This window comes from Pleurodeles waltl, chromosome 11, assembly GCF_031143425.1.
Source record: "Pleurodeles waltl isolate 20211129_DDA chromosome 11, aPleWal1.hap1.20221129, whole genome shotgun sequence".
Lineage (NCBI taxonomy): Eukaryota > Metazoa > Chordata > Amphibia > Caudata > Salamandridae > Pleurodeles > Pleurodeles waltl.
Window position 1 is genome coordinate 409,914,397 of NC_090450.1, and position 72,089 is coordinate 409,986,485.

A 72,089-nucleotide genomic window follows, 5' to 3' on the forward strand; every position below is an offset into this window, starting at 1 on the left:
GCTTTGCTCTAACTGCCTTTTACACATTAGGGAAGACTATGTTGCTGCTGCACATGTTTGTGTGAAACTTGAACTGCGGATGTCCATACTGTACCTGTTCTTTGTGTGTGAGGGAAACTGCAGTTGTCTGTGCAATTCCTGTTGTATGTTAAGGAATCTTGCACTCGTTCCAGTGTTGTATTAGTCGCTGTGTACATTAGTGAAGGTTGGCATAACATTTTCACTATGTAAATAACTAATCTATTGGTTTTGTACTACATGTTTTGAATCTGGATGCATGGCTAGTAAGCAAAGTCCTTTGTCCAGCTTTACATGCATCACCAGGATGCTTGTATGTCGGGATGGATGACTCACCAGCGATTATATAAGGGATAAAGTAAAGTTGGACATACATTATAAGCATATTGCAAATCACTGATTAGTTCCATAGCCATGTAGAGGAATAGGGGCGAAGGCCAAGCTCCTTTATAAGGTTTTGGAATGTCGAGGTGACAAGCAATATCCTTATCATGTACGCCAGGAGGTACTTTATCCCATATAATACATAGTCACACCATCACCGTTCTCACAAACCACTTAGAACCTTAGTGCGTAGCCCCTTTGTATGAAAGCGCGAGCATGATTGCAAACGTGAAGAGTAAAAATAAAACCTCTACTGCAAAATTAAACACATCAAAAACCAGTTAGACATTTGTTGCAGACAGATATTAGAAACAGTTCAATACAAGTGTGTTTATTTAAAAACATCTGAAGCAGCTGGGTGTGTGTAGAAACATGCAGAAAGATTCTAGCTTTTCTCTCTCTGCGGAGTGGAAAAAATAAATATGAAACACCTGTTTCATCTATGCTCCATGACCTGACCTGCCTTTCACCTCGGCTGCGGGCCCTGACAGCAGGCATTGTGGTCAGAACTGGATTATAATAACTTTTAATAGTCGAGTTCTGACCTCTTTTCTTTACAATCGGTTGCTGGGCATCAGAAGTCGCAGTTTACAAAGACATTAGAGACTGTCATTTATGCAGGGTAATTACAGAATCCCATGTATTATAAAGAGCATCTTTTGTTGTATCACTGAGCACAATGTCTTGATTTTATATTACACCCATACACAGGCACACACACATCCAAATGCACAGTACCACACACATTCTATCAAACATTACCATAACCACACAAAGACAGACTTGCATACAAATACAGGAACATATGCACAATAACAAACACACACATACACACACAAACTGACTGACTGACTCATTCACTAACTGATTGACCCACTCACTCACTGAATCACTCACTCCAACACATTACCATGGAGTCCTACATAGACATATACCCATATTAACATTCACACAAACATATAAAAACACAGAAACAATACGTTGAGGCACATATGCACAGTAACACACACACTCTAACACACAAAAGTATGCACAAAACACATGTGCATAGGTAATCAGGTAGAGAGGTGTATATCAACACACTCAAACATTCTAACGCAAGCATGCGCACTGACACATTACCATACAAACATAGAGAGCCACACACCCATGCTAACACTCTCTCTCACACACGCACACTCTAACATAGAGCTATCTACGCACAGCAACACTCACATAAAAGCATACAGACAAAAGCACCCATTCACTAACATACAGACATGCACACACGTGCACGTTTGCATATTTATAAAGGTAGCTTTGATGCAGGCACTAAACCATAAAGCCACCTCCAATGAACGTTAACCACACAGCTTTTTAGTGTGTATCATTGGCATTTGTGTTTCCTAGCACTAATTGTTTTCAAATATCACCATGGGGCCTGCCCATTCAAGCTTCACAGGCTCACCAACCTAGTAACGTTGCCTCAGTTATAGACAACAAACACCTTCGTGGAAAGGCGCAGCCTAGCGCCTTAGCTGACAGCACTTTAATTTCCTCGTATCCAGCATTTGCAGAATAAAAGGGCACAGGTAACATTAAATTTGTTATTTTTCAAGCATCCCATGAAGTGTGTTAATGTACCAACATCAGGACACAATTTGTTTTGCACCGCGTGTTATTGTTAATCATATATTGAATCACGCGTCCAGTTCAGCATAGCTCATGTTATTTTATAGTCAGGGGCTCTGTGAGTCCACAGTTATATTGTGGTTGTTGTCGTCAGAGAGACAAACATATGTCGCCCAGTAAATGAAGAAACGTTCGGGCACATCTTTATTAGTTCACTGTCTCTTTCGGCATTGAACACATCATGTAGCTGAAATAGCATATAGTTTCTTCGTTTTTAGATTTTACGATGTTTCTGAAAGCCGTGTGGTGGTATTTACTTTGTCACTAGTACGAACAAAAATGTGTTTAATTCTTAAAACATATTTTAGATGAACTTTTTTATAATATTGCCCAATGTAGCGTATTCCTATATACGTACGACATTTACACAACTCTCTTCAAGGTTGTGTTATTTTTTTATGGTATTTAATTTTATAAAGCGCCACTTACCCGAAAAAGTGACCTGACGCTGGTAAACTAATTGAACCAGAACCAAGAGAAGACGAGAATAAGGTACTGCTTACTCAAATAAAAGAGTCTTCAAAGAGTTTCTAAACTGTTCAGCGTAGGGATGTGTGAATTTTTACCGGAGCAGTAGCAGCTGGGCGAAGTCGGATAATTTTGGTTTGTTAAATTGTCCGACTTCCTCCGAGGTGAATTTTTGCATCATCCTTTGGGGCATATTTACAACAATTGCTACAACGCAGCACAGCAAGCAAAGCTGCCGCTCTAGAGAGAGCAGAACTGCACCACATCTTATAAACAAATGGTGGCGCTGTGCTCTCTCCATGCGCATGATGCATTTTGGGCCGCCAAGCGTCTACACACGAACTCTTGCGCGATGTGGTCAGGATAGTTTGCCTGCTGGAAGGCGTACCTTCCTGCGCAGAAACTATCCCATGAGGCTACTCCTCTTTGTATGTGTCCTACAGAATGAGGCACACCTGCAAAGAGAAATTCAGGGGAGAAATAATGGTACTTCTCCTCAGTAAGCCAGCCCCAGGCAGACACAGCATTTTGGCACAAACCCATTTTTACATCTCTTTGTAAAAATGGGTTTGTATCAAACTTCATGGATGGATGAGTGGAAACGACCATGCACCACCCGTTGGAAATACCTCCCTGACGCAAAGGAATGCAAGGCAGCACAATGAGCTACATTACGTTACTTTTTAGTACTAAGCCACGCAAAACTACATTTGCATGCCTTTGTGAATACTAAAAAGGAATTTGCATTGGGTCTTTGAAAAAAAAAGTGACACAAACCAGACATAAAATCTTCTGGTGTGACATCTGGCTGGAGCAAATAGTTTGTTCCAGGGTCACTCCAAGCTCCTGCTCTGAGTGACAGCTGAAACAGAATGATTGCTGCCCGAGTCACGCTCTTTAACATCTTCTGCTGCAGGAAGACCCAGCAAGTGAGCAACTGCGGAGAAGAGCGCGCGCAACAGTGTGGAGCGATGGGAATCTGCCTGCTGCAGCACAAAGACCTCTATTATTTTTGCAACCTGGGGCTGACGTTACTTGCAAGTGTGGAAATTCCACCAGTATGGCGACATTTCTGCTCTACATTTGCCTATTTAATGTCTGGAAAGAGTCACGTGTGATTACTTATTTCAGTTTTGATTGGAGAGGTGCTGAAAGTTAGAACATGCTGATGCTGCTTGAGGTGGCGTGATGTTTCTGTGTAGTCTTCTCAATGTGTGAGGAGCACGTATTTGCTGTTAGCTAGCATAGACTGGCACCTTAGAAGAGTATGCCAGATTAAGAGTGTGATGTACTTGTGCAATGTTGTGAGAGGGTTTCTAGAATAAAGCTGAACATAGCTGCTCGTGAGTCATAGTGAGCATTTTTTTGTGTTGGCATTTAGAATTAATGGAACATTCTTGTCCTTTGTGGGAGAGAGAGAAGAAATATGTTGTATTGTCTAGGAGGTAATGCATAGAGGTCAAAATCAGTATTTTTTAGGAGTGGTGTTTTGTTTGAGGTCTGATGTGCAGCTTTTAATATATGATGTTTTTAGTTATTTTCCAAAATGTGTATTTCTGTAGTTAGTGGAAGATGTGTGAGTTTGACAAAAAATAGTACCTTGTCTATTTGTTCTGAGTTTAGAAAAGACAATTTTGTAGTGTCAGTCACCCTGTTGGTTAGGTGTGTTAGAAATTGGGTCTCTAGTTGGCAGAGGTACGCACCCTGTCCAACTAGGTACCACAGTCCTAGTCAGGGTAAGTCAGATACACAACCTAAATTAACCCATACTCACCCTCTGGTAACTTGGCAGAGAGCAGTCAGGCTTAACTTAAGAGGCAACATGTAAAATATTTGTGCAACACTTAAATTACAGTAACACAGTGAAAGACACGAGTAACAGACTCCACACCAGTTTAGAAAAATAGAGAATATTTGTCTGAGTACAACAAGAGCAAAATGACAAAAATCCAATAAGTAAAAGATGAGATTTTAATTTTTAAAGATTAAATGTAAAAACAGTGCTTACAAGTCACTAGCGGTCAAAAGGTTACTTGAGGTCGTGAGGGATCAGTGCAAGTCCTAAGTTCAGACTGGCCGTGATGAAGGGTATGCCAGCTACAGAACCCATGCAGGGTCTGCTGAAACTGTACTGTTGACATTGAGGGCACAATGCGTCAGGTTTTGCAGAAATTAGCTGTAGAACCCACGTCCGAGGCCCTGGATTGGAGGAGGCACCTCAAGCAAGGGTAGGATTTACACATGGCAGAGTCCAGCAGTACCAGGAGGGATGCAGGCAGTCTTTGGTGTCCCTGAGACTGCGGAGGACAGGGGGCAAGCCAACAAGCCCTTGAAGAATCTTGGGTTCAAGGATGTAGAGAACAGGCCTAGTCCTTCTCATTCCAGGCAAGAAGCATCAGGCAAACACAGCAAAGCAAGCAGCTAAGTGGCAGTCCCTCCTACAGCACAGCACACAGCAAGCAGTAGGCCAACACAGCAATGCAGTTGCATAGTGGCAGTCCTTCCTAACAGCACAGCAGTTCTTCCCCCTGGCAGCGTGTCCTTGGTTCCAGTAGAGGTCTGATTTTGTGGAGTTTGGGTCCCAGAACATATACCCAAATGTGCCTTTGAAGTGGGGGAGACTTCAAAAAGACCTTTGAGGATCACAAGGTCCCTGCTCTTCCTTCACTGGATCCAGACACTCTACAGGGGGTTATGCAGCCCTTTGTGTGGGGAGAGACAGCCCTATTCAGGTGTAAGTGAGGCAGTGCTAAGCCCAGCCTCATCAAGCCAGTTAATGGCCAATTAAGGCCCATGAAGTCATACCTAAGCTCCCATTGTGCATGACTGTCTAGAGGGAATGCATAAAAACTCAGCAGTCACCAACCCCAGACGTGTATTCTGAGACAGGCAGAGGCAAAGAATGGTTAAAGATAGACAATGCCAACTTTTTAAAAGTATCTTATTCAGAATTACAATTTTAAATCCGACTTCACCATAAATTGGGAATTTAAATTGTGAATATAGAGACACCAAACTCCAAATTTCTATCTTTTCCCAACTGGAAGTTACTCTTAAAAGCAACTTCAAGGTAACTCCAGTTTTAACCTAGAGGAGAGATAGGCCTTGCAGTAGTGAAAAACAAAATTAATGGTTTTTCACTATTAGGACATGTTAAACTTAAAAGTACATGTCCAACTTTTTAAATACACTGCATCCTGTACTGAGGGCTAAAAACGGCCTACTTTAGGGGTGACTTACATTTAATAGAAAGGAAGGTGTGGGTCTGGCAAGTGGGTGAACTTGCCAGGTCGAAATGGTAGTTTAAAACTGCACACAAAGCCTCTGCAATGGCAGGCTGAGACATGTTCGAAAGGCTACTGTAGTGGGGGGCACAATCAGTGATGCTGGGCCACTCGTACCTTTTCATATAAAGGCCCTGAGCACACATAGTGCATTTTAATAGGGACTTACAAGTAAATTATATGTGCCAATTGTGGATAAGCCAATATTACTACATTTTAAGGAGAGAGCATAAGCACCTTAGCACTGGTTAGCAGTGGTAAAGTGCACAGAGTCCTAAATCCCACAATAACAAGGTCAGAAAAAGAGAGGAGAAAGACAAAAAGTCTTGGGATGACCATGGAGAAAGGGCCATTTTCAACATAATGTTTGAGATGCTTTGGAATGGTGACATACAGAATGTGAAGTTGCATGGAATGTTGAGAAGAATGTGAATTTATGGCTGCTGATGAAGGACAAATCCCTTTTTAGAAATATGTGTTGGATACTATGCTATTCTGACATGTGTTAAAGAATACACTGTTCTTACTTTCTTTGGACTCCCCCCTAACTTCAAAGCTGAGTTACCAGAGTAAGATCCATGCAACCTTTATTTCCTTTTTTGTGTGCAATGTTTATGGATTTATGTTTTATAATCATTCTATTGTAGCATCAATCTCAACAGTAACAGGTGATAAATGAGGTGCCATCTTCCTTGCAGAGAAACACTTTTATGTTACTTCTTGCTTAGAGAAATCTTAATACACAGATTATTGAACAAGAAATATGGAGCTAGATTTCAAACTATGTGCGGCATCAGACTCAGATGATTTGGTGGTGTATGAACTTAATGCAAACAATACCTGGTGTCTTACCACGAAGCAGTTTTAACCAAGGAGCTGGCCGCACTGAAATCTGCATTTGTAAGGTTAAATCGGTCACTTGCACCAAAAGATAAGGAAGGAGATGTTTCACTGCAATATCCCTTGTTCTAACCTAGGCAATATAAATTGAACTGTTATCCTTGCCAAACTTAAGGATTGGCTTCAGGATGAACAAGTACCTCCAATGTCAAATCTTCTCTACTTATGTGCTAGGATGTATGGATTCTACAAAATATATGTAGGTGAATATTATGACAGAATGTCTTTACTGAACATCTCTAAGTGCAACGAAAAACAATATTTAGGCCAGGCAAACAGACCTGACAATATGACCATCATAACGTTACAGCCAACCCTTTAAGTAGCACCAACATGAGCCACATTTTGTCTTCTGTGCCTGCTGGAAGCAGAACCATTGTCCAAAGACAACCCATTCTAGGTGAGAACCAAGGAAACTTGCAATTGACCTGGGATGCAAAAAGACTCACCCAAGCTGGACTCCAGAGAGAGTTTGGGTGATGAAATACCACTGGTGCAGTGGCCAATCACTTCTGTCCTATAGAAACCTGGAACCCGAGACCGATGAACAGGAAACAACATGAAATAATCTTTTAAGTCTACCTTCAACATCCAATGCCCCAGCTGAATGGAGTCTCTCATACAACATAAACATTCCATCTCAAAATGACTGTCCAGGACAAAGCCATTCCACAATTTGATATTTTTCAGAGGTCTTGGTCCATTTCCCTACCAAAACATAAATTGCTGACAAACACTCTTCACATGATCAGACATGATATGCATCGCTCTTCTAACAACAGCTTCTGAAACTCCTCCTACACAAAACTCTTATCTGGGTTGGAAAAACACGTTGGTCAAGTAGGAGCTAGCTGAAGTTGGTTAGAGCAAAATTCTATTCGTACCCTGAATTGTTTGCAAAACCCAATAATCTAACATAACAAATAGCCACTGTCTGAGAAAGAGGATGAGTCGACTACCTAACTTTCTCAAGGAAAAATACTTAATTGTAGATGACCAAGTATTACTGGGGCAAGAATGGCCCTTGCCAGTGTGGCTTAGTCCTGACCACTAACCCTTAGCAGGGGTTGAAAGGGAGTATAGCAGCCTCTGTCACTGTAGGGTGATGAATGTTCTGCTCGGGGGACATAGAAGGTGGATGAATAAGAACTGCTGGTGAGGGCTCAGAAAGAGTGCTGTGCAGATATGGACAGAGACTGATATTTCCTTCACAAATCTCTCTCAAAAGAGATGCTCTGCACCCACTACAAGCTTCGTATCTGACATCAGTGCCGGATTCAGATCAGTGCTCATCAGTAGGGTTTTCGTATATTCTGCTGAAAGGGAAGCATTACCATTACGTTTCAGAAGTACAGCAAGCTGACTCCAGCGTGTAACACTGGCTGGTTCATTTTATTTCTATAATTGGCTGCCTCATGAGTATTGTTCACTATTTGGGTCAGAGGGTCTAAAATATCTAACAATGTGTTCTGACATTTTCAGGGAGTTATTAACCATCTTTTATTTCGTCATTGTCCTTTTTAGACAAAAAAAAGCAACCATTGAAGGATCAATGTGCGGTGAAGCAGATAATTTAAGGGTGAAGTATATGCCGCCCGCAAACTTAGTGAAGGTTATTTCTAAAGGGCTTGCTTATAGGATAACAAATCCAGTGGCCCATGAACTCTGCAACTGAATTCAATGGAGTCAAATCCCAAACCTAGATTGAGTGAGAAAGTGATAAAACTGAGGTCAAAGTACAGCTGCTGCAACACATGTACCCTATCAAAACAGTTGGGGTATCCACGAGTAGAGAGGCCCCTTAATTTCCAACTTCTTGATAGTCATCCCTCTGTGTCTGTTAGTGGTAAAGATATATAATTTCGAAGGGGATCTACAGCTAAAGTTGCATTTTTAAAAAGGTGTCACCCAAAAAAATAACAATTCTGACTCTCTTTTTAGAACCTCATAATAATACAACTCACAGGTGAGATCTGAATGCACCAAGTGGCCCTGTTGTAATTGAGAAACCTCTTGTAATTGTGACACCCCTTTCTTTTTTAGCTACACTTCCTGCCTTCCTGAGAAACCGAGGAGGGCGACTCATCCTGATCACATGGTGGCACATGAGAAATCAATTAGTCAAAAGAGGCTACAATAGAAATCCCACTAGCCCAATGCATGAATCTCTTAGTGGCACTCACCGTCATTTGGATTGCCTGCCTCGTACTGAGTCTGGGAATCCCCTCACCAGACTCCTGATGTTTCCTCTGTATCTGTTCTTCCTCATCCACAACCGAGTCAGCCCCAGCTAGTTCCAAAGCCAGTTCCAGCTTTGGAAGAGTTTACTTCCTTCATCCGCTTTCTCAATGCCTTCCACCACTTAAAATCAAAAAGTTGAGAAAAAGTAAAAAAAGTAATAGGGTTTACACATTTCTTTAAAAAATAAGAAAACCCCTAAATAACCTTATACAGGTGAGCAGCCTGTAAGTTGATAAGGATGCTGTTATACTGAATTAGCATGGGGGAATCTTTAGCCATTCTCTCTAGGGTATTAGATCACTAACTACACTGCCAAGGTATCAAGGCCCATCTTTATACTTTTTATTGCCTCATTTGCGCCATTTTGTGACGCAAATGCGGCGCAAACTTACAAAATACAATTATATTTTGTAAGTTTGCGCCGCTTTTATGTAAAAAAATTACGCAAATGCAGCGCTAAAAAAGTATAAATACGGGCCCAAGAGTTCTAAGTGAGGTCTTAAGGTTCTAGAGGACTTGAGTGTTAGTCAAAAGAGAGCAGGTGAGGGGTCTCCCATGTCGGTGCTCGTTTGTTAACAAAGACAGCTTTGTAAAAAACTCCTGATTCAACAATTACTTCAATTTGGCGATGAGCGTCCTATACGTGAGGGGTCGAGTAGAAGTGCCATAAAGTAGAGATGAGATTGCAGCAGGAGAAGGGGTGAGTAGATTGCAATGACCAGACAGGGTGGTTCTTGATTCATGTGGGGATACCTGCAGAGAACATTGTGTACTTGTCAGGTTTTGTGTTAATTCATCTGATATTCCATTTATGATTGTGTGTTAAGCTATGATGTAGTTTATGTATAAATTTGGTAGATTGGGTGTGGGTGATTGTTCCATATTCAACATGAATCACCTGATCTTTACTCAGTATCACTGAAGTTTTATTTCATATAGTCACTCTTATGGTAATTTGTATGTTCATTTGTTGTTGTTATAAAGAAAGGAGATATGCTATATTGAATTAAAATGGGGATTCCTTAACCATGCCCTCTAGGGTATTACATCAGTAACTACACTGCCAGGTCATGATGTCCCCAGTGGCAGGTGAAAGAGTGCGGCGAGGGAACTCCCATTTTGTTGAAGATTTGATAATGAAGATACTTCTTTGAGAAACTCCAAATTCAGCATTTACTTCACCTGCAAAAGAACCTTTTAAACTAAACTAACCTTACTAAAAGGACTGTGTACAGAGACATTTTATATCCCGTCTTTTGTCAAAACTAAAACAAAATGACTTTTAAAGGATCAAACACCAAGGAGTGAAAAACCACGGTTTGTTGAAAGATCAGCAAAACAATGTAGCCATCTTTTATCAGTAGAAGGGCAAAGCATCCAGAGAGCCCTTCAAAAATTAAACGACAGAACATGCAGGCTCTGTCCAAGCGCCGCACCACTCTACAGTGTAAGCGGCTGACAGGCAAGCTGCAGCCACCAGTGACCCGATGGTCCACAGCGAAACAAGGGGCAGATGACACCTGACAGCAGTGGAGATGGAGGGCAGGGGTTGGTCACAGGGAAGGAGTAAAAAAAGACCACAAAGTTGCCTTAACTATTGGTGACTACAGTGCCGAAAAGTGCCTTGTCTCAAGCGTGTTCACTGCACAACCAAATCCACAGAGAAGGGTAATAAATCTGAACACATAAGCAATATTTAACAAAATCAACTAGATACAAGATAAATGGTGTACATTTTATGTCAAAAGTACACACGTATCTTCTGTTAAAACAGCAAAGAGGAGAACATGGGGACATCTTTGGTAGTATTTAAAGATTTCGCTGTGAAGTCAAGGTGGCTTCTTAGTTAGGTCAAACGACCTGGGTACCTGGTCTCCAGTTATTTTGTGTATGATTGAGGTATGTTCATGTTTAATTATCTTTGATATTGTTTTCAGGGCTACTAGAGATGTTCAGTAAAGTGGTTCTGTCATAACTTACCCTTCAGTGTTGTAGTAGAATCAGGCTGAGCTAAGTGCTAGCAGTAGCACAATTAATTGCAGCATGGTCATTAGCATTATCGATAAAATGCAGTATCTAGGAAAACATACCTTTATGTAGCTTCCTTAGATTTGGAGCCTAGGGTGATGGAGGAGGGTTAGGGTGGCTCCTTCTACTCTGTATAAATCGACTGAAGTAGCATGGTTTCTGCTACTACTTTGTCCTGAGTAGTGAGAGTAATATGGCTTCCACTATTCTCTCACTGGTGTGTAAGTGAAGGATCAGTTCTACATCTTTCTTTGGAGGATGAGTGCAAATAATACATCTTTGGTTGCTCTCTTCAGTGTGAATGAGTGTAGAATGGCTTCCACTTCTCTGCAATTGTGCTTATGGGGGTCAGATTGTTTCCACTACACTGTCCATTATGTGTCAGAGTGGGATGTCTTTTTCATTCTTCTTTTACAGAAAGCAAGGGATAGAGAGTGTTTTTTATCGCTTTCCCCTGAGTTTGTTTGTAGTAGAATGGCTGCGCCTCCGCTCTCCTTGTCAGGAAGAGTAGTGTGATAGCACTGCTTTCGCCACCCTCTTACGGGCGGGTGGAATGATTTCGACTGCTCTCTGAAGGGTGGGGGAGAGGAGATTGCGGTTTTCCCTGTACCTTCTCTGGATGAGGGGAATAGTCAGGATTCCACACTCTCCCATGGAAGGGTTGGATGGATTACACTACTTTCTCCTGGGTGCATGAGAGAAGGACTTCCACTTATCTTGCTCTAACGTGTGGAGGATGAAAGCTTAAACTACTCTCTCATGGGGCTGGGGTGCCTTCAATCACATTTCCTCAGTTGGTGGGGGCACAATGGCTTAACTAATCTGTGATGAGTGGGGAGATGTGAATGATTTCCACTTCTCACTCCTGAGTGAGAGAGAATAGGAAGGCATCTAGTAGCGTTATTGGTGGATAGAATGATTACGGTTTTTACTGACTTGAATTGAATAATAGGAATGCTCCCTAGTTTGGGTCAACCAGAAATACTACTATGCGGAGAAGGAAAAGAGCAGGGAGGCTACTATCCTGTAAATTGAAGGCAAAAAAGTATGGGGACAGGGTGCGAGAGGTGGAGGGGGCGGCATGGCCGCACATAGGTCGGAGACGCGGAAACATCCCAAGAGTTTGGTGCTATTTATGAACACATATAGAGCAGATGACCCCTATAAATAACCACATAGAACAGTACACAGTGAAGAACAAACAATACAAATTGTCACAAGATCACATTGACAGACCAACAGAGTTTGAGGCATTCATTCTAAGGATAAAGAGACTGAAGGAGAGAGGGCCCCAGGCACCAACAGGTTCACCTCTAAGTAAGGTAAGACCTACTGAAAGGTGTGGGCACCTATCATAAATAAAGTTATAAGCTTCATATTCTAACATGATTCAGATCAACCCTTTCAAACAACACAGGTTTGCTTTATCTGCAGCTCACACAGCCCAATCTCATTTCTAAATGTGGATGCAAAGATATACAAGAGCATCCTGTCTACCAGATAGAAACTCATAACATCTGAGATGATAGACTATGACCTGCTGGGATCTATAGAGAAGAGGAATGGTGAAGATAACACCTGGGAAATGTGGCATGGCATAGACAATGTCCATTGCACTTGTAAATAATCTGCTCTAATAGCTTAAGACTAGGGGTGGGCAGTGAACTCCTCTCTGCTGGCAGAGTTAACAGAGCCTTTGGCACTCCGCTTGGAGTGTGGAGTTTGGCCAAAAACTCAGCTAGCCCAGCAGCGGAGCAGAGCTCACCAGGGTGCGCACTGCAGCCCAGTTATGGGCTACACAGCGCAAGCACAGACAGTCTGCGCTTGTGCTGTATGGTCCATAACTGGGCTCTACTTAATACACAGCCCAAAATGAAGACAACATTTGTCATACAACAGGCAAGGGAGGCAGAGAGCAAGCCGCTGTCAACAGGGACCCTGGTCAGATCCTCATTTTGCTTTCTCTTCTATGAGCACACGAGGGCTGGCGCTGGGAATGGACAGTATTTGCATATGAGGGTGGTCTGTGCTTGGACACATTGGAAAAAATGAAACATGCAGTCAGAGCTCCACTTGAAAAGAACCTGTCTCCCCAGAGCACCTGGGAAATGAAGTGGTGTTTTGTGGTACAGTGCTGAGGCCAGCAGGGAGAGTTGGAGACTGGGGGAGCATCAGCTTCTGAGTGGTAGTATGGCAGCCCCGCCACATAGAGATGTGTGTGGACTGAGAGAGTGCCTTAGCGCCCAGTGTCAAGCCAGCTAGGCACTTTGTGAAAATACCAGGCTGCTGGTGGTGAGCTGATTTGCTGCTGCTAGTGCTGATCCCTAAAGAACGGGAAGTCTGAGGATGTGTGTAAGTGCAGAGGAAGCGATTGCAATGGTGGTGAAGTAGGGCAGTTGGTGAAGGGAAGTGTGCAGGTGTGGTGGAAAGCAGCAGGCTGCAGGCTGCAGGCCGGTGGGCTGTGTCGGCATAAGTGGCCTGAAACTGCAACTCTTGCTGCCTACAGCATGCAGGGTCGGGCCTGCTTAGCACTTCTGAGATCGGGCGCATTCAAGCCAGAGTGCTAGTGCAGGCGGCACTCCGACAGAGCCAACTCCACAGAATTCCACCGAGTAGAATTCTGTGAGCTCCACCCACCCTTACTTAAGACAGTGAGAAATTGTTTGGTTGGGAAAGCTGGCGATTCTTAATTTGGACACTGGAGGTATTTGGGTTTTGGCACAGATTTTGGGAGTGGATAATGGCTAGGTACACATATTTGTTCTCATTTGTCATAGACAATGGTGCCTTTTTCACCTACTATCCGATATTAGAGGCACCAAACAAGGGTGCCCACTGTCTTGTTGATTTTCGCTCTATCGATGGAGCCTTTTGCAGACAGGGTATGTAGAAATAAAGATATTGTGGACATTCAGATAAGAAAAGAAAAGATGAGGGTAAAATAATGATGTTTACAGAAGACATACAGTTGACCATTGCAAGCCCAAGTTAGATTGCTGATTTCTGTGCTGGAAAAATAAAAGGCATAAAAAGGGCGTTAGGTTCGAAAGTCAGCTTTCAGAAATCACAGCTAAGTAATCTTGCACTTTTTAGACACCTCATCTCTAAGATAAATGTCATAATCCCCTTTCCAATGGATGAATGGTACTATATGAAGGAGAATCTAAAACAAGACTTGCAGCTCAATCTAACTAAACACCATTTTGTTTGAAATCCAGAGAAAATTACAGACATGGTATAAAGGGTGTTGGACCTGCCCCTTTTTGCAGGGTCATCCCCAATCTTTTTGCCTCCTTCCTCCTATTTGTTTCTGACCCGTTTTTGTTGGCTTTAGGACTCTGGGCACCTTACCACTGATAATCAGTGCTAAAATGCATTTGCTCTTGGTATAAATTGTATTAGCTCTTGGTTTATCCATGATTGGCATATTTGATTTACTGGTAAGCACCTAGTAAAGTGCACTAGAGGTGCCTAGGGCCTGTACATCAAATGCTACTAGTGAACCTGCAGAACTGGTTATGCCACCCACATGAGTAGCCCTGTAAACATGGCTCAGACCTGCACTGCAGTGTCTGTGTGTGCACTTTTAAGCTGTCAATTCGACCTAGCAATTATCCCACTTGCGAGTCCTAAACCTTCCCTTTTTCCTACATGTAAGGCACCCCTAAGATAGGACCTGGGTAGCCCCATGGGCGAGTGCAGTGTATGTTAAACGTGGGACATGTACTGATGTGTGTTACATGTTCCAACAGTGAAATAATGCTAAATTCAGTCTTCACTGTTGCATGGCCTTTCTCTCATATAGATTAACATGGGGGTTGACGTTAAATGTTATTAAAGTGCAGATTCCCTTTGAAAGCAGATAGAAATGTGGAGTTTAGAGTCTCTAAACTCACAATTTATAATACATCTTTTAGTGAAGTTGGTTTTTAGATTGTTACTTTGAAAATGCCACTTTTAGAAAGTAGGCATTTTCTTGTTTAAACAATTCTGTGACTCTGTCTGTTTGTGGATTGCCTGTCTGGGTCAGTTTGACAGTTGGGCTATTTGTGAATACCCTCTAGACAGTGACACAAAGGGAGCTGGAGTGTAGCCTGCATATCTTGATGAGTCCTCTGGGCTGGAGGGGAGGGGAGAGTGGTCAATTACACATGAATGGGCTGTGCCTGCCCTCACAAAATGCATTATCCAATCCCCTGGTGTGAGTCTGGAGCCTGGCCTGGGCAAGGCAGGATCTTGCAAACAAGAGAGACTTTCTTTTGAAGTTTTTCAACTTCAAAGGCAGAAAGGGGTATAAGTATTGGACCCCAAACCCCTGAAAATAAGATTACTTCTGGAACCAAGAGGAACCTCTGCCAAGGAGAAAAGCTGAAGAGCTGGAGGAAGAGTACTGCCCCTTTGCCCATGGTTGTGCTTTCCTGGGTTGGCCTGCAGTAGCTGCTTCTGCCTGAGAGAGGACAAAGACTGACTTCTGTGTGACTTCACACTGGTGAAGAATCTCCAAGGGCTTGACCTGAGCTTGTCTCCTGTTGCTGAAGTCTCAGGGACATCAAAGACTTCTCTCTGCCAGCCCCTGGACTCTCTGCTGTGATTCCTGCCCTGCCAAGTGGTTCCCTAACCTGTCTCTGGGCCCTTGAAAGGTGAAGCTGGTGGAAAAGGACAGAAATCCATGCACAGATGGCCGTGCGGGGAAACTTTTGATGCACCATGCGCAATGCGGCTGATAAACGGCGCGCCGCTGGACTCGTGGCTAAAATCCACGTTCCACCTGCACCGCAGCTGGGAGATCAATGCATCGTGGCTGGAGAAACGGCACGCAACACCAGCTAATGGCTGCTGATAATGACGCGAGCCCCACTGTGAGAAAGTAGCCTCTTTCTAGCATGGTTACCCCCATTTTCGGCCTGTTTGTGAGTAGTTGTCAGTGTGTTTTGCCTGTCTCAATGGGGTCCTGCTAGCCAGGACCCCAGTGCTCATAGTTTGTGGCATATATGTGTTGTCAGTATGCTTGACTGTGTCACTGAAGTTCTGCTAATCAGAACTCCAGTGGTTATGCTCTCTCTACTTACCAAATACTTCACTACAGGTTAGTGACTCCATATTCCAATTCTGATTGGCACACTGGACCCCCCCTTATAAGTCCCTTGTGTATGGTATGTTAGGTACTCAGGGCATTGGGTTCCAGGAGACCCTTATGGGCTGCAGCATTTCTTTTGCCACCCATTAGGAGCTCATACAAACCTTTCATCAGGTCTGCCACTGCAGCCTGAGTGAAATAGAGCACACACTATTTCACAGCTATTTTTCACTGGACTAGGCAACTTATAAGTCACCTATATGTCTAACCTTCATTTACTGAAGGCTAGGTGCAAAGTTACTGTGTGTGAGGGCACCCTTGCACTAGCAAAGGTGCCCCCACGTTGTCCAGGGCCAATTCCTCAGACTTTGTGACTGAGGGGATACCATTATAAGCGTGCTCTACATATATGTCAATACATATATGCAGCTTCACAATGGTAACTCCGAATATGGCCATGTGAGGTGTCTAAGATCATGGAATTGTCCCCCCAATCCAAATCTGGTAGTGGGGGGGCAATCACATGCATCCTGGGGGCTCCACCATGGACCCCCAGTACTGCCAAACCAGCTCTCTGAGGTTTCCACTGCAGCCCCAGCTACTGCCACCTCACAGACAGGTTTCTACCCTCCTGGGGATTAAGCAGCTCAATCCCAGGAAGGCAGAACAATGCATTTCCTTTAGGAGAGGGGTGTTACACCCTCTCCTATTGGAAATAGGTGTTACAGGCATGGAAAGGGTAGCCTCCCAGAGCCTCTGGAAATGCTTTGAAGGGCACAAACGGTGCCCTCCTTGCATAATCCAGTCTACACTGGTTCAGGGACGCCCAGTCCCTGCTCTGGCATGAAACTGGACAAAGTAGAGGGGAGTGACCACTCCCCTGTCCATCACCACCCCATGGGTGTTGCCCAGAGCTCCTCCAGTGTGTCCCTGGCGTTAGCCATCTTGGATTCCAAGGTCTGGGGGCCCTCTGGAGACCTGCGAGTGGCCAGTGCCAGCAGGTGACATCAGAGACCCCTCCTGATAGGTGCATACCTGGGTAGATAGCCACCCCCCTCTCAGGGCTATTTCGGGTCTCTCGTCTGGGTGTTTCCTCAGATTCGGTTTGAAAGATTCCTCCAGGACTTCTCTGCATACTCTGCTTCAGCTTCTAACCATCGGATCAACTGCATACTGCTTCAGGAACCACTGTAACTCCATCAAAGTATCCAGGATGACTCCTGTGACCTGCAACTTCAGCTCCTGCCAGCATTTGCAACCGTTTCCAAGGTGTGCATGCTCTGAGGACTGCCTGTCTTCATCCTGCACCAGAAGAACCGAAGGAATACCCCATGGAGTGGCAGAGTCACTTCCCTGCTTCTGCAGGCACCTTTCTGTGACAATAACCGGTACTCTGGGACTCCTCTCCTGATGATGAGCGTGCTCCCTGGAACACAGGTGGAGGACCGAAGTGACCCAGACTGCCCAAAGGTCCAGATGTTCAAATTTGGTGGCGGTAAGAACTTGCCTCCCCATGCTTTGTCAGTACCCCTATGCACCATGTCTTCTGCAGCTCCGTGGGCGTCTGTGCACGCCTTCCAAAAGTTCTTCAGGCACAGTGTAGCCCAGGTCCCCGGCACTCCATCCTGCGATGCGCAGCTCCCTGTGTTGTTCTCTATCGGCATGGGACCTTCCAGTGTAGTGCTGCGACGACCGCACTTTGCAACTTCTTTGTCCCCATGTTCTGGGACTCCTGTGGGTGCTGCCTGGTCTTCTGAGGGCTCTCTGAAGTGCTGAGAGCCCCCTCTCTCTTCTCAGTCCAAGTTCAGACCCCCAGGTCTCTCCTGGGTCCAGGCAGCTCCTTTTTGATGCAAACAGCGTACATGCTTGAACCAAGGTTTGTTGGTGGACTCCAGCGACACAAATGGCCTGCGTCCAACAACTCGACATGGGACATCTCATGCACTAAGCAGGAACCTGCAGCCATCTTCTTTGGTGCACTTCTGTACTTTTCTTCTGACCGGAGAATCCACTGTTGCACCTTCTTCTAGGGTGGCAGGGGTTCCTGTTCTTCCTGGACTCTTCTTTGACTTCTGGGCTTTGTCTCCTCTCCCCACAGGTCTTCAGGTCCAGGAATCCATTGTTTGTTGCTTACAGTCTTGCTTGGTTCTTGCATAATCCTTTATCACGATTTGTAGTGTGACCTGAGGAAACTTGCTGTACTTTACTCCTGCTTTCCTGGGTTCTGTGGTGGGGTACTTTACTTACCTTTGGTGTACTCTTACACTCCCAGCACCCCTCTACACACTACACTACACTAGGGGGGAATTCGACATTCGCATTCCAGTATTTCAGTATATAGTTTGTGTTGCCCCTAGGCCCATTACAAACTATTGTATTTTCTACTGTTTGCACTATTCTATTACTGTTTACTTACCTGATTTTGGTTACTAGTCTATATATTGTGTATAATACTTACCTCCAGAAGGAGTATTGCCTCTAAATATTTTTGGCTTTGTGTCACTAAGATAAAGTACCTTTATTTTTGGGAACACTGAGTATTGTTTTTTATTGTGTATAAGTACTGTGTAACTATAGTGGTATTGCAGGAGCTTTGCATGTCTCCTGGTTCAGCCTAAGCTGCTCTTCTACAGCTACCTCTAGACAGCCTAAGTTGCTAGAGCACTGCCTAAATTTCACTAATAAGGGATAACTGGACCTGCTATAAGGTGTAAGTACCTTAGGTATCCACTACAAACCAGGCCTGCCTCCTACACCCATGCAGCTATGGTTTCCTGACACCGTGTGACCGGATCTCAACGCAACATTGCTGGGCATGAAAACTCAATGCAAAGCCTGCCCGGACCCAAGGTGCCCGTCTAGGAATCGACACCTCGCTCTCTTGCGGGAGAGAAGAAACGACACATGCCGCCCCAACCATAGAAGGAATGATGCACGGTCTCGCTTGCGAGTGAAAAATCGACGCATTGCTGCCATTGTTCGACGCACACTAGCCCGTGGGGCTTTATTTTTTACGCTAACCAGGTACTTTGTGTAACAACAGCATCCACACTGTTTTCCAAGGATCAAGACTCTTATTCTTTTTTTTAATTCATATCTAGGCATGTGTATGTTGGATTTCTGTTGTTCTGGTCTTGTTTGATTTAGATAAATATTACCTATTTTTCTAAACTGGTATGATGTCCATTTTGTAGTGTTTTCATTGTATTACTGTGTGTGGTACAAATACTTTACACATTGCTTCAGGAGTTAAGCCTGTCTGTTCATGCCAAGCTACCAAGGGGTTAAGTGGGGGTTAACTGAGAGTGATTCTCCTTTACCCTGATTAGAGTGAGGGTCCTTGCTTGGACAGGGAGTAACCTGACTGCCAACCAAATACCCCATTTTGAACAAAGGGGCTTTTGAGACTGGTGAGCTATGACAAAGATAATTATTTTCTTTCAGATCCTATCCCTGGTAGCTCCAAAATGCCTGTGACTACTCCTACACCTCAATGAAATATTAATTACTCTATTTTGGCTGGTAGAAACATGGTATAGCAAAAGGCACCATACACCTACTGCCAAGGGAGTGAGGCTGAGGCGTACTAAACATCTTGAATATCTATCCAACCTCACTGCTGCGTTTTCTGGTGGAATGAGTCAAACCAGACACCAAATGTTGACCACATTGTTGTAAGCACACAGATATGGACAATGACATGGCTACATAACAGATATCGTAGTTGGTGCTCTACTCATCCCTTTTCTCCAGATCCACTCTGATGGTGTGAGATGGCTAGAATTGTCAGGAGGCGCTCACCTCATTCCCTTCCCTGCTCAGTAGAGGTAACCCAGATTTCACCTCAGCCAGGAAGGAAGATCGATTCATAGATTGGAAACAAACAGGGTGTATCAGGATATGGGAATTCTTTCATTAGGACCTAATCAAGCCACTGTAGAAGCTAAAGAGGAAAGTAGGTCTTAAGGATGCTGTAAGATATAGGCATATCAGACACTGGGCTGGGTCGTGCAGTCATCAGACATTGCTCGAGAAATGACCCCTTGCAAGACATTTGGCTGTTAGTAGACTGGGCTGTGATCCATGGTCAAGCAATAACCACAATCTCTTGCAGGGTGAACCACAAAAAGTCACTAATTTAGCCTATGCCTAACGTTGGGTAGCTTTGCATAAAAATCAGTCATGCTAAACTTAGAGGCAATGTGCTAAATATTTATTAATCAATCAATTAAGGATTTGTATAGCCTGCTAATTAACCATGAGGGTATTCAGGTGCTGGGTCCGGCTGCTTGGTGTGTCATTTGAAGAGACAGGTTATGAGCTCCATTCTGAATTCCTAGAGGGAGGGTGATGTTCTGAGTTGGATGGGAAGGCTGTACCAGGCTTTTGTGTCAAGGTAGGAGAAGGAGCGGGCACCACACTTGCTGCAACGGATGCTGGGGTGTGGGCGAGGGATAAGGAGGCCGAGCACAGGGGCCAGGAGGCAAGGTGGAAACTGAGGAGGTGTTTGAGGCATGCTGGTTCTTGGTAATGAAGAGCTCAATAGGTGTGGGTCAGCATCTTGTATTGACATCTTTTGTGCACAGGTAACCACTGTAGTTTTCTTAGGTGAGGGGTGATGTGGGTCCAACTGGTGAGGTTCAGGACGAGTATCGTCGCTGAGTTCTGTATGACTTGTAGTCTTTTTGTGAAGTGTGATGTAATTCTGGAATACAGGGTGTTGCCATAGTCCAGGTGGCTGGTAACAAGGGCTTGTGTGATGGTGCATTTGGTGGAGACCAGGATCTACTTGAAGATCTTTCATAGCATGTGGAGGATGAGGAAGCAGGTCAGGAGACTGTATTGGTCTGGTTCTTCATGGCGAAGGACTCAAACCGCAATTCAGTGAAAAATACTACAAAATAAAGATCCCAACCCAGTTTAGACAAATAGAAACCATTGTAATCAATTATTTGACACCAAAACCGTTAAAATCCAATTAGTAGAACCAGAGTTATGAAATTTTAAGTTTAAGATTTAAATTAGCAAGTCCTCAGTTTTGTAACACATGGCCACCTGGGCACCTTTATCACCACAACCATAGGTCCAAGAGTGGATGGAGACCATCTTAGGGAGTTCAAGACTCACTCAGGCTGGGTCAAAGTGTGGGTTTAAGATGGCAGGAGCCTTTTATGTCCCTGAACAGGAGGCCAGCAAAACTAGCCTTTGGAGTCACTTCTGGAAGTTCTGAGTGCAGGTGAAGATGCAGGGCTCCACAGCAGGGCTGGTCTTTGAAGCTTCAATGCAGGCTCTAGGCAGCAAAGCAGTCCTTCCAGGTACACAGCAGTCTGGCAGAGTACACAGAAGGTCTAAGCAGCAGGCAGTCCTCGGAGAGTCCTTCTGCAGGTTCAGTAGTAAACTGAAGAGTGGGTCTGAGAGCCCTATTTTTGTACCATTGTGCCCTGCTTCGAGACGTTTGGAGACATTTCCAGACGGGTTCTTTGAAGTTCCACAAGTTTCTTGCCTTCCCTGCCCTGGCTGGCTGCACTGACAGTACAGGGTTGTTAGCCTATTGTGTGGTGGCAGAGCCCAGCCCATTCAGGTGCAAGTGGAGCTGTGCTTAGCTCCGTCCCCAACAAGTTAGTTAATGGCCCATTCAGGCTCTGCTAACCCCGCTAGTGTGTGACTGTCTGCGGTGAATTCATAAAGTCATAACTGTCAGTTACGGCCAGTCATGTAACCTAAGGCAGGCTGCAGGCACAGAGCGCTAAGGGCAGAACAATGCCAGCTTTCTTTGTGCTGTTTTCAAACTTGTAATGATAAATATGACTTTATCATTAAAGAGGGATTAGCATGCCAAGTTTATAGATACCAAACATGACTTATCTGCCACCTGTGGTTTATGAATTACAACTTATTAAATCTAATAAGGAATCCCCAAAGTTATTCTATGGGAGGGGCAGGCCTTGCTGTAGTGAAAAAACAAATTTGGGAGTTTTCACTACTAGGACATGTAAAACTAAATAGTACATTTCCTACTTTTTAATTACACAGCACCCTGCCCTATGGGCTACCTAGGGCCTACCTCAGGGGTTGTCAGCAAGACCAAATCCTCAGGGTGCACGGGTTGTTGTCAATAGGCCCTCCTCCTGGCAGCTCCAACTCTACAAGCCTTAATAGCGCAGAGTCTTAGAGTGGTCAAGTGGGGGGTAGGGAGTTAAGGAAGGGTACAGTGGGGAAGGAGACCTGCGGAAACAAGAATCACAGATACTACAAAGAAATATCAATCACAGAACTCTTCAGAATCTGTCAACTATAAATCCAGCAGTTGCTTGAAACAATAGTAAATCATCTCGCCTTTCATAAGTTTCAAGAAATGAAAGGTTAACACGGTATTCACTCAAAGAAATGTTATTTCACATTTCAAAAACTTTCCAGGATACACAATTTCAGTTTGTGTCTGTATTTTACATTAACCATAATCAAATATTCCCTTGAGTTCAAATTATTGCCTTAACATTTATTCATAACCATTTAAACCTCTTCTGAATAACTGCGCTTATACAATGCATCTCTGTTGCTACAGAGCGACTCCACAAGTAAGCAGCTGAAGTTGAAAAGTGACCGCGAGAAAGTGGTAACGCTGTAACAGCAAAACTTTTGCTTAGTTTGTTATCAATTTAAATATTTACAGCTGATTGCCAAAGATGACTACTTTCTCCAAAAAAAAGAATATCAACCTTTAAACAGTTTTATCAAATAAGAAAACAGATGATGGAAGCTATATACCACCATCCGTCTTACCGCCCTGAGTGTCTGCAACTCGCTGCTTCAAATGCCTCAACATGGGGAAATCCCAGGTGAACAAGCAGGAACATGGAAACACCCGACTTCAAACAGAAAAGCTCCGGTCTGCACGAGATCCTCAGAATAGTGAGCAGTGAGAACTGGGCGGGGTCACTTAAATAGACTTGTGCCCCGCCCCATGTGCGACACCCAAAATGCCCCACCCCAAGTGCCACACCCAGAGTGCCCTGCCCAATGTGTCACGCCCAAAGTGCCCCGCCCAAGATGGCTGTTATACTTGGGACCAATGCCATGAAATAAAGATAATGCGCATATAGCGCGCTGCAGCAGCTACTAGATTCTGCAAATGGCAGTTTCTGGACTAAGACTGGGTGGTGGAAACAGTAATGCACGGATTCTGGTATCAGGCGTGCCCTAGAGCGCCCGCGCGGCCATGGTGTTGACAGGGGTGACTTATATGTCATAAAATGGGAGTTTAAGGCTTGGCAAGGGGTTTTAAATACCAAGTCAACATAGCAGTGAGCACTGCCTTCAGACTGCGATGGCAGGCCTGGGACATGTTTTAAAGTAAGGTTCTTATGGCTCACTGGTTGCATTTAATTTACAGGCCATGGGTATCCTGTATACCACTCTACAAGGGACTTACATGTAAATTAAATATGCCAATCAGGTATATGCCAATCAAACCATGTTTACCGGAGTGAGCACAAGCACTTTATTACTGGTTGGCATTGGTTAGGTGCACAGAGTCCTAAGACCAACAGAGCAAAACTCCAGGCAAAATGTTTGGACAGGTGTAATGCCCCTCAAAAAGGACTTCAACAAAAAAAAATCAACTTTGACCTGTCTCAAATACTATTACACACAAAGACAGTCATAAAAACCCAAGTAAGGATAAGGTCTAAAAGGAGAGTTAGGTTGCTCTCTCATGGATAAAGTCGAGGGGACATCTATTGTGGCAAAAAAAACGATGGATTTAGGCCCAGATCTCTGTACTGGGGTGAATGTTTGACATTGTTCAGCATTCCGTCCATCACTTTTTCTTTTTGCATTTGCTGCTCCAAGTGGGAAGGGTATGCCCAGACGTGGGTCCCTTGCTCCCCATGCCACTGGAGTCAAGCTAGCCTGGCTGATGAAGGGTGATACCCTGAAACTGGTCCTAGGATGCTTGTTTCCAGTCCAGGGAGGACCTGGCTTGGCAGTTCAGGCTGGACTGTTCCCATGGGGAACAGGGTCAAGGCTGATTTGCATATGGTTGGATCCAAACTGGAATGGCACGGGTGGCAAAAAAACGATGGATTTCGGCCCAGATCTCTGTACTGGGGGTGAATGTTTGACATTGTTCAGCATTCTGTCCATCACTTGTTCTTTTTGCATTTTCTTTTGACATCTTAATCTTCACCAAAATGTATAAAACCACTGAAAGCACTAAGGCAAGAAATGTCAGTGTAAAATCAATGTGTTATTGGTGTCACAGATCTGCCAAAGTACACAGGAGGGACACAGATCCACCTGACAAATATTCGAGGGAATGTGGGAGTACTCTGTTGTACATAATGGCTGACTGCTTCAAACATCAGAACTACTGGTCAAAAGTCCTAGGTAACATAGATTGCATTGTACAGCCTACCATTTCCAGATTCCCTGCACATATTGTTAGGGCTTCCTAACGTACATACATACCAGTTGCACTCCACCAGATCTAAGCAGATGGTGATAGCACTATGTGACACTAAACAGGTGATCAGTGCCCGCTGGGGAAAAATGCAAGTACTGGGAAAAGGAAACTGGCACCTTAGTTGCTGAGCATGAACAAGTTATCCACGGCCATGCAGTGCAGGGACAAAGAATTTGTCTCAAACTGGGCAGCATTTGTTTCATATGCAGTGTCTTACTTCAGAGAACTCCCAATTCCCACATTTCTCATATTATAACAAAGGTCACTCCATGCTCAATTTACAAACTGCATTTTGTGGTATGTAAAGGTGTACTACGGTTGTACTACTTTCTACAAAATGCATTTTACAAACCTGCACATCCACCCCTCCTAGCTTCTCTATGGGTATAGCTCGTCACATCTAAATTTACTACTTATTCCCACCTCACGAGCGGTCTCTTAATCCCCATGGGACTGACAAAGAAAGTTACTGCCGTCATCAGAACCCTGATATCTCCAGAAATACAGCAGGGGCCAGATGTAGCAAAGGGTTTTACCCATTCTATGTCTATGGGAAAATGTGTTAGTACAGATAGCCCCAGATCTCTTAACTGTCACCTGAATATTTTTGCTACTAGAAGCAGACGAAATCTCAAGGTGAAAGTCCACCAAAAATGAAGTATGTCCATGGGATTCGGACCCTGAATTACAGACTCCCCGTGAATTCCTCAGTTTTCAGTGGACCCTCAGAGTGCAACTTGTAATGATAGGTAATCATAGGGGTGGGCGGAACGGGTGGAGTTTTACTCCGCTGAATTCCGCAGAGTTGCATAAAAAATCTGCAAGCTTCCACAAAGTTCCACCCACCCCCAATTACAAGTGACTCGATACGTTTTGATGGGTAATGTAGCGAGAGTTACCCACACCAATGGAGCTATTCATTTTGTGCGAATACCGGAAATACCCGGGCCCATATTTATACTTTTTGACGCAAAACTGCGGCAACGCAGTTTTGCGTCAAAAAAATTAGCGCCGGCTAACGCCATTCTGAAGCGCCATGCGGGCGCCGTATTTATTGAATGACGTTAGCCGGCGTTAGCCGCCGGCGCCGTCTGGTGTGCGTTAAAAAAAACGACGTACACCAGGCAGCGCCGGCGTAGGGGGATATGGGGCTTGGGCGTCAAGAAATGGGGCAAGTCAGGTTGAGGCAATTTTTTCGCCTCAACCCGATTTGCGCCATTTTTTACGACTCCCAACCCCCATAGAAATGACTCCTGTCTTAGCAAAGACAGGAGTCATGCCCCCTTGCCCAATGGCCATGCCCAGGGGACTTCTGTCCCCTGGGCATGGTCATTGGGCATAGTGGCATGTAGGGGGGCACAAATCAGGCCCCCCTATGCCACAAAAAAATAAAAAAAAAACACTTACCTGAACTTACCTAAATGTCCCTGGGATGGGTCCCTCCAGCCTTGGGTGTCCTCCTGGGGTGGGCAAGGGTGACAGGGGGTGCCCCTGGGGGCATGGGAGGGCACCTCTGGGCTCCTTCAGAGCCCACAGGTCCCTTAACGCCTGCCTTTTGCAGGCGCTAAAAAACGGCGCAAAAGCGGCCGTACGTCATTTTTTTTGACCCGCCCACTCCCGGGCGTGATTTTTGCCCGGGAGTATAAATCCGACGCACATGCCTCGGAGTCGATTTTTTAGACGGGAACGCCTACCTTGCATACAATTAACGCAAAGTAGGTGTCCACGCTAAAAAAAGACGCTAACTCCATGGACTTTGGCGCTAGACGCGTCTAACGCCAAAGTATAAATATGGAGTTAGTTTTGCGTCGAAATAGCGTCAAAAAAAACGACGCAATTCCGGCGCAAACGGAGTATAAATATGCCCCGCTGTATCTTACCCAGAGCTTCCCTGGCTGCACATAAGCAGTCCTCTAATGAAATACTTAACGTAACACACGGTAATCGGCACAGACCAGGTTCCTGCATGTTTCCCACAAAACCTTAAAATCCCCATTATTCTCTCACTTGTTAATTTATAGGGCCCCTCGGTAACGTAATCCTGAGGAAGGGACATAACTGCAGTATTCCGTACCATTGCTAATGAGGCCCCTAGTGTCCCATTCTGCAGGGCTACAAGGCTCCGTGGCACACTGTCGCAGGAGGTGCAGCCGATGATAATACAATGTTCATTTGAAAACTGTTTGCTGATGCTGCGGTTTGCAGTGGCCTTCACTTTAATTGAGACTCTCCCCTTCCTGTATTTTCTGTGGCCTTCACTGTAGACATGTTCCCTTTCTGTGCTGCATCTGATTATACCGCTTCACTTGCCTGTAGACAATTGCCTGCTCACAAGACGGCTGCGAGCGATCTCTGCTGACTATTTTACTTGAAGCCTGTTGTATTGTTACTGTAAACTATTTTCCACAAGTGCGGCTCCCACTCTCTGCTAAAATCCACTGCACAGGGTCTGAATCTGTGGCAAACAACCGCAACAGCTCCAGTAGTACTAATGCTCCGAAGTCCCATGTACAGCGCTGAGCGGAAGTACGGATTTGTCTTTATAAACACTCACACATGAACCAGATTGGACGCCAGAGTTCCTCCTGTCAAATCTTCCCTGCTTTCTGCTTAATCCTAATATAAATAAATGCAACTGCCTCAAAAGGATGCCCGATTTAAAACAGCGCTGCAACACACTCTCGACGCTTCGAAGCGCTGTCAATAGCAGGTGACATCCTTATCCAGTGCGATAGATAGCATTTAATTGCCTGCGCATCTAACGACATCCGAAGGTTGAAAGATTGAGTGAATTAGCAAAGATGCGTAACTAGCAATTTGCACGCATATTATCAGTTTATTAACTCTGCGCTAACACATTTGCTTTGAACAAAGGCCCATATTTATACTTTTTGACGCTAAACTGCGCTAACGCAGTTTAGCGTCAAAAGATTTTGCGCCGTCTAACGCCATTCTGAAGCGCCATGCGGGCGCCGTATTTATGGAATGGCGTTAGCCGGCGCAAGCGGACCGGCGCTGCCTGGTGTGCGTGGAAAAAAACCACGTAGACCAGGCAGCGCCGGCGTAGGGGGAAAATGGCGTATGGGCGTCTTAAAATGGGGCAAGTCAGGTTACGTCGAAAAAATCGTCGTAACCCGACTTGCGCCATTTTTTTTCGACGCCCATCCCCCATCAACATGACTCCTATCATTGTAAAGATAGGAGTCATGCCCCCTTGCCCTATGGCCATGCCCAGGGGACTTCTGTCCCCTGGGCATGGTCATTGGGCATAGTGGCATGTAGGGGGGCACAAATCAGGCCCCCCTATGCCACAAAAAAATAAAAAAAAAATACTTACCTGAACTTACCTTAATGTCCATGGGATGGGTCCCTCCGTCCTTGGGTGTCCTCCTGGGGTGGGCAAGGGTGGCAGGGGGGGTCCCTGGGGGCAGGGGAGGGCACTCTGGGCTCATTTTGAGCCCACTTGTCCCTTAACGCCATGCCTGACCCAGGCGTTAAAAAGCGGCGCAAAAGCGCCATTTTTGGCCACGCCCACTCCCGGGCGTCATTTTTGCCCGGCAGTATAAATACCACGTAAAGGCCTGGGAGTCATTTTTTAAGACGGGAACGCCTCCCTTGCATATCATTAACGCAAGGAAGGGGTTCACGCTAAAAAATGACGCACTCTCCGGGCACTTTGGCGCCCGAAGCGTCTAACGCCATAGTATAAATATGGCGTTAGTTGGCGTTAGTTTAGCGTCGAATTTGCGTCGAAAAAAACGACGCTAATTCGGCGCAAACGGAGTATAAATATGCCCCAAAGTTTTATTTTAGGACATAAGACAGTAGTGCGCCTGTTGCCACCCTACTGTACAGTGACAACGCTATAAAAAATAATGCATTGTAATAATCTGTTTTTAAAAGGCGGATCTATGTGATTAAGGCTCGTGATGGGAGGTCATCTGGTGGGGGAGGGGGGGCGGAGGTGCTGGTGGGGGTATGGGGCTTGTTGTGGGGGGAGCGGGGACATTGGTGAACCAACTTCGAGCATGCAGAGCCGATTTTAGCGGATGGAATATGTCACAAACATGACAAATTACGATCTCCATTGGATAAAGTGGGATCATAAAACGGTGGACGGGATATCCGTCACTTTTGTGATGGAGTTCCCCTGTCTACCAAGATGGTAATCGTGCCTGTAGACTCACTCCTCAAAATCACTGTATGGCAGGTTATTGTTCAGCAGTATCAAACGTGTTAGGCCTGATATCAGCTCTTTGCTGCTCTAAGTAGACTGATTGCTGGGTGAGGGCAAGGGATAACACTTTAAATTCAGAGGGTGATCTCCCTTCATCATGGTAGCCATTTTGCCACTGCTAAGTGGCGATACAGATAGGTGGAGCCAAAGAAAACAAGCATTTGCAATGGAATAAGTCTCACATTTTCTTGAGTTAGAGCTATTGACATTGTAAATTGAGAACTGCACTTATAAAATTGTTCAACCCTGCCTCATAATTGAGTCTTTTCCTGCCATGTTTTGGTGGTCACTGGCAGCTATTGACATCAGAAATCACAAGGCCTTGAGGAGAGACAAGAAGATGACTGCACTACCTCGAGTTGTGTCAACATCTGAACAGAAATTGGAAAATAAGGCTATAAAAGTATCTTTCTTTTCATGTTAACAGAAGGAAAAGTCTTGCAAGCATTTTTGCCTCACATTTCAACAAAGCTTTAATGAAGTTAACAATAGGCTAGAAGCCTGAGAAGATTTATGGCCCCCATAAAGGAGATAAGCAATGCCCTGTGTGCAGATGTCTCTGAGGGCTGGCAGGGAGTGGGGCCTGGAGAGAGACTCCAGTTGAGGCTCTGCAAGTTTCACACCGTGCTTCTGGGTTTAGCTACATTCTGCCAGAAAGGGCATATTGTGGCTTTTGTGAGCAGTCAGCTAAATGTTTAGGCACCGGGTCTTTCTTGTGTAAAATACGCTTATTTTAGGAGCCAGAGGTAAATGTGGACAGCACTGGAAGAAAACCAAAACAAATGTCAGCAATATGGGAGGAAGTGGGAGGAACAGAATGCTGTAATAAAACTCAGGCAGCTACCTGCCTAACATACCCACAGTGAAAAGTGAACACAAAGAAATGACAAAAGTAGTCCGTCACAGCAACAAATAAAGAAACCAGAGTGGAATAATACAGTAGTTGGTCACTGCTTTGAAACAGAAAAAGGAGGGAGAAAAATGCAGAACTGACCACTAGCTGGCAAGAATTTTTAAAGGACTCTGCAACCAACAAATGAAATCACTTTAAGCCATAAAAAGTACACTAAAAGTATACACGAAGTCGAACGCTTGTGCTCGACCTAAAAGGCAGGCGGATTGATGGAAAAATGTGTATAGTTAGTATTGCTGGACTGTGCTGCCACCTAATGTTCACTTCTCGAGTTGCATGACAGAACATGATAACAGCACTGGGGTCACAGGAATGAAACGTAAAGTCTATGCAGAACTAGGCAAGGAGGAGCGTTGGTAAACTCTGCCGTGCGGTGAAGTTTTTACTGAACTCCGTGCTCCATGCACAGAGCGGAGTGGCAAAACTCCATGAACTCTGCCTGTGGAGTGGAGTTTACCACACACCCCTAGTAATAAGCTAAATTTTCCACATCCCCAGAACTACCAGTAAACCAGTATCAGTAAATCCGACTGTAGGGAAAATACTAGGAGTGGGCACAACTAGCATAATTCCTTGTAGCATAATCAAGAGAACGATCTACAATTCCACAAGACTATGTGGAGTTACTCAATAAGAGTAATTCTACATTTAGCATGATTTTCTTAGGGCAAAAATGTTCCCTTCATGTCCACAGTGGGTGCAAAGATGCATTTTGTGCTTAGAAATAGCACTAAACATAACACAACACAAACAGCAGTGCAAGCAGCCTCTCAGGCTCACTAAATTTGCTATTGTGATAGGATTTTTCTCCCCAAATTAACCTGAATTACTGAGCGGGCATAATTGCATTATTATCGGTAATTCTGCATCAAAGAGTGATGCTGAATTAATTAAATTACTCAGATAAGTCTGTTGTAAATAGAATGCTTTCCAAGCTCTGGAAAAACAGCCCTGTTATAGGGTCTCTCTTAATGATGGCCTTAGTAGTAAATGTGGGTGTGGCCGGGGGAAAGGTAGAAAATGGGAAATGTCTACTATTAAATGAGAGGGGCCTAACGAAAGATAAGGAGTTGTTTAGAATAGGGTAAAAAGGGATTTGGGATGAGGCATACTAATACAACCACCCACCCACAAAAGAGCAAGACAATTGTTACTCAAAAACTGCAGTTCTAAAGTTACTACAACCCCGAAGACCACTAAACAATTCACTGAAAAAGCAAAGGTTAATATGATGCTAGGTTTACTTTACATAAAAAAAAACTCAGAAATTCACTGAAAATAACCAAAGCTTATAGTGGTGTTATAGTTAGGTAATGTAAGTCAAGATGTAACTAAACTGAAAAGACCACTGAAATCCATCAGTATAATAAACTGAAGTAACATCAAGTTGCGCCCTAGCCATGCACTAGTTATGACCTCACATAGTACATCACTCATGAAATAATCTATGACATCATTGCTAACATAACTGATGACATCGGAAGTGACATAATTAATGACATCACTATACAAGGTGGGGTGAGTTTTAGTTACTCAGTTTAACTATAACTGGTGAAGGTCAGTGTTTTTTTTAGTTTAAACCAGTACATTTAACTGACATTATCACCTAACCATAGTCACTTTAATATATATATATGCAGAGAGATATTTTCACTTTAAAAACCCAAAGGTCACACAGATGTTATAGTTAGGCTCTGATTTTACACACACAAAACCTTAACAGTTTATCTGTTAGAGTAATTTTAAGTAACTATAACTGACTCCCCTGCCATGCACAGTTTTTCCATCAATAATTGTACTGATAATGTTACAGTGACATTATCAAAGATGTCATAGAAGATGTCATAAGTGATGTAATATCTGGGATAATTAGCAGTGCATGGCGAAGGCACAAGTTATAGTTACCTTAGGGCACGAGCTAAAGTTACTTGAAATAACTTCAACTATAACAGCTGCATTTCGATGGTTTTGTGGATGGAAATTCAGAACATAACTATAACATCCCTCTAACCTTCGGGTTTTTTCAGTGAATTTCTATTTTTGTATTTTTAAATTTTTATTTCCTAACTATAATGCCCCTATAACCTTTGTTTTTTTCAGTGAATTTCAATGTTTTTTTTAACGTAAAGTAATTTTAATTACTATACATTAATCCAACAACCACTGCGCACAGCCTCCAGCTGTGCGTGGCTGCGGTTGGCCGCAAGGCCTGGCATGCAGCCAGGCACTGTGACCAATCCCCTATAACCACCCATCCTTATGCCGCGCACAGCCTTTGGCCGTGCGCAGTGGGGTTGATCGCAGGGCCTGGCCTGTGGCCAGTCCCTGTGACCAACCCCCCTAACAACCCAACTCTGAAAGATAGATTGAGAGAGAGAGCGCGATTTAGGCTTTGATGAATAACATACTTAGAATTAGATATTTCCGAACAAATCAAAAAGAAAAATGTTTTTGTCAATTAAAAACAGTGAAATCACCTTTTAGTATGTAACTTAAATATTTATAGTTGAAAAGGAAATAAAGCAGGAAACGACCACAGGCTCTCCTCGACTGGAACCCTCAACCTTTAGTGTGCACCACTAGGCCTGAGGTGATTCCTTAATGTGCAATGTCCAGACTTAGCTATGACATTCAACACGCAGATTTTGACGGGAAAAAGACTCCAATGTTCCATCACTAGGATTATTTAACTCTGAAAACACTAGAAGATAAACAGACACACTGCCAAGCGATATTATGATTTGAACCTTTAGCCTACTGAGTGATAGCACTAGACCTTGACCATTGGGCCAGAAGCGACTCTGTTCTACTCTGCCTCCAAAAGTAGAGACCATTGCAGGCACAGTCTCTCACTCTCTTCCATCCCTTTGAGAAAAAAAGAATAAACACACACACACATATATATATATATATATATATATATATATATATATATATATATATATATATATATATATGTATAGCTTCAAAGGGATGGAAGAGAGTGAGAGACTGTAATTGCAAGGGTCTCTCCATGCAATGACTTCAAAGCGTCAGACTACCAAGGTGTTTGCTAAGAATGTTATAGTTATGTTTGGATGCAGAGTAGAACAGAGTCACTTGTATATATATATATATAGGGGCAGAGGACGAAGTCGAGGAGGTTCAAGACGCGGAGGGGGAAGAGGCAGAAATCACAAATAACAAGACTAGAGGGGACTTTTCGATCTGATAATCCCAATATTATTGTTAATATTTCCAAAGTACAACTAACCTTGAATCAAGAACGTATTTTAAATTTAGGGTTAAGTTTTTATCCTGATAATCAATGGGATTATGTTGATACCAGAATAGAATTTTATAAATATACACGCAAGTTGCGGTTGTTGAAACATTTTTCTAAGAAAACAAAGGTTATTACATCTGGTTCCAACATAAGTGTAGACACTCCTTCTGGGTTTCATATTAATGAAGTGCCTGACTTAGTAGAAATTGGGAAGTTGAGTTGTCCAGATGATGTTAGTAATGATACAGGTGAAGACTATAACATTTTAACTGATATGGGATTTGTTACAAATCAGACTATTGCCAGTATGTTAAAACCCTCCAGTAGATTCAATCCCCAATTACCGACGGGTAATACGATTGATATGTTCTATGAATTGGTTGTTGATGATATTGATCATTTTCAGAATAATTGGAAAAGTATGAAAACGAAAAAAGCTCAGAGAGTTAATTTCTCAGCCTCAGATTGGAAAGATCTAAATGAGCTCAAATCCAATAATACAATTGTCATCAAACCCTCCGATAAAGGAGGGAATATTGTAATCATGGATATTAATAGCTATATGAAGGAGGCTAACCATCAACTGTCCAACAAACAGCATTATCAAAAACTAACTATAAATCCTACCAATGAATATCAAACTATCTACGGGGAGATGCTTGATAGCTGGCACACTGATGATTTAATTGACCAAAGTGAATACCTTTATCTCAAAGTCATGTTTCCTAGAACTCCCTGTATCTATTTTCTACCAAAAATTCATAAAAATGTAAAACATCCCCCTGGTCGACCTATAGTTAGCATGAATTCCTCTCTATTAGAAAATACTTCCCGCTTTTTGGACCTCTTCCTATGTTCTTTTGTCACTGAATTACCCTCTTATCTTCGAGACACCAATGATTTTCTAGCTAAAATTCACAATGTTCCATGGCAATCCAATTATTTATTGGTAACCATGGATGTGACTGCACTCTATACTTCCATCAAACATGAGTATGGTATTCAAGCATGTTGTCATTTTTTGGGTACTCGTAAAATTGAATTCCTTCAACACACCAACATGCTAGTTAGCATGTTAAGATTCTGTCTCACCCACAATGCCTTTCTATTTGATAATCAATATTATCTGCAAAAACAAGGGACTGCAATGGGAGCTTCATTTGCTCGCACGTAAGCTAACCTTTATATGGGCTGGTGGGAGAAGGAGATAGCTTGGTCTGACTCCAATAGTAAATATATGGAACAAGTGATACTATGGGTCAGATATATTGATGATCTTTTTCTTATTTGGGATGGTGATGAAGGTTCCCTCAAACAATATGTCAGCATTTTGAACAACAATGAGTTTAATATTCATTTAGATTTAAAATACAGTGCCCAAACTATAGAATTTCTTGATGTCCAGATTTCTGTACAAAAGGATGGTTTACAGACAACCATCTTCCGCAAACCAACAGCCTGCAACTCTATCTTGCATGGTAATAGCGGCCATCCAAAAGCTTTGAAATGGAGCATTCCATATAGTCAATTCCTACGGGCTCGTAGAATTTGTTCTAACGATGAATGCTTCAATACTGAAATTGTCACTATGACTCAGAGATTTCTGGAGAGAGGGTACCCCTTGAAGATTCTCAAAGATGCCCATTTGAGGGTCTTGAGTATGTCCAGAGAAAAACTGCTCTTTAAATCTGGTAGTATCAATAATCAAGATCAAAATGAGGGATCGTCACCTAGATTGTTTCTGGAATTCAATTCCCAACATTCACATTTAAATAACATCATACAAAAAAATTGGCATGTTTTGAGACATGATTCTGCCATAAAGGACAGTATAGGTCCTCATCCACATATTACATATCGTAAAACTCAATCATTGGGTGACCATCTCACCAGAAGCTTATTTCAGAGTCCCAAAGATAATGTGTCTTGGCTAGCTAAGAAAAGTCTGGGCTTTTGGAAATGTGGACATTGTAAATCCTGTTTATATGCACAAAACACCCACACATATACTACCTTTGAAGGGAAAATTTGTGACATAATAGACTGTATCACATGCTAAACTGAATACGTCGTATATGTCATTGAATGTGGTTGTCACAAAAAATATGTAGGCAGTACCATTCACAAATTGAAAGTCAGGTTCTTACAACATCTTAGAGCTATTAAGAATCATGATCCATCTTACCCCTTAGCTAAACATTTTTGGGATGTACATGAAGGTAATTGCAGCTCTTTAATATTCTATGGTATTAAAACCATTGCTGCCCATCCCCGGGGAGGGAACAGAACTGCGCATTTGAGACAAATTGAGTCGAAAATGATTTTACTTCTAGGCACAGAACACCCCTGGGGTCACAATTTGGACGCAGAGCTTCATGTCCATCTGTGAGACTTTTTGATCTCTTTTTATATATATATATTTTTATATATATAATTTTTCTAGTAGAAAATATGAAATTCATTTGATATTTTAAATATTGCTTTTTAGGATCCTTTATTGATCTATGACATTTCCGGACTGTAATTTAGTTTATTTTGTTATTTTAATCTTTATATATTAATTCACTTTAGGGTGTTACACTCATCTAATTTATCTTTATACTGTAATATATGCCCTTGGGGGAGGCTAGCGGTGTGTATATATATTTTCCTGTTGCTGAATCTGTTGGGTTTGTTTGCAATTTTCTAATTAATGATAGGTTTGCCTATGATATGGATATATTAACTTTTTTCCATTTTAGAATATATTGATATTCGGAGGATTAGGATTAATTTAATGAATTGTATTATGATCTATTTAAAATGAAATTTGATATTGTTATTAATAGTAATGGAGATATTTATATAAATTGTACAGAATTTTGGTTAGTAACATCTATCTATATATTTATCCGTCCTGGACATGACTTTTATTGGTATCTCCTTCTTAGAATTGATTGAATGTATTTTATCTATTTAGTCACCTATTTATAGCTTGTATATAGATTGAATATATTGTAATTAATTGACAGTATATATATTTATATATTTATTTATTTATATATCAGGCTTTTAAAACTATTAGGTAAAAAATGGATAATATGTTGATATTAAGAGTAAAAAGGGAAAAAGGAAGAGATAAAGAGAAAGAACCTCATATATAGGATATTCCTTTCCTTGTATTTAACAATCATCAATTGTGATTATTATTACTTTTCATGTATTTATAGGCGACCAGACCATATATGTGATATTGCAGTACAACATGAAAGAAATATATAATGTCATATTTGAAGTCTTTATCCCAATCAGAGCACAGGATTAGCATTCTTTTATTCTCAAACTTAGAATTGCCACGTTACAAAATGGCCGCTCTGTTTGTACTTCTCTTGAGTCATGTAGTTAACAACAAAGAAGGACCATATGGTTTAAATAGTTGAGTGTAAAAATGGTTGCCAATGTCCTGTTGAAGGCTTCGGCCGAAACGCGTAGACATTTGGTTGGGACAGCGTGTGTTTGTTTGTTTATGGTGGGCACATTATTGATTTTCTTTTTGTGCCTGTGTACCACTTTTTGCGGGTCGATTTTACCTGCATTTAAATTCTTTTCAATAAATAGCAGCCAATGAAATTACTCGTTAGTGGTCTTTCACTATTTTTACGAGCCTGTCTTTGGATGATGTGCAGCCCTTGGTGTGCGATTACAATGCACCAGTTCTCTTGAATATATATATATATATATATATATATATATATATATATATATATATATATATATGCTGGAAAGGGGTGTGCCAAGGGAAACTTAGCCACACCAGTGGGTGAGCTCAGCCAGACCTAACCTCTGTGATTGAATTTTTGCCATCTTGTTTTTTGGAGAATGTTGCTCCCTTGGATTGATTTTTGCCACACTTCCCAGGAAGTGGTCACTCAAGAGGGTGGTGGCCAGCACATGATTGAACAGAGTCCCCCTGCGGTTTTTCACTCCAGGAAACAAGGATAAAACTGGCAGAGCTGCACCCCATCTCAGATACCAACAAGTAACAAGACAAGAAGAAGAAGGACTTCCCTGTTGGACCCCTGACCTGCGCCTGGACACTGCCCCATAAAGGACTGCACCAGCTGCACACTTGGGCTTCTCACTAAAAGACTTTGCATGTCTTCTACTGATTAAAGAAAGGACTCCCTGTTTGCTACAGGTAGAAAATAGCTGTCCGGAGTCCCCTGTCTCAAGCCCTGAAGAAACTAACCAGCTGACCAATGAACAGTGGTCATTTTTGGATTTGTGCCAGGTGCATTTTGGGAGTTGGAGTCCTAACCCTCAAGGAGCAACTCATAGCTTATGAAACCTTGGGGTGAGTTGTTGACTCCTAGAGGACCTTTAAAGACCTTCTGGAAGAAGATCCAGTAGTTTGGAGCAACTTTGGAAAAAAGCTCCAAAAGTGGACCGACCCAGACGTTGTGAGTCAAGCCAGCTTACGTTGACCGCAACCTGGCCTGACTTGCAGGTTCTTTCCACTAAAAAGCTCCAAAGCCCAAGACTTCCAGGATTTCACCAAGGGTTTGTGGAAAAGCAATCTGATGACGTTGACTCGCTTTGGAGGGTCCTCTCACGTCAGAGAGCAAAAGCTCCAAATAAGTTTCTAAGTCTGAATGTAAACGTTAACAAGGCCTCCCACACAGCGTATCCGAAGAGGGCTCCAGGGAGGTTGGCCTCAATTTCAAGTTGGTCCCGGATGAAGATTTCCATCACGAAAAATCATCTAAGTCAGAACATAGAATCCTTCACCGAGGTCTCCTGCAACGCGTATGCTAAGAGGGCTCCAGGGAGGTCGGATCCGACTTGTGACTTCGTCCCGGTGAAGAAAATCTTCAAGAAAAAGACTAAGGCCTATATTTATACTTTTTTGCGCTGCATTTGCATAATTTTTTTATGCAAAAGCAGCACAAACTTACAAAATACAATTATATTTTGTACGTTTGTGCCACTTTGGCTGAAAAAAATTGCGCAAATGCGGCGCAAAAAAAGTATAAATATGGGCCTAAGTCCGAAGGTAAAAATTTGACCGAGGCCTCCCACTCACAGTAGCTGGGCAGGGCTCCATCATGGTTGGCCTCAAATTGTGACTTTGTCTCGGTCGAGTGCACCAGATGTCCAGATTGGTGCTTTTAGTTTCTGCGCGCTAAAAACATTTAGGCCCTCATTACAACATTGGCGGGCGGCAACCGCCGCCCGCCAAGTTGTAACCGCGTGCGGCAGCCAATGCAGCCGCACTCCCGCAGTGGCCATTACGAGATCCTAGTTTCCACCCGCCGGCCCAGCGGGGATGTCGGCCGCAACACAGGAGCCGGCTCCAAATGGAGCTGGCGGTGTTGCGGCGGTTCGACGGGTGCAGATGTACCCGTCGCGCTTTTCACAGTCTGCTATGTAGACAGAAAAAAGCTCCATGGGGCTGTAGCAGGGGGCCCCTGCACTGCTTGTGCCAGAGGCATGGGCAGTGCAGGGGCCCCCAGGGGCCCCGAATCCCCTTTCCACCAGCCTTTTCATGGCGGTTCCTACCGCCATGAAAAGGCCGGCAGGAGGGGGACTCGTAATCCCCTGGGCAGCACTTCAAGCAGCGCTGCCCTGGGGGATTACAACCACCGGGACCAACGTGGCGGTAAACCGCCGGTCCCAGCGGTGCGACCGCTGCGCTTCTGCAGTGGTCGTAATTAGTAGGATTGCACCGCCAGCCTGGCTGGCGGTGCAGTTGTCAGAACAGCCCTGGCGGTCTTTGACCGCCAGGGTTGTAATGAAGGCCTTAATCTTTAAAAATTCATATCTCCGGTTCCCTTTATTGGATTTTTATTGGATTTTTGTCATTTTGCTGTAATTTTAAAGATAAAAATATAATTTATTTTTCTAAATTGGAGTTGGATTTCTTTTGTGTTTTTTGGTCTACTTATTTACTGTTTTGTGATGTTTTAATGTTTTACACACCTGTCTCCTTAATTTAAGCATAACTGTTCACTGCCAAACTACCAAGGGTTGAGCTGGGATTAATTTATTGAGACCCTGACTGGACCTAGTGGTGGTTTGTGGCCTGTTTCCAAAAGTGTTATCTTTTTTCTCCCGTTCCTTCCTGGAAAGTTTTGAGGTGATCCGTCAAGCAGGGGGTGAAAAAAGGGGGTCTCAAAATGGTATTTCTCCATACAATTTCTATTGAGATTTTTAGAAATGGCTACAGCTAAAACGGCTTCACTGAATTGCACTAAATTTAGCAGACAACTATATCTTGGTCCAGCAAGTGTGCTTTTTGTGATTTGGTGTGAATCTGTTCTGGAGTTTTTTAGACTTTAAGGTTAAAAATATTTGTATATCTGGACCATTCGTCCAAAATTAAAAAAGGTCAAGCAATTTCATTGGTTTAAGAGGCTTTCTCAGAGGCAGGACTCTGAGTGGCTGATTACAACATAAAAGTAAATGCTGCAGTGGCCATTAGAGGTCCTCTGTCCTGAAAAGTTTTTGAAAAAGAATATATAGTGGCAGGGAAGGATTGTCTGCTCCCTAGCCCTTGTGGATGCCAAAAGTGAAAAAAAAGTTTTCTTGATGCAATTCCTTGGTTCTCCTTCTGGATCACAGAAAAAACAAAATGGTACCTGTTTATTACTTTATTTGAAATAGATGACTCCTGAGGTGGGCCAGGGCTGGAGTGTCAAACCATATTTATTTTTAAATGATGGGTAGGGGATGTGCATGGGGCCCCCCTCTCCAAGACGATGTTGGTTTGGGGACTCTCTTTCCTGGGGGCTGGTGCCTTTTATTAAGGGGCTGGGGTTGTGGGCGGCTCTCCCAAGGCAATTATGGCCACTGGGACCCGATCCCCGTGTCCCTCCGTATTTGTAAAAAGGGAAGGAGGCTAGTGGCCCAACACCCTATGCCTCAATGAGGCCCCGTGAACCCCATCCCTTGGCCATTTTAATATATTATGGGGAGAGGCATGCAGCCCTATCCCCAAGCCTGCATAAAGGCCCCAGGGATGGCATCAATAGGGCTATTTCCAAATTTGGGGAGGGGGCATGCAGCCAAAGATCAGCACTGGGACCCCATCCCCTGGAGACAAATCTAAGCAGTGTCCAGATACCCATCCCCTGGACACTAGTGTTTTCTGGTCGAGAGGGTGCGGACATACTTTGGTGGTTCTATCTTGTCCATTGTTTAATGCATTCAAATTAGGCCTTTTGAAAGAGCTCAGGAGTTACTTATTTAAATTTCAAACATGTGATGAAAACATAAATAGGTATTTTTTGGTATTTTTGGGAAGATGGTATTTGGCAGTTAGACAATGACCAGAAAATTATCTGATTAGTATTGGAAACTTTCTGTAGTTGGGTAGCTAGGTTGTGTGTGAAGATTAGATGTAGTTGAGTCGCCTTGCTTTGTGTCTGGAACTTGTCTCACACGGGGGTAAGTGGGATGTCCATGTTAGAGAACAGTTCCATGGACTGTTTGTTATTATGCCTGCCAATCAAAAGGCTAAATTCCTTCTAAACGAAGTCCTTGGGCTAGAGGGGCTAAAGGTGGTTACAATGTGGAGTACATATTTCAGCAAATGTGTATGTCATACCGTGTGTATTTGTATGTTACCACTCACAAAGTAATGTTGATATTTAATGTGTATCTCATAATGAGGTATCGCTTTTGGAAATTGATATTTACTTCACGCTATTTCTGCTTCTTTTTTCCAGAACTTTCAAGGAGTCGAAAAATGGAACCTAATGATGGAGCACGATGAGCTTTTGCTCCCTATTTAAATGGACATTTAAATGGAAAATATAAGGCAACAATTTCTTCCCCCACCAGAAAGTAAAGTGCATCCTTACCACTGGCAATCTAGGTTTACACATTGTGCACAATGCCCTTCTCACATCTGCACAGCAGAAGATGCACGGATACCGTATGTGGACTTCTACAGAGCATTTTGCTTCCCCTACGGTCCAGCAGTGCTCCCTCTGGAGCACATCACTTTTTTTGAAGTGAAGACTGTTTTTGGCTCTCTAATTCAAAAGGGATATGCTTTGAATTGTGCTCTATCTAACCTTCACCCAGAATCTGTACTCTTTGACGTTGATGGCTACCTAGATTTGGTGATTCCTTACTATGACAATATTGGCTACATCACCCTTTACTCAAACTATACTCCTTGTAATGAGTACGGCCATTACTGCTTAAGTAAAATGTATGATTTCCTAAACAGGCATCCAAACCTGAGGCTGGACATATATTTCTCTCTGCTTTATCACACTGAGGATGACTTTGCTACAGCGGCGTGGAACCGTGGGGCTTTGAGAAGCCTAGCCAGTCTATGGCCCCAAGTGACTATAAATCCCTTGAGTGGTAGAGTGTGGCATGTCCTTCTAAGAAGGTTTGTGAAAAACCTTCCGGAGTCAACATTGTCTCAGCCAATTTTGCCTGCCAGAGCCTCTGTCGACAGATACAACACCCAGCAGATACATGCAATCACGGGCATTCCACCATATTTTGATGAGACATTGGCTCTGGTGAAAAGTATACACCAAACTCCTCAGACCAGGGATGCAAAACATCAACTGGATAATGAAAGACTTTTCCAACAAGCACCACAAATTGTGAGGCGAGGAATGCCACTAATGCTGGTGCCACATCAAATATTGCCTTCCTTTGCCACAGCAATACCTCATGGCGGACGACAGAATTCATATGCGAGCTCAGAACCCAAGTATGTTGTAAGGCATGAAAGAATGCCTCAGGCAATAAAAGAAAAGAGGCACTGACTTTGACGATACTTACAGCTGGCTTTAGCGCTAGTGGCGCCTGGTGCGACAGTCTTTTTTGGCGCCGCCCCCAACAACCTCCTCCTTAGATTCCCTCACTACCACCTGGCTAAAGTGCCCCCCATCTCTCCATAGCCTCTCTCTCACATAGATTTCATTTGTTTTAAAGCACTGGCAAACGCTGGCTTTACTAATCCACATTGCTATCTACATAAAATACAGATCTGTTCCTTCTCTTTCTAGCAGGAACAATAATCACACGAGTTATCTTGGCATTGTATTGCTGCCTGAGAGCCGGACGCACAAAGAACTCTGCGGCAGGTGCTTTCAAATCGCACGTTATTGCTAAGCACCCCCCCCCCCCCTCCCCTCCCCTCCTGAGGTCAGTGCTCCCTTTCAGGTCAGCACCCTGCACGGCCGCACTGGTCGCACCGCCTTAAAGCAGGCCATGCTTTAACCATGCGCGCCTTTTTTCTTTTCTTTAATGTAGATGAGGTCAAATGCAGACTTTGTTTATGAGTATGAAGTAAATGCTGCCAGAGAAGCCTCTTTCTTTCTTAGAATGCTAATTTGTATTATTAAGAGGTTCGGTGAACCTCCGGACAGACGATCTGTCGATGCTACCAGACATGCCTAAGAACAATATTACATTTGGGTGGTTACATAAAGAGGACCCCCTGGTACAGTCTTGTTGGCATTGGTGACGTACGGACTTGTTCAAGAACGACATACACTAATATTAACCTGTCAGGAATCTGCACATTCTGTCCCAGTAAAGGCAGACTACATGACAGAAATGAAAAGCTAAATCTCTTGGTCTTTCAAGTTTTTGAGTCGATAGTAAAATGCGCAAAGGGGTTCATACTCACCCCACCCCACCCCCCCATGCGTCAATCACCCGCCCATACACCTTTAGAACTGTATTGCTTGATTGAAGGAGCACATGAGGTGCCTTTCGGTATATAATGAATAGGCACTTTACCAATGCCACTTTATATTGTATAACCAAAGGGCAACATTATGACAAGAAAAAAGTGGCAAACAGCATCCACTGGAATAAGCATTACCAAAAGCCCCGCCCCTTGGTGAACCTTCACAGCTACGGAAGTCAGTGGCCTGATCACCAGAAGAAATTCAATGTTCTGTGCAGATTTATTTCCTCGTTAGGGCCTCATCACTGCGATGAAAATGACCTATTGTGAGAGAAATAAAAAGATTACCTAACTCGGCATTTCCGAACGTTCATTTCCTTAACTGCTCCAGGTCTCTGCTTAGACATTTTGCAAAATATTATTTTCCTTCAGACTAGATTCAACACATTAAGCCACTATCAGGATTTATTATGGATATTGCAACAGTGACCTCTGACTGCAGAAATGACAAACTTGGATTTTGTGTGTTATTATGAAAAATGTTGAAGAAGTTACATGTATTGCGCAGGAACACTTCACCAATAGCTCGATATGGTTTCAAGGAGAAAATGTTAAATTTAGGTAAAAATAATAAATCTGGGCGACACATTTTCTACTTATAGAAGTATCCTTATAGACAAAAGTCATGCAAAATGTGGTACGCGAAATGGCAAAACGTTTACACATTTTGTGCAACATGAAGCGGTGTAATTACTTCACAGTGTGCTGGTGCAATGAGGCATTCTATGTATTTACCATTTGCTTCAACGTAGATGAGCTCAGATGCAGACTTCGTTTATGACTGTGAAGTATCTGCTGCCAAAGAAGTGCATTTCTTTCTCAGTATGCTAATTTGTATTGTTGTATTTGTTGAGATTGTGGGTGGGACTCCTGACGGACGATCTGTAGCTACTACCAGACATACCTAAGAACAATATTACATTTGGATGTTACATAGAGAGGACCTGATGGTACACTCTTGTTGGTATTAGTGGCACACAGACTTATTCAAGAACTACATACACTAAAACTAAATTGACAAGAATATACACATTCCATCCCCGTAATGGCAGACTATATGACAGAAATGTAAAGCACAATCTCTTGGTCTGTCAAGTTCTTTGAGTTGATGGTAGAATCTAGGTATCACGTGCAGCCCTATATTAATCAGGTTACAGCTGATAGATTTATGGTCCAATTAATGTTTCGTTATTTTAAACTGATGCAGGTCAGGTGTTACTGTGCAAATGCCTTCCATTTTCTTGAAATGCAAGATTTATCATTTGTAAGTAGTTTTCTCCTAAATTTGTGTCTAGAACAACTTAGAAACCTCCACTGCACTCTTAGGCCCAGATTTAAGAGGATCTAGCGCCATTCTAACAACACATTAGTGTCATATTTTTTTACATTAATGTGGCATTAGATGGCCAAAAATGCTGCACCATATTTACAAATTGGCGCAATGCATCTAATGCGCCACTTTGTAACCCTTTGTGCTACATAATGCTTGCTCCAGGCATTATGTATGCAAAGGAGGCATTCTCCACAGGGGAGGCGGAGGGGGGCGGGGTGAAAAAATGGAGCAGAGAAATCTAAGAGATTTCTTTGCATTATTTTTTTGGCACTTTTAATGTCTGCTCTGAGCAGGCGTTAAAAGGAGGCCCCATTGGTTACAATGGGCCGCTGAGTGCTTTGCAGGATTAGCGTCACAATTTGTTATGCTAATCCTTGAAAGCACCAAACTAGTGTAAAAAATTCTGATGCTAGTTCCCTAACTACTGCCATGCTGTGCCGTTTATTAAATATGACGCACACATGGTAGCGTTTGGGGGGAGCTAAGGGGAGAAAGTAAAGGGACTCTGCACTAGGTGCAGCTCCACTTTTCATAAATATGCCTCTTAATATTTCTGGTTGTGTGAAAGATCTCAGAAAAAGTAAGGCCCATATTTATATTTTTTTAGCGCCGCATTTGCGTCGTTTTTTGACAAAATGACGCAAATGCAGCGCTAAAAAAGTATAAATATGGGCCTAAGTTCTAAGACTGAAATTAGCACGACTTACAGGGCCTTAAACTATTACTTTTTCAGAGCTGAACCCTCACAGTAGAGCTCTCTCCAAAGCTTTCTGATGCCAAGAAAACACCATTTAATTCATTGAAAACTTGAAAACACTCTTCTTCATTCAACATCTGTCACTATTCCTCTTTCATTATCTCTTTCAGTTTTGCATTCACCACCTCCACCCAACATTCCTGCCAACGCAACACCTCTCTTCCCTAACAATTCAATTGTACAGGAGACTTTGTTCATATAAGTTTGATATTGGTAAACAATGGTGACACCTTTATAGTTGTTAGTTTTGCTGTATAGAAAATGCAAATAGATAGATAAAATTCTTCTGAATGCATGAAAAAGAGATTTTCACTCCCCCTTAAACAAACACAAATCTATATAGTCTGCTCATTAGGAAGGCAGATGAAACCTTTCTTGAGAAGCTTAATGAACATTGGGAAAACTTGGGACGGCTCAGATGGAGTAGCTAAGTGAGGGCCTAACCCTCAATTGTATGATGGGATTAAACACACAAAAATAAGGGTGAGGAGGTAATTTTAAAGTGATGTGTTGAATTGGGGGAATTAGTGCCCCATCATCTATCTGCTGTCAACGTTTCGGCCTAATTTCTGCCCCCATGGTTCATATGGTATTCTTCAGGACATGGATCCCACAACTCAAACCCACCACACCTCATTCATAGAACAATGCTTAGTGAGTGGTGGTGAGTCTCATTTGGTGACCTTACTTGTCACTCCTTGTATGTCTATTCAGGGATTTCCTTTTAAGCAAGTATCAAAAGGAGAGTGGAAAGTGTGTATATCTGGTCCCAGCATCCAAACCGTATTCATTCTTGATCCAGTGCCCATGCCCAAGGAAGTGTCATTTACACTCTCACATGAATGTGCCCATGTAAAATGTCAAGCACTCAATCACCTCAAGAACATCAAAACAGGGTGAGGTTAAAATCATAGTTTGTGGAATAAAACTCAGTAATCTTTCCCTTGTTAATCTAAATTGTCTCCAAAACCTGGGCGATAGCAACAGCGTCTCCCTGTAGTCACACACTCTATGTGAATAAATGGTCTAGGTTCCATTATCCAGATTGTATATTTAATCTAAAAAAAGGTCCTCCTTTCAAAATTGGTGCTCCACTCAGATCGCCTAGAGCTGGCTCTGCTGTCCTATCCCTAAATATATGATTCAAACTGAGCCTTTAATGTGGCTAGTAGTAGAATTGCCCCTTGCTTGCTGGAGGTTGTTCTGCTAACCTATCCTTAATTGCATGGTTCATGATCAGCCTTTAATGTGGCTAATATCAGAATTGTCCTCTGTGTGCTGTTGTTTGAATACAAGCTATGATGGCTGGTTCCCCTAGGAGTAGGAGGAATGCATTGTTGCAACCCAAAAGCGCCTATTCATGAAGCCTTGAATCACTATATGTATCATTTTTTAATCTCCCGCTCATGGCCCCTTTGAAGTACATGGGCTCTTGACTAATGATCCATAATAAATAGGGCCCAAACTTAGCTGCAAACATATTTAATATGCAGTGCATATGTAGCATATGTAGAATGTAAGTAGCTTTCAATTTATACGGAGATTAAACCATTGCAGAATCGTGCATTAATGCAACATGCCCCTGATAGTTCTGCCTGTATGGGTTTTAACGTTGTTCTCCAACAGGGAAATTTCTGTTATAATATTCTCAAGCTATTGCCTGATTAGGGTAGTGTCTCTCTCTCTCTCTCTCAGTTTGTTATTGAGTCTATCCGCCTAGAGTTTAAAATCCCTAATGTCTGAGCAGTTCCTGCGCAGAAGCAGAAACTATTGAAAGGGCAGATTCTCTTAGGGATCTGGGATGGAAACCTTTGAATGGCAGAAGATTGTTTTTATCCACAGGTTGTAGCACACCTAGGTCATTAAGTTACCCCCTTTTGCCTTGATCTCTAGGTCCAGGAAAGGCAGTGATGTATTAGCGATGGTAGAGGTAAAATGTAACAGTGGATTTCTTAAGTTGATCCAGTCGAGGAAGACCTCAGCTGATTGTAAATCACTATGCCATATCAAAAGGACATCATCAATAAAGTGACGCCACAATCTGATCCTTTCACTGAAGGGGGCTTTGGGGATATAGACAAACTCCCTCTCAAACTCAGAAATGTACATGCCAGACTTGGCATGAACGTACTCTCCATGGAAGTCCTGTGGGACTGTAGATAGATTGTGTTGTTGCACTCAAAGTCATTTTTCATGAGAGCTATCTGTGCCAGATTGGGGATAAAGGGCCTTGCAGTTGTGTAGTCCCATTGTTGCTGATAAAGAATATCTTTAATAACCCATAAGGTCTCATTCTGTAGAATGTTACTGTACTGAAGGCAAGACGTCAAGTTGAAATAAGGCACGGGTAATTTATTAAAGCACCTCATCCACAGCTCTTACGGTATCCAGTTTCCAGGCTCAGCTGACCACCATGGAATCATGGATACATAACCACAACCTAGAACTCCCCAACATTCTACTACTTAATATTCTATAAGCTTTACATAGGATACCACACACCCTCATCCCTTAAAATAACAAAGTGATTTACCCAAAAATTGAAGAACATCAAAAACAAAACAAAATATATACAGCTATATACAACTATATACAGCAATTGCTGATTTAGAATTTAACTCAGCGAAACGCATTAAGAACAGATCCACATCAAGGTTCATTCTGGAAAATTTATTTTACAACTCACTAATCTGTTGAGTTGCCAGATTCTACTATCTTCAACTTTGACAGCATTCCGAAACAACTTTAGTATTTTTAGGGGACTTGAGAATTTGAACACATCCTTTGGCTTCAACAGTTTCTTAATTATGACCAAATCCTCCACCATGAACTTTAAGGAAGTCATAACTTTCTTACTGTCATAATTCTTCTTACGATATTTCACATTCTTCCTCTGTTTAGCAAATGCATTCTCTGTATGTCTCCCAGCACACACTTTTTTCCTTACGCAATGCAGCTACCACGGAGATAACGCAGTGTGTGCTTTTTTTGCCCGGTCTTGTTCAAAAAGAACATTTCCTGTTGTCAAGAGTGTAGATGATTTATATGTATTCAAGAATTTCTTGAAACCCACATCGCCATCTCTTCAAGCACTGAATTCCAATTTAACACACTCTTTTATTGCTCTGTTAAATCACTCTACAGTGCCACTCACATTAGGGTGAAAGAAAAACACTTCATATGTTTAACTCCCTTCCAAAGTAGAAACTTCTCCATTTCAGCTGGCACAAATTGTAGTCTGTTGTCAGTTAAAATTGTGTTGCATATGCCTTCAGTAGTGAAGGTTTCTTCAAGGAAATTTACAAAACATTTGGTTTCAATGCTACTGGTGATGCCAACTTTTGCCCAGTGGGAAAACTGATCTATCAAGACTTTCAAATAACATGATACTCATCTGCAATGCAACGTTCCCACAATATCCATAGCAGCCTATTCCCATGGCTTGGTGGGCATGTCTCTACAAACCATCGGGGGTTGTTCTTCATACTTTGTACACTTTGTTACTTCGCACACAATTCGGACATTCTCCAGCCTTCCTTTTAATTTGTACATCTCGTCCTGGCCACAAGTAACAACTGTATTCTAGCTTTGGTCTTACTCATGCCCTGATGTCCATTATGACCTAGATCCACAATTGTATCTCTCAATACTTTAGGCACTTCTAGTCTTAATCCATGCAAAAGTACTGCATCTTCAGAAGACAATTGATCACCTACTTACCAATACCCCTCCATCCGTGAATCTTTTTTAAATTTTGAGTCCTATCAACTTTGTACGGCACTCAACTCTTTCTGTACTACAGTATCTCCTCTAATTGCACCCAACCACTCGTCACATGTTACACAGCCATTGGTAACACTGCACACTTTTATTAACCTCATCCTCTTCCAGATTTTCCATTTGCACCACAGAACTTAGGGCCAGATGTAGCAAACCATTTGTGAGTCGCAAACGGCGAAAATCGCCATTTGCGAGTCGCAAACGTGTGTTTGCTATGCAGAAATGCATTTTGCGAGTCGAAACCGACTCGCAAAATGCATTTCCGACTCACAAATAGGAAGGGGTGTCCCCTTTCTATTTGCGACTCGCAGTGGTATGCAATTCCATTTGCGACCGCGTAATGTAGTCGCAGTTACCATCCACTTGAAGTGGATGGTAACCCACTCGCAAACTGGAAGGGGTCCCCATGGGACCCCTTCCCCTTTGTGAGTGGACCCAAATATATTTTTTCAGAGCAGGCAGTGGTCCAAGGGACCACTACCTGCCCTGAAAAAATACCGAAACTAAAGGTTTCGTTTTTTTTTCTAAGTGCAGCTCGTTTTCCTTTAAGGAAAACGGGCTACACCTGGAAAAAAAAAACTGCTTTATTTAAAAGCAGTCACGGACATGGAGGTCTGCTGTTCCCAGCAGGCCTCCATCCCCGTGAGTGCCCAGAGTCGCTATGGGGGCGCAAATTGCGACCCACCTCATTAATATTAATGAGGTGGGTCTTTGCGACCCCATAGCAACTCGCAGAAGGTGTCTGAGACACCTTTCTGCATTAGGTTTTGCGACTCGGAAATTGCGAGTCGCTCGGAGTCGCAATTTCCGAGTCGCAAAACCTATTGTTGCTACATCTGGCCCTTAGTCTCAACAAACAATCAGCAACCTTTTTGCATGATCCTGCAACAAAACAAATCTAAAAACGGAATTCTTGTAACCTTAAAATCCACTTAGTGATTCTCATAAATATCGTATCTAATCCTTTTTTGCTGAACACTTCAACCAAAGATTTGTGGTATGTCACAGTGGTGAAGGCTGTTCCTCCCACAAAATTGTTCAACTTCTTGACTGCCCAGAACACACTCTAAGCCTCTCCTTCTATATTGGAATAATTTTTCTCTTCTCCTGGGAAAGACCTTGAAATATGAACGATAAGTCTCAACTGTTGCTCCTTCCTTCCCTCATTTTGTAACAACACCGTACCCAGACCTTTCATACTGGCAAATGTCAATACGTAGCTTGGTTTAGTAGAATCAGAACATTTGTGATTGTTTACCTTCTCCAATTCTTTTTTCATTTTCACAAACTCCTTCTCACATTCCTCGCTCCACAAGAACTCTTTACCCTTCTTGAGCAACTTCCTCATTATAAGTGTTTTAGCAGACAAGTCGGGAATGAATTTCACATGAAATTCTGAAATTCCAAGGACCAACATTAACTCCTCTTTTTTTTCTAGACTGCGTAACTTCAGGATGTTATAAACTAAATCTTTCTTTGGAAAAACACCATTACCATTCATACAATGGCCCTAATACTCTATCTCTTGCTTCTTAAACACACTTACTCAGCTTGAGACTTAAGCCATGCTTTTGTAAGATGCTAAACACTTGTTCCACTCTGACACCAAAAATTTCTAAAGTCTCACCATAAATCAAGATGTCATCTTGGAAACAATTCACTCCAGATAAACTTCCAAACAACTTTTACATCATTTGTTGTAATACAGCAGCTGCTGAAACTAACTGAAAGGACATTCGTACAAATCAGTAAGTTCCAAAAAGGATTAAAAAAGTGGTCTGGTTTTTTAAGTCATGTAGTTAACTTATTTGGTAATACGCTGCTGTTAGATTTAATGTGGTGAAAACAATTGCCCCATGCAGCAGAAAAATCATCTCTACAATACTAGGCAAAGGAAAATATTCTACAATTACATTCTTGTTAAGGACCCTGAAATCCACACATTATTATGGCCACTATTATGGGTTCAACTCATTCAGAAGTCTCCACTGGTTCAATTATTTTCTCCTCGCACAGTCTCTTTAGCTCACTCTTCGCAGCTTCAGACATAGATATGGCAATGGGCATAACCTTAGCTACAACAGGTGTGGTACCATTTATTAGATTTTTTGATGTCCATATCCTTTCAAACACCCCATTTTCTCTTCAACACATCAGAAAATTGTGTAACAAATCAATTTTCCCTTCAATCCTCTTTGCTTCCACTTTTTGAACAGCGTTCATTAGTATGTCTTTAACATAATCGTCTTTCAATTTTGCAGGAGGAGGAGTGTTGGGATCTAACAAGACCCCTAGATGTATTTGATGTGGCCAACTCAAAACACTGTCTCCTTTAACTGGGGCATATACCTTCCCACTAATGCTGTTGGTTTTAAACTTGATGTCATCCTCAAAATAACCCCTGAAGTCAAAAGTAAGCCCACCATAAAACCCTGGAATAAAATCAGGTGCTAACAAAACTACTTTGTGGCTAAAAATGTTGTCAAACAATTCATTGGACATTAAAGTGAGCCAAACCTCATAATTAAACAGGATTTCCATATTTAACTCATTGATTGAAAGGAAATCTTTAGGATGCTTTTTCCTCTCACTCTTGGTATATACAGACAAAATACAATCTTCAACCACCTTTACAGAGTCTTGTGAATTGTTCTTACTTGAACAACAGCATTTGGCCAAATGTTCCTTCTTATTGCATAATTTACACACAACACTCAATGAAGGACATGTTTTAATTGAAACCACACAGTCTGGATTTCCACATCTAAAACACACTCCCTTAAATTACCTTGATTCAACACATAACTTTTACTCTCTCCGTCTTTTATCTCCACCTTGCTCACAGACATATTTTTGTTTCTGTCTAATTCTTCCACACAAGCTAAGAAATGTTCTACACACTTTGCAATTGTGATGACCTCATTGAGTGTGGTTCTTCCTTTAGCCACAGCTCCTGTCTTACTTTGTCAGAACGATTCCATAACATGAATTGGTCTCTAATATGTTCTTCCAGCATTGTTCAACATTTGCAAGAAGAAGCCTCTGTCCTAAGACTAGTAATCTAATACTCTATGAATTTCACCACAATGGTATGTTTCCAGCACAGTGCTGACCTTCGGTAAATAATGTATATGAAGCTTTTTATACATGTTTCAAATTCATTCAACTCCTCATCATCCTCATTGTGATCTAAGTCAGGTAAGTTTTCAAATATTTCCTGCCTCTCACAACCCAAACATTGCATCAATAATTATGTTTTTCTTTCTGAGGTAAGATTTGAACCACATACTTTGGCATAGTGCAGAAATGTCTTCTTCCATTTAGACCATCGGATTGTAGGTTCTCCTGGTAAGGTAAGTAAAAAAGGTAGAAGTACTATGTTATGCATGACAGCACCTAGAAGGCAAAGGGGGTCATTCTAACATTGGCGGGCGGCGGAGGCCGCCCGCCAATGTTCCCCCGTCAAAATACCGCTCCGCGGTCACAAGACCGCTGAGGGTATTTTGAGATTTGCCCTGGGCTGGCGGGCGGCCGCCAAAAGGCCGCCCGCCAGCCCAGGGCAAATCTACCTTCCCACGAGGACGCCGGCTCCGAATGGAGCCGGCGTAGTGGGAAGGTGCGACGGGTGCAGTTGCACCCGTCGCGTATTTCAGTGTCTGCTTTGCAGACACTGAAATACACAGTGGGGCCCTCTTACGGGGGCCCCTGCAGTGCCCATGCCATGGGCATGGGCACTGCAGGGGTCCCCAGGGGCCCCGCGGCACCCCCTACCGCCATCCTGTTCCTGGCGGGAGACCCGCCAGGAACAGGATGGTGGTAGGGGGTGTCAGAATCCCCATGGCTGCGGAGCGCGCTCCGCAGCCATGGAGGATTCACCCGAGCAGCGGAAAGTCGGCGGGAGACCGCCGACTTTCCGTTTCTGACCGCGGCTGAACCGCCGCGGTCAGAATGCTCGAGGGAGCACCGCCAGCCTGTTGGCGGTGCTCCCATGATCGGTGACCCTGGCGGTCACCGGCCGCCAGGGTCAGAATGACCCCCAAAATGTTAATACACACAATCAGTAAATAAAGATAATATTTACTATGCCAGGAAAAATAGGTTTCTACAACCTACAGCATGAATAAAAGGTGTAATGGTGAGAGAAGAAAAACAATATTTTTTGCATATGACACTAACAACTACACTGTAGAAAAAGCATTCAGTGGTAACCGTATGAAATGGTTAGACATCCAGTAGTAATCATAAGAGAATAAAGGGGAATTCAATTAAGGATGTAAACAGACAATACAAAAAAACTTCACGTGAAGTTCGCAGTATCCGCTTACTGCGCTTCTTCACTTTTATGAATACTAATTAGAAGACATAGAATGCGAGAATGCATTATGATTATTACGACCAGAAATTCATGTGAGAAGACACTCCAATAAATAATATTACAGGAGTATAACTGCCCTTGTCAAGGTATGGGGCCTATTCTTTCTTCGTGGCACTGGAAATACATGTAAACAATGTAACCATGTCACAGCAGCCATTGTAGAGAGAAGCAGTCTTTTCTTCTCTCCGTCGAGTGAACAACGTAGCAGTGCGCTTGAAGAATCACTAAATGGGTGAGAGGCAGCATGCGCAACCACACGTGCACTCCAGAGTCTCTTTGGAGGCAAGCTACTATGACACAACACGCGCTCTTCAGAGTCTCATGAGAGAAATCTCAAGGAAGGGGCGTGAGCCCGCAGTGTAGAATGGAGTCGGGCAGTGCGTTGAGGTGAAAGGGCGAGCATAGCCCTCTGTTTCAAATCATGCAAAGGCTTAAAATCTGTCATGGTTGCATAAGTCGCGTGAGCACAGCAAAATTGTTGAGAAGCCACTCACCTGTCTCAAAATAAGAGTTTAGGAAACCGGTTTGAAGATTTACCACATTGTTACCCTCATGGATGTCTCTGTACAACTTAGGCTATAGATGTTTCAAAGATTTGTTGCTGTAATGTCGATCACCATTAGGGTTGAATCCCGAGAAGTTCTCCTTCAGGATTTGGTGTTGAGGTGCTTTTGCCCACTTGTCACCAGTGTAATGAAGGTAAAACTCCAAGTTGAAACAAGGCAGCTTAATTTATGAAAACACCTCATCCACCAGTCTTACAGCATCCAGATTCCAGCCTCAACTGACCATCATGGAATCATGACTATATAATCAACGACGTAGACCTCCTCAACAATCTAATTCTTAGCATTCTATAAGCTAATTACATAGGATACCACAGTTAGTATATAGGGACTCAATGCTGAGCCCTATCAGAAACTCTGTCTGGGGATGAATTGTTATGTCTGTAATGAGATTAAGGAAGACTTCTGCCATATGGGGATATCAGATTTGTGACGTGATCCAAAAGGATGGGGACTGTTTTTGTAGAAGGTTATTGGGTCTCTCTCCAAATACCTCGTTGTTGTTTGTTTATGAGTAGCTGGGCCTTGATTATGTAGGGGACCTAGTAAGGATGGCCCCGGTGTTACTGTGAATCTCTAATTGGAGTGGTGAACAATCAGGGTTTAACACAGATGTGATTGGGGGGTACCTGTGATGCAGGCATGGCTATAGATTAACTTGGCTGAACTATGTTAGGACAGTAGCGAGGAGCCTGGGATGGGATGATGTTTTTGATAAACCACATCTCCTTAGGAAAGGGGACAGAAAATCAATTAAGTAGATATTTAGCAAGCATCTAAATTATTTAAGGGATACTGAAGTAAGTTTGCGATCCACCACGAAGGAGATTTATCTATTCAAACAGTACTTGGTCCACAGCCTTATCTTCTTTCTGTAAGACACCACTGGGAAAGATCATTGCTAACAAAATTTAGGCTGAGGATTGTTCATACACAGATCTGTTTCCCACCTAGGTAGTTTGATCCAAGAAAGGTGGAAGTCTGCCCATGTGACGGTTGTTCTTATCAGACTTTTGAGCATCTAATGTTTTGTAAATGTTATGATTTTTTTAAAGATGTAATTATCTTGTGCTTCTTTTAAAGTTGCGGGTTTTTAGACAGTTTTACCCAGCTTTTATGTACTAAAAGCATTTACCAGACCAAGCCACAATGATTGCTGTTTCTTCATATTTGAAAAGTGTTCTGTAGTGGAACAAGATTATGAATGCCTAACAGTTATATGTAATATGTGACTATGAAAGGCTTTGAGACTGGCCCAGAGGGATGGCATTCTTTTTTATTACGAGTGTTTTGTGTATTACAGGTTTTTAGGTACAGTTTTTTATTTGCAACTAGAGAGTGGCAGACCCTGTGGTGCCTCTTTTTTAACCAAAATTTTGAGATACAATGGTGTTGTGTGTTTTATATTTTATGTATTTTTTTACTGTGCTTTTATATCTTTTGTGACTATGATTTATAATCGAATAAAGATTGTCATTCATTCCTTTCTTCATTAAGAATGTCTCTTGTGTCTTTCAGGTAGGAAGGTATTTTCTCGACCAACAGTCTGAGGAAAAAAATTAAAAAATTGTGACAAGGGCTCTATAACTGACCCAATACCCGACACAATTGGTCATCTCAGGGGCTGGTGGGTTTGTGCACTTTTGATAAAGTAAAGAAATACGGGATCACTAGTTTCTCATTGGAAATAAATGTCCCTTCATTCTGCGATATCCAATTGTTGTTTATGCACTCCTCAACCCGGTAGAAATTTTGTAATAACATGTGTCAGATAACAAAGGTTAGCACTCCTGTTCATAGGCCTCCTTAGTTTGGATAATGATGGCTCCCCCCTTGCCCACTCATTTTATCTCGATGTTGGGGTTTTGCCTAAATTCCTGTTGGAGTTGTGTTTCTAATTTGGTGAGGTTCTTAAACGGTTGATGCCTTGTCTTGTCCGTCTGTTCAATGTCATGTGTAACTGCCTGCTCAAATGCCGCCGTTTTTGGTGTGAAGTTGTGAGAGCAAGGGTACAAACCCTGTATCACCCTCTTGTGTTTCCTGGGTTCTCCTTATCAAAAAACATACCTTTCTGAAGAACTCTGCTAGTTCACACCTCAGTTGGAAAGTATCAACCACATTAGTAGGGACAAATCCCAACCCCTTATTTAGGACTGTTTCTCGGTGTGTGATGAGTGTAATATCTGTTAAGTTCACCAGGCACCATTCTTGCTTGTCCTGGGCATGAACTTCCGGGTCATGCTCTGGGTCACCCCCTGGTTGAGGTCTTCCCATTGGACGTTTTGTCCTCTTTGATTTCCTCTTCCTTTGCTCCTTCCTCTCACTAAAAAGGATGCAAAATTCTGACGGTATTGGAAGGGTTGCATAGGGGTATCCATGGGGGCCACTTGTAACCGGATCAAGAGGTGGGGGGTTGAACATCTGAGGCTGGTCAGGGTAAAACCCTCATCCTCTCTCTCTACTCCTTGGACTACAATTATGCTCACTGCTGTTACTCCCTGTACTCAAGGTGTCTGTTTCCCCTCTCTCTGAAGTTTTGCTTTTCTTGTTATGTGATCCCTTTTGCTGTATGTACTGATCTGTGATATAAGGGCATACTTTTTCTCTGGAAAACGTCTTGAGATCTTTTTGGAGTTTGGTTATTTTCGCCAAGTCTGGCATGCATGTACATTTCTGAGTTTGTGAGGAGTTCATCTATTCTCCCAAGACCCCCTTCTGTGAATGAATCAGATTTTGGCGTTGCTTCATTGACAATGTCCATTTGATATAGCATGGTAATTTACAATTAGCACAGGTCTTCCTCAACTAGCTCAACAAAAGAAATCCACTGTTACATTTTACTTCTACCATCACTAATACGTCACTGCCTTTCTTGGACTTGAAGATCAAGGCAGACGGGGGGAAATTAATGACCCAGATGTACCACAAACCTATTGATAAAAACAATCTTCTGCCATTCAAAAGTTTTCATCCCAGATCCCTAAGAGGGAATCTTTGTATACGCAGGAACTGCTCAGACATTAGGGATTTTAAACTTGAGGCGGTTAGACTCAGTAACAAATTGTGAGAGAGTTACTACACTAATCAGGTACTACCTCGAGCACGTAAGAGGGCAAGGAATTGTAACAGAAATGCCCTTTTAGAGACTAACGTTAAACCCCCAAATAGACAGAACTATCTCTGTAACTACATTTAGTACAGCTTCAAACTATATTAAGAGAGTTGACACAAAAAAACGGTGGATCTTGAATTTGAACAGTTCAGGCCTAGAATTGCCCATGTTTGCATTTAAGAAGAGTGCAAATATCAGAAATATGCTGATCCATACCAGACCACAAGTACAGGGACCCAGGATGGGAACAATGATCTGCCCCCGATAGTAGGGAATAATGCTTGTGGCTCTTGCAAAGTTTGCCCTCTGATGATGAACACAAAAACTGTGGATGTGGGTCTTAAACACCCTGGATTTTGACTAAACATAGTAACTAACTCTGATAATGTGATTTATCGCACTTGCTGTCCCTGTAACCTACTTTATGTCGGGCTGACAATTAGGAAAGTTAAAATAAGGATCATGGAACACAGAACCAATGTCAGGTGTAAGAAAACCATAATGAAGTTAACCACATATTACCTAGAAAGTGATCAGATGTAGGACGACCTGCAGTAGATGGTTTTAGATAAACCCAACATCTCCAGAAATGTTGGAGAAGTGAAAAACCTCTTGCTGAAACGAGAAAAGAAATGGAGATACAGAATACGCAGCAATGAAAGAGGATGGAATGATGATATCCGCTGGCATTGCCTGTATAGCATCCAATAAACACATGTAGAAGGAAAGCATACCTTTCTGTCTTTTCCAAATTGGTTATGATGGAAAAGAGTATTTCCTAGTGGTGTTAGAGTACATTAATTCATGTGGTTTCTGAATACTTCTGGGTAGCGTAGTTTTCCATGGACTATTCCTTTACTGGGAGTGGACTCAGTATTTACATTTGAGTATCAGTACAGTTCCACACTATAGCACACCTGTCTCCTGACCCAGTGGGTTCTAGGTACTAATTTATAAGAGAAAAAATATTTGGATTACTTCATTTTGTTTTTATCGGTGCTATTTTATGAGTAAGGAACTTGGGCATTATTAATCTTACTGAAATTTTACCATGCACAACTGATTATACATGCGGGGGCAGAACAGAAGCATGAGTGGTGGGAGCAATTTGAATAGAATCAGTTTGATTGCTTTACTGAGCACTTCTCATTATGATTATAGGGATTAAGAATTTTTGTAACATTCGTCTTAAGGAGGTTTCACTTTGTTTAGCAACTCATTTGCATGGGTACATCAGATGCATTAGTTGTAGTGCAATTATGGGTACCCATTAGCTGTTTTTCACCTTTCCCAACATACTTGTGTTGTATGCATGGGAGGTTTTCCATGTACCAGGTCTTCAAAGCCAGAAAGTCACATGGTGAACTCATTGGCCTCCAGTGATACCCAATTGACTGACTATTTAAGGGGCGTCTTAACAATCAGATTCCGAATTTCAGAGGGCACAGAGCGGTATGATTGCAGTGGCATCAGTCACTTGATGACGTGAGTGAGGTGGGCTTAGATATACTAGGGGGTACCAGGGAGCCGATATGAGTACTATGGGTGTAGGTGCACTCTTACGGTCAAGGCCACCCCAAACACTTGAATTAAACATTGTTTAGGGTTAAACTTGGGATTTTCTGGCAGCCATGCCTTGTATGAGAGGCAGTTATGGTTGGTCAGTGGCAGTTTAAGACCCACTGGCCACTGTATAAGTGGGGGCATGTTGCATTAACGCACAATTACACAATGGTTTAAGCTCCACATAAATTGGAAATTACTTACAGCCTACATTTGCTACATATGCGCTGAATATTAGGTATGTTGATTTACAGCTAGGTTTGGGCCTTATTTATTATGAATCATTAGACAAGAGCCTGGAGATATGAGAATGATGTATATATAGTGATTCAAGAGTTCATGAATAGGCGTGGTTCAGTTTCAACAATGCATTCCTCCTACTATTAGGGGATCCAGCCATTCCATCCCAGCCTGTATTCAAACAACAGCACACAAGGGACAATTCTGATATTAGCAACATTAAAGGCTCATTATGAGCCATGCATTTAAGAATAGGATACAGAACAACCTCTAGCACACAAGGGACAATTCTGATACTAGCCACATTAAAGGCTCAGTTTGAACCACGCATTTAAGGATAGGATGGCAGAGCTACCTCTAAGAGATCTGAGTGGAGCACCAAGGAGATTGAATACACATCTTGGATTTGTTCCCATATAGTGTGTGACTACAGGGAGACACTCCCACTATCGCCCCGGATTGAGAGAGAATTTAGATTAACAAGGGTAATAGTACAGAGTTTTGTTCCACTGACTGTGATTTTAACTTTACCATGTTTTTACGTCACGTGAGGTGATTGGGTGCTTTACAATGTATGTGGGCACATCCAAGTGGGACTGTAAATGGCACTTTTCTGTGCATGGGACTGAACAAGAGTACATTTGGTTTGGATGCTAGGACCATATTTACACACTTCTCCCCTCTTGTGCAAGTACATTCATGTTATTATTTGTTTCACAGGAAATCCCTGAGAAGTGACAAATAGGGTCACGGCATAAGGCTCACCACATCCAATGAGCATTGTTCCATGAATGAGGTGCGGCGGGTTTCAGTTGTGGGATCCGAGTCCTGAAGAAGACCATACAACCCATATGGGCAGAAACTATGCCGAAACATGTTGACAGCAAACAGATGATGAGGCACTAATTCCCTCAATTCATCATAGGTGATAGGTTTTAATGCTGCTGAGGGGGTCCAGAATTAAACATGAGGAAGGGGCACTCCAAAGGCAGTTTTAATCGTAGAGTCTGCATGGTGGATCCCTTTGACTGTTTGTATGTCTTTCCAAACCACTCACAATGATTCCTTTGCTCCATCCCTACTGTTGGTCTGCACAGGGGTGTTGCAGCACACCTGATGATGACGCATACCATAATCAGTGGGAGAGGGCAATTTTAAAACTGTGTTTTAAACCATTTAAAATTACCGCCTCTTCCCTATTTTGGTGTGCATTTTTACTTGTGAGGGAGGACAGAAGAGGACAGAAGAGAAGGGGTACCTCTCACCCCTAATTTGTATTTCACTGTGATTGGACTAAGCATGTAATAGAAGAGTGAGCCCAGAGTGATTCTCTGAGTGTATTGTAGCCCCTGCAACTGAATGGACATCATGCGTAAAAAAAGGGCAAATCAGTATGTAACCCTAGACCCCAGTTTCAGGAGTCAGCCCTCTTTCTCGTTGCTGTTTTTCCCTTGTGCATACATTTTCTGCCATTCCTCTAGGAATGTGGGAATGAGACTGGAAAAGACTGTATTCCATATCTGGGGCGGGGGAGGCTGCAATATTATCAGCTCTCCAGGGGGGACGGAGAGTACCCAATGCACCTATTTCATAGTGTATTTCCTTCTGCAATTATGTAAGCTTTTGTTTACCTAGCAAAAAACAAATCTGTACTGAGAGATATCCTTCATTTGGCCATGGCTCAAGTGTAGGATTGCCCTGTTCAAAACTCGGGCCCCTTTATTCATCTGTTTTCACCGGGAATATGGACATAAAATAATTGAGTTATAGAAATATCAGAAAAAATATTATGATGCAAAAATATCATTATGCAGACATATTGTTGTCAAGAATGCTGATTTTTTCATTTAAGTAATCTTTTTGTCAAGAATATCGTTGTTAATATTGTTTTGAACAATATAGTTGTAAGAAATATAGGCCCTCATTATGACTTTGGCGGTCTTCCTTGAAGACCGCCATAGCCACGGGTGCCAGACTGCCCGTCCTGGAAGTATTCTGCCCACCATATAATGGGTACTGCTGGATTTCATCCACATTTTTGGTGGAAATCCAGCAGTAGTTGTGCTGGTGGGTGGAGGCGCTAGGGCAGTTTTACCACCGGCCCGCCCCACCAGAAGGACAATGTGCAATAATACGGCTAGGCAGTGTCCTGATGGCGCTGCGCTGCCAGAGGTGGAAGCGTCTGTTCCGGTTCCTTGCCAGACCACCTCCTCCCTGGAACAGGTAAGTTGATCATCCAATAGGGGAGGGGTGTGGGAGGGTGGGGGGTGTTGTGTGTGCGTGTGTGAGTGTGTGTTGTCTGCGTGTGTGCATGAATGTGTGCATGCATTGCTGTATGCATAGAAGTGAGTGCGTGTATTCATATAAGTGTGTATGCGTGGGTGAATGTGAGTATGAGTGTTGGTGGTGAATGCATGTTTGTCTGCATGTGAGTATGCATGTTTGGATGGGTGTGAGTATGCATGTTTAGATGGGTGTGTGCATGCATGGTTGAATGCGTGTAAGAGTGTTGAGGGTAATGCGAGTATGGATGGGTGAGTGAATGCATGTATGTAAGTGTAGGTGAATGAGTGTATGCGTGGTGCGTGTAGGTGTCTGTGTAAGTGTGCATGTATCCTGGGAGTGGGGCACTGTACCTGGAAGAGCGTGGGGGGGCGCTGTACCTAGAAAGGGGTGCTGTGCTTGGAGGAGGGTTAGGGAGGTTTAGTGCTTGCTGATGGGGGTGAGGGAGTCGTCTATCAGTGACAGGGAAGAAATTCCCTGTCACTGGCAGCCTTTCCACCAGGGTTTTTGTGGTGGTAGCTGTGGAAAGGTCCTCCTAATACCACCAGTGGTCTTCTGTGGACCACTGGGTCAAAGATGCTCATCTCCGGCCCAGCGAGTCCGACCCCCCTGGTGGTATGATTGGAGATGTGAGGGGTTGACACTCATGATGTGGTGGTCTTCATCGCCACCTTTGCCCTGGAGGTCAGAAGAATGCCAGGGTCATAATGACCACCATAGTTTTTTAATTATCTTTATGTGTTTTAATTCGAATATACATTTTATGTAATATTGTTTGTGTAATTGTTGTTATTATTTTTAAATATAGTTTATAAATATAAGTGATTCATAATGTTTAATTTAATTGAATTGCTAATAGTAATTTATAGTGTTGCTGCATATTGCTAGATTTGTAGGGATAAAGGGTGGCAGGTTAATTGAATATAAAATAATTAAACTGTGTAATAATTGTATTTTTAAGTTATATATTAGGTGCGGGCTGCTGGGTTTGTAGGAGCATAGGGTGAGAAGTTAAATAAGTACTAACTAATTACCAATTCATTATTAATTTATTAAATTAATTATGCCAAACCTATTTATTTTAGTTATATTTTAAGTGTGGACAGCTAGGTTTGTGGAGGTATAGTGTGGGGAGTTAATTAAATAACAAATAAGTTACACTTTTTAAAACTGAGAATTACTAACTTCTTTAATAATCATGTAATTTATTTTATTGTTTTTTGGGGGGGTGTTAATTAGTAATGTCCATATTAAGAGTATTATATTTGTTTGAAATTATTAGGGTTATTCAAACATGTTATATGTTTCAGTGAAGTACTTTCTGTACTGTTGCACAGACTGGAGTGTGAATAGTAAATTTAACACCTTCAAAATCCTATGTTTTCCCTACTGCTAGAGTGGGAATAGTAAATATTACACCTCTAAAGTCCAATGCTTTCCCTACTATTGCACAGATTGGAGTGGGAATAGTAAATTTAATCCCTCAAAATCCAGCGCTTTCTCTACTGTTGCACAGAGTGGAATAGGAATAGTCAATTTTACCCCTCCGAAATCCAAAGCTTTCCCTACTGTTGCACAGACTGGAGGGAGAAAAATAGCTTTTACCCCTCTGAAGTCCAAGGCTTCCCTACTTTTGCACAGACTGAAGTGAGAATATTAAATTTTACCGTACGAAATCCAACGCTTTCCCTTTTGGTGTACAGAATGGAGTGAGAATAGTAAATTTAACCCCACTGAAGGCCATTACTTCCCCTACTGTTGCACAAACTGGATTTGAATAGAAAATGTAATACCTCCTAAATACAATCCTTTCCATACTATTGCACAGACTGGAGTGTGAACAGTAAACCTAAGCCCATATTTATGAAAACTTTGTGCCGCCTTTGCATCATTTAATTTTATGCAAAAGTGGCACAAACCTACCGCCATATTTATAGTTTGATGTTAGACTCGTCTAGCATCAAAATATCTGAGGTAGTATCATTTTTTGGGAGCGCCAAACCACCTTGCGTCATTTTGTGACAACGATATGCAACATAGACGTTCCCTTCCAAAAAATGATGCTAGCCCACTAGCACCATATTTACTGCCTGATTCAAAAATGACGCGCAGGAATGAATTGGTCTAAAAAAGTTACGCAAAGCACAATTTGTGTCAAATTGCAATGCCTGGTCAGACAGGCGTTAAAATGAGGCACACACACCATAACTCAGGGAAAACACACAGAAGGAGCATTGCCCACCTCCTGGACAACGTGGAACTGTTAATTCTCCAGTATGGCACACCAGCAGATGACAGCAACGACAACAGGTCCCTCCAGCACCACCACAGCAACCTCAAACACCACTACAGCAGCCACACACCCCACCAGATCTGCTTCCCCAACACCCATCAACTGCAGCAGTAGAGCAAGCAAGGTTTCTACCAAATTACTGGGTTCCTGCATGTGTTGGGTGCAATGGACTGCCCCCATGTTCAACTTTTACCACCTGCTGCAATGGAACACCTCTACAGGAACCGCAAACACACCCATTCCAGAAATGTGCAGGTGATTGTAGACCACCATGGGATCTTCACAAACATCCTAGCCAAATATCCATGATGCCTACATATTCCGGCATTTCACCATCAGTGAGAGGTTCCAGAAGAGGCAATATGGCAATGGCCTACTCGTAGGTAAGCCGCCATACCAACTAGTACACAGACAACACACCAACCTTGTAGGACAAACAAGACATACACCACACCAAACACACATGGGCAGGGGAACACAGAAGCACAGACAACAACGCATATGCCACATGCCACACTACACTGCATTCATTGCACATCACAAACACATACACACATATGTATGTAATACAGCCACGATCTGTCTGGCACACCATGTGAAGGGCAGGTGGAGCTATGTCCCCTTTGCATACAGAAGTTGGGCCCAAACCACTACACATGTCCACTGGTTGACAACTAAATACTGATCCCACACACAAAACACCAAACAATGAATAGCTCAGTCATATGAGTGGCATAGGCATGTCAATTTAAAGAAAGTCACACATAGGCACAGCCCCACATTTGTCATGGTGTACAAGCCTCTGGCAGCACCAATATCAAATGCCACCCAAGTGTTGGCATGGCCAACTACATATCACCTACACATACCTGACATACCTGTAGTGAGCACCTTCACCTGTCTGCTGCATTGTGCCACACACATAGGAATACAACACCACAAGCCATGAAAGACAATGGGGCAGATAAATGAGAAGTGTTGCTGCACCTAGTCTAGTGCCACTTCACATGCAACACTTAGCGTTCTGTAACCCCACAATGTGTGCACCGTATACAAGTAACAGGCCACCATGGCGCACAGTAGGTGCAATACTATAAAGATAATGGATGCCATAGTAGGGCTCCATAGGAGTGTTGAGAACATACCTGTCCTTTCATGCACTGTACATAGGGACCCATGCAAAAATATGGTGTGCTCCTTCCCGACACCTGCACTGTGCATATGTTAAATGTGTCTGTCACAAATCATGTATAGGAACCCTGGAGATTCCACTGGACCTATTTTGCTACTCCTCCAATTGTGTGAATCACACCCTTGTACACATGATGGCTGGCACAGATATCATCTGCCACAAAGGGTCACAAAGTGTTGCACTGCATGCATAGTAGCACATGGTAACATGGAGGCCTGAGTTTGGCTTGGTAGGGCTACCATGGTGTCAAAACAAATGACACTATTGTGATGCAAGGAGGTGGTAGGTCCCACTAACAATAGGACACAGCCTCAAATATGGACAACACAACACATGTATGGCACGGTTGAACTATCAGTTTGGATTATTTTGACAATCACCAGGTCCCTGAGCCACAGCCCATGATAGTAATGTTCATCAACACAAACCAATGGAACCATACTACAAAACTGGAAAACACACAATACCAGAAGGAAGTTTGAGTCACCACTCCACCTAAAATTAACATCTGCCATGTGTAGGAGGCTGGCCTGGTTTGTAGTGGGTACCAAGGGGTACTTACACTCTGTAACAGGTCCAGTTATCCCTTATTAGTGTAGAAGAGGTGTTTCTAGCAGCTTAGGCTGATAGAAGGTAGCTATAGCAGAGCAGCTTAGGCTGAACTAGGAGACATGCAAATCTCCTACTATACCACTGGTGTCATATGCACAATATCATAAGAAAACACAATACACAGATATACTAAAAATAAAGGTACTTTATTTGTATGACAATGTGCCAAAAGTATCTCAGTGAGTACCCTCAGTATGAGGATGCCAAATATACACAATATATATGTACACAATACCAAAAATATGCAGTAATAGCAAAAGGAAGTAATGCAAGCAATGTAAAGTTACAGTAGATTGCAATAGGAGCACATAGGTATAGGGGCAACACAAACCATATGCTCCAAAAGTGGAATGCGAACCACGAATGGACCCCAAACCTATGTGAGCTTGTAGAGGGTCGCTGGAACTGTAAGAAAACAGTGAGGGTTAGAAAAATAGCCCACCCCAAGACCCTGTAAGGTAGGTGTAAAGTGCACCTACAAACCCCAGAGAGCACAGAAGTCGTGATAGGGGGATTCTGCAAGGAAGACCAACACCAGCAATGCAACAACAGTGGATTTCCGGACCTGAGTACCTGTAAGACAAGGGGACCAAGTCCAAGAGTTGCGACAGTGTCGAGAGTGGGCATTGGAATGTTGCTCATACCTCAGAGAGCAAGAAAGAAACACAACAGTAACAAAGATGGTTGGAACATAGATTGTGATATAAGGGGGAATAGCGCCTCCATACCACACATCAGTGTCGCATACCTCACGGCCATGTGGCTCTCTTAGACATAGACCCATGCACCACAAAAATATATGTGACGTTAAGTGGCAACTGTGCAAATACCTACCCCTTTTCCCACATCCTCCTCACGGCTGGCAAGATGTATACAAGGGCTGTGTACCTACAAAATGGTCTGTTTCCAAATGGTGCATTAGAAAAATAGGTACTGAACTTTGCCACATCTCAGGCTGATAGCTGCTACTCCTGCACTGAGCATGTGTGACAAGGGGGTACACCATTGGTATCAGTGGACCTTCCTTGACTGTTCAGGGTTAGGAACCAAAGTTTGAGCCTAAGTCTGCACTGTATAGCAATGGCGTTATGTTCAGACGGCGCCATTGGGCCCAACCCTGCCACATGGCACATTTTACCTCGTATATAGCACACACATGTTGGCTGTGGAGTGCACTTAGGGTTGCTAGACAAGTGAAGCAACAATGGGTGCTGAGACACTCTCCATACATATGACCCATAGCCAGGCTTGTACTATAAAATGGGACAATGCACCTCCAGAATAATGTCTGGGTGGAATGTAGGCAGAGTTGGTCCCACTCCCTATGTACATTCTAACACACTTTTCACACAAATCTGCTGTCTTGACACATGTATGCAGCTAATTCGGATATATATGTGAAGACTGATGTACGGGTGTATGGTAGGAAAGGGTTTGCAATTACCTACAATGGTTGACATGTGTCAGCAAGGTTACCCAGTATAGTCTGTAAGATAGCATCACACACCACATATGAAAACACACCATTCATTTACACTCACATGCCTTACCAAGAGAATGTTTCCAAAACTGACAAAATTCCCTAAAATGTTAGGTCTCCAACATGCCACTCAGGTGTGGGATGTCCAAGTATTGTCTAGCAACGTCCAAACATGTCACAGACTCATCCTAAAATGTATGTCAGAAGAAGGAGACAGTTATGTTGCGTATGGCCAGAAAATGATACAGAGCTGAGATGATTTCACTCACTAACAAGTTACACTCATGGTGACACTGACATAGCTGTAGAATGCTGAATTTAGTGCAAATCCATGTACAACAAAGGATGTGGAAGGACAGCTGAGAGAATCCCACAGAAACTTGGAGATACAACATGGGGAGGTCATGAGGCAGTTATACTGTCATGTGTGTGTGGAAGTAATGTAATCTCGCAAAGCCTGGAAATGGGAGGGAAACTATCATGTAGCCAGTAGTAGAAGATGTGTACAGCTCCAAATTACACAAGTCATGTGTTGCATCCTGTCCATGTATGACTGGACAATGTTGCAGTAGAAGATGTGTACAAAGTGTTAGCAGCCTAAAGAATGCCTGCAATGTAAGGACCTAATCTATTCCAAACAAGATATGCTGTAAATGATGGAGAAGGTACACACATAGACCAGTACTGACTGTGCAACACAACAATGTCACCTTGTGATCACCCAACATATGTACAAAGAGGATGGCTAGGACAGTAAATAACACACTCATTTTTGCTACCACTGCAACATTGTAGTTGCACATCGCATACTACTCTGATAGAATGACAACATCTATCCCCTGGGTCGTACAAAAATTACAAGTTACACTAGAGATATAGGCCCTACCCAAGCTGCCAATGGAAATTACAAAGAATGTATTACCATGTCTATCAGACTATGCCAAATGATGAGACATGTCCTACACGTACAAGTAGCCAGTCCTCTGTACATGATAGGGCAAGACTGACATCAAGTACCTCAAAGCAAAATGAAAATCCCAGGCCATTTGATCACAAATGTACGTGTCAGTCTGCAGGGAACTACACATTACTCTGCTGAAGAGCTATTATATGGAGGCTAGATCTCCGTCCGCACCCCCTACCCCCAATGCTGAGGCTACATTGACACTTTACACAGTCAGGGGCCTGATGCATGTCCACAGTGGCCTGAGCAGAGTAGAGCACTATCAGGCTGCGCTAAAACATGAGGCCATGTGTCTTTGTGGGCATAAATAATCACAGAGTACAAAGGATCACTAGGCTGCCATCATTGCCTGACTGCAACACTGCTACACAGCTGTATGTCATTGTATGTGACAGTCATAACAAGCATGTTGTGGTCGATTGAAAGTGCCAAGTTTGTCGCATGCACACACATGTACCACTTATATGGCACAGGTCTGCTATTGTGTGTTCGAGTCTGTACATAAGCCAACTTTCCACTAATGAAAATGCATTTGCATCACATGGTCATTGACATACTTAAATGACCATCAGATGTGTTCCAACATACGGAAAAATCGGTGGAACTGATATGACGACACAGCCATTTAGCAAAGTCCAACATGTGTCCATGCATGAAGGTAGATATATGAGGTTTCATATTCCATGAACACACTGCTGTGGTAATATTTGCACATATTATACCACTCATATCTTCCAACCCACACAGCACATACCAACCTTCATGGACATATGTGAGTACATGATCTCCTGCATTATAGATGCATGGAGAACAAAATGTCACATGTGTTGCAGAGCATCATGAAGTCTGAACCTAACAACACACCTCAGTGTGGACACACATGCACTCACATTGCCAAGTGTAACATGAAATCAACCCAGCCATTGTCCATTGCACCCAGAGTCTGATTTGTAATGGTTATCACATGCATGAGCATGTATTTGACATAGTTCATCATATCTACTGTGTTGTAGTTGTGTACATTTGGAAATCAGACATCACAATGTGGTAGACCCACATATATGTGTTAGATCGCATATGTACATTCCTAGTACACATGTGGTAACATGTATGTGTACAAAGGTTAGCAACACATGCACATATGAAAAAGGGTATCATCCATTGCATGCATCACACATACAAACACAATAGTAACACATACGGATGTTACAGTTAAGATCTGTACAAACATTCACACACAGGTAGCCATAACATACTTTCTACATCCATGCATAGCCCCTGGGACATGGCATGTGAATCTGGGTGCACTGCCAGCCTTTCCAACAAAGTCCATGAATTCCTGTTCTGCATAAAATGTTTGATGCAAACGGCAACATCCAATACTCCACTATGCCAAAACATATGACGCCTGGCCCCTGCGCGTCAATCTGAAGTCCCCAGGCCTTCTCAGCGTTAACGGGAAGTAATACCACGCACGAATGTCATGCATCAAATATTTTGACGTAAAGGCAAATACTGCTAACTTTGCTAAGGAAAAAAATGACGCCTGGCCCCTGTGCGTCATTCGCAAGTCTTGAGGCCTTGTCAGCCTCAATGGGGGAAAATCGACGGATGACCGTCATGCATAACAAAAAACGACATATAACTGAAAACCTGACACACGGGCCAAAGAAGTAATGAAACAGGACTTCCTGGCTGCATACATGGTACAGTGCATTCACTTTCACTTCACAGTCTTTTTGTCTGTGACTGTGTGAGGGTGCGTGGAGCTGGTGCTGGTGGATGATTGGTGTTGTTCGAGAGTTTTGTGCTGTGTCCTGTTGCTGATGTGTGCTTTTTGTATTTTTCCTCAGTCTTTTGTAGTGTTTTTGTCCTGTATTTGTTATTGTATTGTGGGGTGTTTGTCCGAGGGTAGGATACTTATTTGGGGTAACTGGGGTTGGGAAGTTAGTTTATTTTTTTGGGGTTCGTACATTTGCAGTTTGCGCATACTGCATAATGTCCGGGAAAGGGAGGGCAAGCAAGATACTCGATGAGGAACTGGGAGGGTTCATTTGTGCAGCATGACCTTCCAATGATGCTGGTATTGGGTGGCCACGTAATCCAGGGCTACCCCACAGAAGCAAGGAAGCTGTGGTGGGGTAAGATGCTCCACCACTTGCGCAGAATATTCGGAGTAGTGCGCACCGATCACCAATTGAAGCATCATTGGACTGACCTGATAGCACTGGAGCTGGATCTACTGGATCATCTCGGGATACAGATTGGTGGACCAGTTGGTAATCACACCATTTGCATAGCTACATCCTTATTTGAATGCGCATGACAGGTGGACATAAGGTTGAGTGCAGTTTTATCAAGGGTCAGGACAGGTTATTGTGAGCCACATTTAAGAGCCCCTAGCGCCACTTTAGCGCTGCCATTGTGAAAATCGCACATGACGCTAAGCCAGGGCTGGAGGGCCATTTTCCCTGCGCCATATTAACAAAGTGGTGCGATGCATGCATAGCACCACTTTGCTAAACCTTGCAACATATGATGGCTGCGCCAGGCATCATGAATGGGAGGGGGGCCTTCCCCTGTAATGGTGTCAAAATAAATGGGGCAGGGATTAATGTTACTTATCTTAGGGCCAATTTTTCCACCACTTTGATTGCCTGCTCAGGCAGGCGTAAAAAGGGGGCATACCTTTATATATGAGGGTCCCCTATGTACTAAGCAGGAGTAGTGCTAAAAAATTGGTGCCACACCTGTTGAGTACATATTTTGCATCTAAATGTAATGACACTATTGCCCTCTACCCTGCGGAAGTATGTGTTGTATATTACATATGGCTCCCACCTGGTGGGGGAAAAGGGGGCGCCAAGAAGTGCAAGGACAGTTGCAAAGCACTACATGCATATATGGTCTACTATGGTGACAATGACTGCCCACACAGTATTGGCAAGGCATCCGTAATGTTATTCAGTTAATGTGCTGGAAGGGACAACTACGAGAACATGAAGAAACTGCCATGCCATTTTAGCTCCAGTGTGTGTGCTTTGCATTGGCACACACATGTTAGTGAAAAGAAACAAGGATGTATCAATGCATTCCTCAACACTTTTCTATGCTCACTCCACCCCTGGGCAGTTGTTAGATTATTTTGCGCTAATAATGACTAAGATGTCTTTAACATCTGGGGAAAGGTTACAAGCAATGAGTGTTACCATGGGCCGAGTACTGCAACAACCAGTGCATGCCCCTCTGATGCAGAATACTGTGTCATGCTGATCCATGCGGTCATGGAGGTGTAACGCCAATAAACAGCTGCATGACAAATCCATGTGCATATGATGCAGTAAAATGCACCACAGAAGTGTCAGGGAAACTGATGCTTTGGTGGTGCCAGGGTATCCATTATCTGTCCCTTCATCTCACAGACAGATCATAAATGTTTGGCAGTCGTTCTGACCTATCACTAAGTTGACTTGTTTACTCAGTTTAGCAAGATGAATGTGAAACTGTTGTCCATGCAAAGAATTGTCCAAATTCCACTAAGCTATGTTTTTCTGTCATGTATTACAGGTGGGCCTCCACCATACACTACTGGAGAAGTGTCCCGATTTGAAGACCCCAATGCAGCCAGGAAGTGTCACTTTGTGTGACACGTGTTTTATTCCTGGGTGTTGTGTGAGAGGGTCTGATGTGTGCAATCAATGATGAAATGTAATGTGTGAGCAATGAGATTATGTCATCTGAGTTAGGATATGGACAGCATGTCTGATGCTACGTTGAGGATGGAGTATGAGTTGATTCTTGCATAAGTGCCAATGTGTTCAGCTATTGATAAGTGGGTGTTAGGTATAGAAAAGCATGGCCACATATACATTGATGTCAATCTTGATATGTGTCTGAGCTGCTGTTTCTATGATTAGCATAGCTGTTGCCAACATATATGCCACTGCACTTTTGACAGCATTGTGTGTCAGACATAGCTTTCAGTTACTCAGGAAACAGTACAGATGATGTACATGTTTAGAGGTCTCTGGGGGCTTACGTATGAGACACTTGCAACATCTGTGCCTCACTACTCTTCAGATTTTGAGTGAGGCAGCGGTAGTGAAAGAAGCGTTATTGTGCTGGCCAAAGTTGAGTACACAATGAGAATACAACTCTGCTCAAGTAGGTTGTGGGACATGTCTACGGTATATAGCAGACTAGATGTGTGCAGATATACCAACATGGTCTGCCCATCATGATATTTTTGAGTGATCTTGGTCACATCACGTGTGTATAGAAGGTGAATGCTGAGTGTGTACCTGGTACATAGGAGATGTCTGACTTGCATGTGCACATGTTGTTCAATATATAGGAATAATGTAGCTGCGCCAAGTGCACTGCCAATCCTTTTATGTGAGTGCTGCATTACCCAATTTGCACAACATAGCACAGTGTAGTGGGCAATAGGTACCAATTCTGTAGACAACATAGATGTACTGTTGATGCTTTGGCCAAACTATAAGGGCACTAAGCCTGAACTGTACATGTAGGCCCATTGTGCGTAATGGTGTGACACCTTGTAACACTTGCTCTCAGCATGATTGATGCTTAGCCATACCTTAGAATTGCCAGTAGGAAGTTTCCTGTCCCTTTATCAGATGACGCCCACCTTGCATCCATGATGCCTGGCCAATGCTTGAAGTAGCACCAGGCGTTTCAAAGTGGTGTATTGCATACATTGAGCCACATATTGACTACAGCACAGGAATTCTGGAATTGTAGGGCCACTTGATCCAGTCTAGTGTAATGACACAAATATTGAGCAAAGACGCAATACTCCACTTAGCTCAGGGTCCTGATGGTGAACAATGGATAGCCGTTACCCCAGTGACATGTACATGATA

At 42.9% G+C, this 72,089-nt stretch overlaps 1 protein-coding gene across 1 annotated transcript; it reads left to right on the forward strand.

Moving 5' to 3' along the window:
- The first annotated feature begins 1,878 nt into the window (after window positions 1-1,878).
- Window positions 1,879-44,152, forward strand: APOBEC4 (apolipoprotein B mRNA editing enzyme catalytic polypeptide like 4). The gene is made up of 2 exons (XM_069213740.1): window positions 1,879-1,973; window positions 40,657-44,152. Exon 2 carries the CDS (start codon window positions 40,735-40,737, stop codon window positions 41,719-41,721), a length of 987 nt encoding a protein of 328 aa, XP_069069841.1. The 5' UTR covers window positions 1,879-1,973; window positions 40,657-40,734; the 3' UTR covers window positions 41,722-44,152.
- Window positions 44,153-72,089: the final 27,937 nt, after the last annotated feature.

Excerpts from the sequence above, each read along its gene's own strand:
- APOBEC4 (XM_069213740.1), top strand. The coding sequence starts at position 40,735 with ATGGAAAATATAAGGCAACAATTTCTTCCCCCACCAGAAAGTAAAGTG.